Source organism: Primulina eburnea, chromosome 12 (assembly GCF_022965805.1).
Source record: "Primulina eburnea isolate SZY01 chromosome 12, ASM2296580v1, whole genome shotgun sequence".
Taxonomy (NCBI): domain Eukaryota; kingdom Viridiplantae; phylum Streptophyta; class Magnoliopsida; order Lamiales; family Gesneriaceae; genus Primulina; species Primulina eburnea.
Window position 1 is genome coordinate 1,352,839 of NC_133112.1, and position 69,738 is coordinate 1,422,576.

Below are 69,738 nucleotides of genomic sequence, written 5' to 3' on the forward strand. Positions count from 1 at the left end.
GTAAGCGAAACAGAAGTACTGCTTGAGCCTAAATTTCTTTCTGCCCGCACCATTCTCATTCTTTTCCTCGTTTAAGATTGTGCCTATATTTGCATCGCAGAAATTTGAATTGCCTTCATTTCCCGTTTCCGATACATCCCCTTTTGTAGACTGCTCTAGCATGTGTTCATCTGTTAATGGTTCATTTTTGGAAGTACTTGCAGCTCCAGTGAATATAGGTCCTAGGTAGATATTCAAGTGAAAGAAGTAAGCTTTATGAGTAACTAAGCTACTACTTTATATGCCACAACTTTGTGATTCTTGCATATCTCGTTGGGTGAAGTATCTCAAGTTTGCCAAAATCTATACAACAGTGCAACTGAGGCCTTTACAGGAATTCCAGGGAGGGAGGAGCGAGATGGGCCAACTAAACAGATTTCAGGGGGTGAGACCTTTAGTTTTAAGAAAATCATACATAAAATTTTTGGTCTTTTTTTAATCTTACAAGGTGATGACACCCCTCACTCTCGTGCTGGAGTTTGTCATGAGTGTATGTGGACTTCAAAGTAGCAACGTCGGAGATACTGACATACCTGATGAGGGAGGAACCATAATTACATCATTTGATTTAACTGACGTGGTGATGGTGTATCTAGAACTCAAATACTTTCCCTGTGTATCAGCAACATCCCCTTCCTCAAGTTCATCTAATAAGGCCATCCAATCAAAACATTCATCTGATAACTTGCTAGGACAACTTGAGTTCTGTGAACTCGAAGAATGTGATTCAGGGTCTTCTAAATCATCCACTTCCAAGTAGTCTCCAGTCATGAAACATTTGAAGTCCGCAATTTCTCTTGGAGAAGAGTTTTTCTACAAAATACAAAATAAAACAAAGAGCAAAGAGGAAAGGGGTACATTAAGAAAGGAATCCAGTTTATATCAAATATAACCCACAGCAAATGTAAATCTGCCCACCTTAGATTCACTTTTAGAATCTTGATCTGAGGTATTATTAGTTTTTGGAATAACTGATGCCCTTAAACTAATATCCTCTGATCCGCCTTTGGTGTGTGCCCCGTTTATGTGACTACTCCCGTTGCAGAGGAAGACTCTACATAGCGATGTCAGCTCCTGAAAAATGACCAACCAAACTAATAAAGTGATTTGCGGGTTGGCTTATATACAACTAAGCGACATCATAAAAATATGCATCCTTTTTTTTAATGCGGTGGCTACCTTTGGGTTATTTTTTTCACCCGATAATTCCTTCTGAGTAATGCTATACTCTTGCATAACCCAATCTGTTGTTTGAGCAGCATCATGGGCTTTGCCTTCGTAATATTCTAAAGTAGAGCGCCATCCATTTATCACAGAGTTCGAGTATATCTTACAAGCTTGTCCTTTGGGCATCCAGAATCCGAAAACTGATTCTTTTTTCTCATTCGAGTGTACTAAGTACCAAATCCCTTCTGCAATTGAAGTGAGCGAGTTTAACTTTACAGCAGTAAGTAAATATGTACAGTCCACGGATCTCTACGAGACAATATCATTACTTAACATTGAGCTCACTACAAAAATAAATCAACTCAAAGACCTCGATCCATATGATTGTATACGACATACTTTGCTCAATCCTAAATGTGTATATATGATAAGAGACACCGAATCAATCACACACACACACACACACACAAAAAAAAACCTTTTGTCACATATCTAACTGAGTATCGAGTTGCCCGGAATTGAGCCAGTAGTATCCACTGATCATATCACTAGGGTCATCCAGATCTAAAGTCCATAAGTAAATAAAAATCGAAGTTAACCTGGTAAATTCGAGGGCCGGTACAGGTAAGGGCTTGAACCTGCCAGCACGTTCTCTGGGAGACGGGCTCCGTGTGTGTATTCATCCAGGAACGAAAATATTTGCTCATCGCTCCAGTATAAACCAATTTCAGCAGGAGAAGAGGATGGCTGCGCTGGAGGACACATGGGAATCCAAATGCTACAGAGGCATGATGCATAGTCTAGTTTAATAAGAATGAGCGACAAACCGAAAAATCGACTCTTGATCTAGTTGATCAAGTCTAACAACTAAAGGGAATGGATTCCGGATCATATAAGAATCAAGAAAAGTACACGAATTCGAGTTGATCAAACTGAAAGTGTCATCGGCCTTAAAGTATCCACAATTCGAAAAATAATTTTTTTCCCAATGAAACTGTAGTAAATAGACGTAGAATTCATTCAAGAATATTATGTGCCATAAAAGCCAGAACGAAATTTCAACCCCTTCATCTAAAACACAAAACGATCCATCAAACATCAAATCAACACCGAGAAAATAGAGCATCAATTTCCAAATTTGGTAACGACCCAACAATCAATAGCCAAAGAACTATCAAAACCAAGATGAAGAAAATGGGAACCTTTTCCTAATACCCGAAGTGAAGTCCTCTCTGCTTCCACTTGTGAGTTGGACCAACTCAACTCTATTCAAACTTAGGTTGATAAAGAAAGAATCTGGGGTATACAAGTCTATTTATAGGGGGGCTGCTTCGGGGTTTTGATAAGCTCACAGGCTACCATCAGTGGCGAGACGATGAATAAAGTTCCTTCTGCCATTTGTTCTCGTACGTGGCACTTCACTAGTGGACGGATTACGCAAAGTACGAAGATAAAGGTGAAGATTCCGTCTTCCCTGATAAAGGAGCCCACATCCGAGTCAGTGCCAACCTTGAGTCAGAGCCAACCTTTCTTCGAAGAAGTCGCAAACTCGATGGGTTTGCTGACGCACTCGCCCGCCCGCCTGCTGACGCCATTCTCTCAGTATTGAATATTGATGGGGCATTTCAATCTATTTTTTTTTGGGTTCAAAAACAAAAACATTAAAAATTTGATAAAAAACTTGTGTGAGGTTTCACGAATCGTATTATGTAAGACGACATGCTAAGAATATTTCTTTTATTATGAATATCGATAGGATTGACGCGTCTCACATATAAAGATGTGTGACACCGTATCACAAGAAATCTACTCTAAAAATTATGTACTTTTTTTATAATTTTAAAATTTTGACCTTATAAAAACAACAATTCACGATATCCGTAGGGCCTAGACAATGTCATTGGTAGGAAAGCGTTTATAATTATTTAGAAAGTTCAAGAATTCTTTTATTATTTTTGTTGGTATTTACCCATTAATCCGATTAAAGTTTTAATTTACCCATTGGAAGAACATACAATATCTAATTTTCAGTTAATATCTAGTTTAAGCATAATTATTAAACAAATTTATCTTTTATTTCAATTAAATAGTTTTATTATATTCGCAGTTATTTGGTTAAATCCTAATCTTGTACTTAATTATCAATCAACATATATATTACAGTCAAAGTATAATCTAAATCCAAAGTGGTCAAATGTTTGATACTTGGGATAATAATGGGAGTCCCATCATCATGCATCCGGAGACATTTGACGTTCCCACTATTTTCACGACTTTATATTTTATCAATTTATTAATATTTCAACAATAGATGTATTTAGTATTTGAAATCCTTCATTCAAATCCATATTCAATTTATTTATTTGCATAATAATTAATTAATTATATATTTATGAATTTCAAATGTGTCCGATATTGTAAGAATTTTTTAAAATTCATTGTGAGTTATATAAATATAGTGTTAATAATTAGTAAAATGAATTTGAATTTTTTAAATAAATTATCTAGGCATAAAAATAAATTTAAATCCATAAAAATCATTTTATCTAAACACAGCTTCAAGTTATTTATTGTTATCGAAAGTAAAATTGAGTATTATCGTTGGTTTAATAACCAATAACGAATACAAATTATATATTATTAAGTATTAAAAAAGTTATATCTTAAAATTCATCCATCAAGTCGTTGTAGTATAGTGGTAAGTATTCCCGCCTGTCACGCGGGTGACCCGGGTTCGATCCCCGGCAACGGCGGTTAAATTTTTTTTACAAAATTTGACAGAACACGTAATGTCGCAAACACGCTTTTTGATAAAAGACGAGCAAAACTGGTGAATAACATGATCACGTCACGTTTTGGCAGCTGTATATAAACACTCGGTTTATCTCAACAAGGCTCCATTCCGAGAGAGCTCTCTTGAAATCTCAAATCCCCAAGCTGAACGAAGCTTTAATTTTTTCGATTTTTTACCTCGACAGGTATAGTTCGATCGCCCATCTGATTATTTGTTAAGATTACTTTATACGCGTTGTCTGTGCTTAGTTTTAGCTCCATGTGGTTCCTCAGGAGATGGTTCTGTTGTTAGCTCTGATTGCGTTAAATCGAGTTATTTAGAGGTTGAATTTTTCAGATTACAGTATATAATTTTTGTTGGCTACCAACATAAGCTCTCGGTAAAGATGTTTCTAGTTAGGTATACCTTGTGGGAAATATATTTATATTTCATTGATCTTTTAGTGTCCAATTACCATCAGTAGATGTAAGATACACCTTGGATATTAGTTTTAGGTATGTATTTCCTTGTCTGCAACTTAAGAGTATTGTTAAAGCATAGAACTATGGTTAGGCCAAGCGAGTTCTCAGGAAAAAAAGTAGTTTTTACAATTATGGTTTCATCTTTCTGAAGTCTAGTGGCAAAAGCTATTTTGATGTTTAACAGAATATATTTAATTGATATTCCGTTAATCGAAATTTACCGCTAGCTTTACTTGAGATCACGGCTTCATGATTTATGAAAGTAATGGGTAATTTGAATTTCAGCATCATGCAGTTTAGAAGTATTACCTATGAAGCAAGGGGATTGTAGAATTTCAAAATCAATAGCTGGCTTTTGGTCATTTGAATTAAGTTTAGATTTTATTCTCACTTCAGAATAACTGCTTGTTATTCATTTAATTATTTTATAAAGAGTATATCTCATCCATCGAAAATTCTTGGGGCTTTTAGTTTCCATTGTAACTCAACAGTCTTACAAAATCAATATATCTTCTCCCATATCTGGATGACCTAGTGTGGCTGAAACATGAACTTGATTTAGACCATTAAAATCCTCATTCTATAGTTTTGATCTCTTCACTTTTCTGTAAATAAACTGATTGTTTGTTGTAGGTGTTGCTTATGTTATTTGATCACTTCTCTATTTCTACTTGACCGCTCTATGTTTCTCATTTCTTTTGTCCACCCTTTTTTATCTTCAATTTTATCAGGGTGGATAGTAATGACGATTATCAGTTAATATTTTTAATACACAACTAGCCAGTTTGGGTATATTGAATTATTGTCCCGGGAGGAAAAGTTTTTTGAAGCGAAATGATTGATATTACCTCTATGCTCATTAATCCTTTCCATGGAAGCAATAAAGCCAAGATCATCTTACTTGGTCTTTTAGTCTATGGTATATCCTATTAAATTGCCTTCTGGTAAATCTAGAGTTTATTTTACTCTCATGTTTGTTGTCCTGGTTTTTAATGACTCTGCTGTAACCTTCATTCTTTATTTTTTGTATCTCGAAGATGTGAAACTCAGACCTTGTGGATTGAAATTTTTAAAAAGAAGTGTTTCAAACTATGATCAGTTTTTGACAACTAGTTCTTCCCACAGTTCATTTTTCTTTGTTATACGTATCTTTTACATCTTTAATTTCATATTCATACTTCTTTACATTATTTTTTTATTGCATATGTATATTATACATTTAGGGACCATGATCAAGTTGTTCAAAGTAAAGGAAAAGCAAAGAGAACTTGCTGAAAACTCCAGTGGGGGGCCTCCCATGAAAAAGCAAAGTGCTGGTGAATTACGGCTTCACAAAGGTTTCTTTTATCCTTCAGCAATGAATGATGAATGAATATGGTTATCTGTTTTGTTTCTTCAAATGAATCTATACTTATGACTTTTCATATCTTTTTGGTTTCTAGGATTCTTTCACGAGTATTATTGTTTGGTTTTTAATATTTTGACCAAAATAATGTGAGAAGGTAGAAAAACTCCACACAAATGAATAGTTTAACCTGTTTACTGATATCCCAGGTACATTAAACTGTGAACTTTTTGAAATTCACATAAGGTTCTTTGATGCTTATTCATTCAGTTTTTGTTTCCGTTAATGGCATGTAATACTTCAGATAAATTAATATTTAAAAAAAATTCAGCTTGTCAGCAGCTATTATTTCTTGCCATGCCATTTTTCTCGGCATGAAAATTTTATCTCCTAACATGCTCTATTTCACAGCTAATTTGAGCTGTTTATGCTGCTTGTTGTTTTGTCAGTGGAGAACTAACTCTATATGGCCATTTCCATTTAAAATATTTGGATGGATTTTTCATGGAAATTTCTGCTCTTCCCCATTTACGCCCACACCCATAGAAGTTCACCTTCCCATAGAGGATACCTTCAAAGTCGTCGTTCCTTGATGCACACATCATGTGCTAAACAATTTATTTCTAATTATTCTGCATTTCCTCTGAGACTTCCTTAGTCATTATCCTCTGACTTGAACCTTGTTCTTCTCTGTTTGATATAGATATTAGCGAACTAAATCTGCCGAACACATGTAGCATATCATTTCCCAATGGCAAGGATGACCTGATGAACTTTGAAGTCACCATTCGCCCTGATGAAGGATATTATCAGTTAGTACTCATTCTGTGTTTTCTATTTAATCGGGGATACTTGGCTATGGCAATTCAAACTCTTTTATAGGTCCCTTGGAGGGTGCTATCCTACTAATTTATGCCTTATTAATTTGTTCTAAAACCACTGATATCAGTGCGATGTGTTTCAGGGGTGGGGTGTTTCTTTTTTCTTTCCAAATTTCTCCCATATATCCTCATGAAGCGCCAAAGGTCAAGTGCAAAACAAAGGTAAAGAAAGGTTTATTTTATCTATTACATCATGTATCTATATGAAGCTTTGTCGCTGATTAATTGTGTTTATGCAGGTTTACCATCCTAATATCGACTTAGAAGGAAATGTATGTCTAAACATTCTTCGAGAAGACTGGAAACCTGTGCTGAATATAAACACGATCATCTATGGGCTGTATCACCTTTTCACGGTAGTCTCGTCCCTCTTGTTACTCAATTTTTTTGTTTTTTAAGGCTTAGTTTTTATTTGTTCTTTTAACCAAAACCCATGTATTTGCAGGAACCCAATTACGAGGATCCTCTAAATCATGATGCTGCTGCAGTTTTGAGAGACAACCCAAAATTATTCGCGTCTAATGTTAGGAGGGCAATGATAGGTGGTTACGTTGGACAAACTTTGTTCCCTCGCTGCATATAGCACGTGAAGATCATATCAGATACCAATTTATTTGCAAAATTGGTAAGATCAAAGAAATCTGTACTTGTGGCTGCATGTCTATGTTCAGTCTTTCCGCCACAAAAACTTGAACCTCTTTAAAGATTCGCTGGTATCAATGTAACTGAATGCTGAAAGGTGTTTTTATGCATCTGGAACTTCATATGGATGATTCGTTGTGCAAAAACTCTTAAGATTAAACCTTTTTTCGAATTGAAGTCGATTTGCCTCCGTGCATCTTAATTCTTAGGTTCATAGTTTGTGTCTTTTGTACGGTAGTAAGTAGGTATATATGCTGTCCCAATACCTGGTTCATCATCAGCTCAACATCATCAAATGTGATACTATCTTGAGATAACTCTTTTCATTTTCTTGGATCGGAAATTATTAATGAGCTCTCAATATCTCTCCTTTATGACATTTCCCCGTGGACGGATTAAGGAATCCCCTAAGAAAACCATCGCCTACTTTCGGATCCGTCTCTAGATAAATGCCCCTAGGATCGATTTTTATGTGAGAGGGGTTATCGTCAGCTCCTGAACGGGATTTATGTATCAAGAGTTTGTTGCTCAAAATTACTGTGAACTTCGAACTTTGGGCTATGCTAATGCTTCATTAATATTTAGTAGCATTTGGACATGCTACGGTTGGAAAGCATGTGGGGATGTGATTGTGAAAGATTTGACAATGAGGCCAAGAAGTGATAGATGATATGCATGCATGTTAGTGTTTTCCACTATTGGTTGTAAATCTCAAGTGCTCTTCCAATAGGAACACCAACATCGAAATGCAAATTGTCCTCTTGCTTTGGTTGCCCCTTCCATTGTTTCTTTTGTCCTTTGTTCCAACGCCACTATTCATGTACTCTGTATTTTTTTTCCCAAAAATATATGAATCTACATTTATTATTTGGAATTTTTTTCCCACAAATTTGATGAAGAAAATCTTCTATAAAAATTTAAAACATTTTTATATTTTTAATAGCATAAGACGTTTTATTACACAACATAATAAAGTACTTGTTTAATTTGATTAAAATAAATCTTTTAACTTGAGCTAAGGTATTTATGCATTGGGAAATCATAATTTCACTACTGAATTATGTGGATAGTATGATCAAAAGATCGAAATTTGAAACTCCATTTCAAATTTCAATCGTGAGTACTCCTACAGAGGTGTGCATGATTAGAACTACCATAAGACAGCGCAGCCATAATAAATCAAAGAGTAAATTTTATTAGTATATGAAATTATTTTATGGCGTGAATATATAAGTTTGGGGATAGAGATGACAAATATTAAACGAATGTGACGTGGAAGGATTCCATTGGTTTGTTGACCAGTTCAATAATCGAGGAGACAACCCTTCTGGTCCGATGCTGTACTAAACCTCTTTTGCAACAGCATGATAATTGAGTAAGATTTATCGCGAGAATATTTATAATAAAAACAATAAAATCAAATCAAATAACCTGAATAGTACGTTATAAATTTATATCGATACGATGGATTTATTCTATCTATATTATAATAAAAATAATATTTATCATGAATCAGATCGAATTATATATATAGTCTCACAAATTAACTTGATCTTGTAAAAAAAATTGTGCTTCTTTTTTCATCGTCTGCTAGATCACAAGTACACTAAAACTAAATGATTTTATTTAAACTCTTTTTTTGTTAAATATATATATATTGTAAATTTGTATGAGACGGTCTCACAGATCATATTTTGTGAGACGGATCTCTTATTTGGGTCATTCATGAAAAAAATATTATTTTTTATGTTAAGAGTATTATTTTTTATTGTGAATATCGGTAAAGTTGACGATCATCTCATAAGAAACCTACTCCAAGATTATTATTTTTATTTATAATTACATTTTATTTAATAAAAAAATTGGATATATGTGTATCTAAGACGATCTCACAAATCTTATCTGTGAGACGAGTCAACTTTACCGATATTCACAATTAAAAGTAATACTCTTCAGCATAAAAACAAATATTTTTTTATGGATTACTCAAATAAGAGATCTGTCTTACAAAAAAATCAATAAAACCGTTCTACACAATTTTTTGACATAATATCGAGGGGCAGTCCACCGGGTGAAACTGAATCGCAGATATATTATTTTTCGCCAAAAGTTTCAGTGCATTTATTTACAGTTTAAACTTGCGCTTATTATTATTATGGTTATTATTATTATTATTCTTATTATTATTTGTATATTTATTAATTTAGTTCAATATAATAGAAACCCTTTAACACAGAAACACACAGATTCTTCCACATTCGGGGAAGAAGCGTACTCCTCGTGAGTACTCTACATTCTAGCCTACTACAATCCTCCAATTATTATATAAGCACGCAGGTTTATATATAAATCACAGATAGAAAAGGCTGCATTTTGGAAAGGAGAATCCCTGAAAATGATGTGGGAAGCCGGAGGATCGACGGCTTCGTCGTCTGCAGCTGGAGGAGCCGGTGGAAGTGGCGGAGGCTGTGGGGACGGCGGCGGTGGAGGTGATGGAGCGGGGAGGAGGAAGCCATCTTGGAGAGAAAGAGAGAATAACAGGAGAAGAGAGAGGCGGAGGAGAGCAATTGCGGCCAAGATTTATTCGGGGTTAAGGGCGCAGGGGAATTATAATCTGCCTAAGCACTGTGACAACAATGAAGTGCTGAAAGCTCTTTGTGCTGAAGCTGGTTGGATAGTTGAGCCCGATGGCACTACTTATCGCAAGGTAACGTAACTTATTTTCTTTTTTGGAGTCTGGGGTGCTGATTTTATTCGTGGGATCTCTCCTATTGAAGGTGATTTTTAAGTTTTGGCAATGGGGTATTCTTGGATTTGTGTAGATCTGTGAGTTCAAGATATGTTCCAGTTTCCTATGTTTGGATCATGGCTGGTGTTTTCTTTATTGTTGTTTCTAGCTATTTTCCTACTTTTTCTTCCTATTAATCTGAAAGGGGATAGGCATTTTTAGAAGTGGATCAACTTGTTCAGTATCTGTAATCCACTGTTTTTAGAATTTACATGAGAAAAAATAAAAGTTCTTTCCTGATCTGCTATTCTCATTTTTGTTGCATTTCCCTTTGTTTCTGATTTTTTTAAAATTCAGCCGAAAAAAATAATCTTGTTACTTTCTTGAGATTTTGATAGCAATTATACTTTCAAGAATATTTTTGGAGAAAAACTTCATTAAACTATGATCATATTTTTCTCTACTGCCTCATTTGCATCAAGTGTACTCTCCCTTGTATGGTCTTTTTCTCTGTGAATTTCGTTGAATTGTAGATTGCTGGAGAATCTGAGTTTATGCGTCAATTATGTACAGGGATGCAAGCCATGTCCAATGGAAATAGGAGGGACCTCAACTAATATTACCCCGTGTTCTTCAAGAAATCCAAGCCCTCCGTCTTCATATTTTGCTAGTCCGATTCCTTCGTATCAGCCGAGCCCATCATCCTCCTCATTCCCCAGCCCGTCTCGCCATGATGCCAATGCTCCTCCTCACCCATTCGCATACCTCCTCAATTCACTCCCTACTGCTCTTCCATCTCTCCGAATATCAAACAGTGCTCCCGTCACCCCACCTCTTTCCTCCCCCACAAGAATCCCAAAACAAACTCTCACTTTGGAAACTCTTGCTAAAGAATCCATGTCTGCATTTAATATCCCTTTCTTTGCTGCATCCGCCCCAGCCAGTCCAACTCGTGCTCATCGTTTTACACCAGCTACTATACCCGAGTGCGACGAGTTCTCAGACACCTCGACTATAGATTCCTTGAAATGGATGAACTTTCAAGCATATGCTAATGCAGTCAATGTTCCAACTTCACCAACTTTTAACCTTGTGAAGTCTGCTGCTCGACAAGTTCCTTCCAAGGATGCCACATCAGACAAGGGAAAGGGCATAGATTTTGGGTTAGTGAATATGGCGGTGAAGCCATGGGAAGGGGAGATGATTCACGAGGTTGGAATGGATGATCTTGAGCTCACACTAGGTAGTGGGAATATGCGAAATTAAATCATCGGCAAAAAACTCTCAAATTCGGCATTGGGTCAATCTTCCTGTGTAACCATGAGCATGCAAAAGCAGAGTAGCATTTCTGCAGAAGTACACATACATTGTGAAAGATGACGAGTTGGAAATAAGAAAAGTTAGTCATTGCAAAGGGATTGGAGCTTGAATGAGTTTCTGTTTCTAGATTGGATTGTTTTTTCAGTTGTCTTCTGTTCACCTCTTTTATTCTATTTTCCAATTTGTAGTAATTATTTTTCCCATATTAATTGATTTGGGGCCTATTTACAAACATTATTGTGATCAAGAACTATGTTATTTGTTGTAGACTGGTGGATTGATCCACATGTGCTCGGTTTGATGTTTTTTTTATATATAATTAATCAATGGTTTGTGGCTGGAATGAATGATTATGCTATTTTTTAAACTTCCCTATATCATATTGTTTTAAAATGTTAGTGCTGGTTTCGAAATATCAGACTGACACTCTATTTTCTTTATAATTTTTGAGTTGGATCCTGCATATAATATCATTAATACCTAGGCAATGAGAACCATTTTATATCTGTGGTTACTATCGAACATTATTTGGGAAACTTTTATGATTTAAATTTCACTTTTTTCATATTTTACTCCATTATTATACATACTCCAAGAAAATAGATGTGCAGACAGAATATTCTCTGAATTGATGCTTCTTTCTTATCTGAATAAATAGACCTTTATAAGTTGTAACCCTTTTTTTCATGCCCTCTTTTTGATTTTTTCCCCATCCTGTCTCCTTTTATTATTTACTTTAATTTCATTTATTTTGCTTCATTTGTTTATTCATATATTAAGGTAACTGTGGCCAACATTTTTTGACAATTTTGCGTATAGGATTTGCTGTCTGGTCTGGATGTAGGGTTAGGTGCATATCCTTATTATCATCTTTAAATATTTGGTTTGATTTTTTTTTTTATACTAGAGCTTTGAACGGATTTTGTCACACGTAGTGCTTGATGCATGATTGTTCTTTTTCACTCTATTTGAAATATATTTGCTTTGGGTTCTGTCTAAACTTGAATCAGTGATAATATAAGCACAATTTTTTTATGTTTCATCACATTCAATAGGTGAGTGATATCTTATCGATGTTCACATAAATGTGCATGGTAAATAATATATATATATATATATAAAAGTTGAATTTTTTTCCCGTTTGTATCATAAAAATTTAATGTTTACTTGCGTAATATTTCACCATGAGATATATGTCATATTTCACAAAATTTAAGAATAAAGTTTAAAAAATTGAATGATGTTATTATTATATAAAAATAATCTATATCTATATAAATATATGAATGTGAATTGTGAATTTACAAAAATGTCCTTGTCTTCATTTACACACTCCATATTTAATTTTTTTGTTGTTTTCCATGTTTTTCATCTATTAATTAATAAAATTTAAAATAAATTAAAATAAAATGAATTTACATAAATTACCTTACCTTCATTTACACATTCCATAATAATTTTTTTGTTGTTTTAATTAATAAAATTTAAAATAAATTAATATAAAATGAATTTACATAAATGTCATTACCTTCATTTACACACTCCATATTTAATTTTTTTGTTGTTTTTCATGTTCTTCGTCTATTAATTAATGAAATTTAAAATAAATTAAAATTAAAATAAAATTAAATATGGAGTGTGTAAATGTGAATTGTGAATTTACATAAATTGAAGAAAAATGAAATTAAAATAAACTGAAGAGAATGAATTTTAGTCTTTTCTAATCTATTAATTAATTGAATCTAAACTAAATTGAAGGAAAAAAAAAATTAGCATCAGCCTTCATTCTTCAGTAATACATGTTTATTTTTTGTTTTTTTTTTCATATATTAATTAATTAATAAAATTTAAAATAAATTGAAGAAAAATGAAATTTAGCCTTCATTTTATTGATGAAATTTGCACACCATTATTATTATTATTTTTGGTTTTATATGTTTTTCATCTATTAATTAATGTAATTTAAAATAAATTGAAGATAAATGAATTTAGTCTTCATTTTTTGTGATGAAATTTGTACTCCATTTATATGAGACATTTATATAATCCTGAGAGGGGCTGACCCAGTTATTTCAGGAGTGAAAAAATACTTTTTTTTTTCACGTTTCAAGTCAGATATGAGGCATGTTTCACAAAATTCACTCGTGAAACAACCTCATAGGAGTTTCTGAGTCCATTTTATTTTTAACTTAAATAAATTAACATCTATGAATAACGTAAATAATAATAATTAATATACTTCTCTTCGCTTGTTTGTTTTTTCCATATATTATTTAATATATTCTAAAATAAATTGAAGAAAAATAAATTTTAGCCACCAGTTTTTAGAATGAAATTTAAATTAAGCCTTCATTTTTTGGAATGAAATTTACACATCATTTTTTTTTAAAAATAATATCTTTAATAAAATTTGAAATAATAATAATAAATACATATTCTATTGTTTGTTTTTTTCCCAACTATCAATTAATTCGAAATAAAATTGAACAAAATTAAATTTAGCCACCATTTTTTGAAATGAAATTTATACTTTATTTGTTTTAAAAAATATATCTTTAATATAATTTAAAATGAATAGAAGAATAATAAAATTTACAATATATTTTCACAGAATGAATTATATCCTTATTTTAAAAATAATTCTTTTTGTTTGACTTCTCTTTTTTTTTATGAATTTTTATAGTTCTCCAATTTTTGAATTGGTTTTATGTGTGCCGGTCTCAAGGATATATCCTTCAGATGGGTCACGGGTCAATTTTTTGAGTGAAAAAACAATGATTTTTCATGATTAGGGTAGGATATGAGACATGTTCCTGTGAAACAGCCTCGTAGGAGTTTTTATGCAATTTTTATTTTAAACTTGAGTAAATTAATATCCATTAATAACTTAAATAAACACGACTAATAAAATTGAAAACTATAATAAAATTGTGTCAGTTTACATTTATGTCGTTATTTTCGTTAAATAATATTAATAAATAAATGTCTTTTTTTGTTCGTTTTCAGGTATTAATGAATTTTATAATAATTGAAGAAAAATGAAATTTTATTTTTGGAATGAAATTTACAGTTTTTTTTTAAAAAAATTATATCTTTAATGAAATTTAAAATAAGCGACACAATGTCAGCAGCGTAACTCACGAAAACTTCACAGGAGTTCACTCATCCCAATGCTACTCTCACTCTTGCACGCTTCACCTAACAAAACTGAATGATAGTGAAAGATTTATCTTTTAGTTCGAATATTTCTTAATATTTATGTCAAAAGTTATATTTGTTACCCACGACGCAATATTAATTTATTATAATTGTGATTTATCGTGCAAAGCCGTATACTAAACAAATGGTGAACATAATGAGGATTGCATTGACGTGTCTGTCAATTTGCCAAATTGTAAAACCCTATGCATGACAAATACAAATAATTGTTTGGTACAATAAGAAAACACTTCAAAAGAATCAAAATGAGTTTAAATTATTTTATGTGTAATAATTACTCTTATATACATCAAATGAATAGAAAAAGAGAAATAAAAATGAATTCAAATCGTTTTTATGTAAAACAAATTACCAATACACAACCCAAGTTTTAGATCACAATAAAAAAAATGCGATCATTACTTTACTTCTTTATGTTACATGTATAGAATAACAATCACAATTGAAGATGAGAATGAGATCGCAATAATAACATTTTTTGGAAAAGTTGCGGCGTCTTTTGTTGGATGTTCTATTGAAGATTTCATTCAAATTCATGACCATATATAAGATAAAACAAACAAATGATTTTATATCTACATAAATATTGCATCTAACAATAAAAATTTTCAATGCAGAATTTACCAAATAACCCATATAAAGATTCGCTAAATCAACCAAGCTCCAAGCTCCACACATTCTTGTTCAAGTTGGATAATTCAGTGAAAAAACGTGATGAAATGTTAAAAATTGTGGCAGAAGCTATTGAGATACATGACAATTATCTAACAACATATGTCAATATCAAGAAACGGAGATCTCGGAAGATTATCAAGACAACTAAACAAGACAGTGTAGCACCAAAGGTAGAAAAATCAAATGAAATAAACATCAACAAAAACATGAAGATCCATGAAGACGAAGATGAAATAGAGATTCGAGATGAAGAACCAATTGCCGAGTATAAAAAAAAGAGATAAGAAGATAAAACCGACGGACACAAAAAGATTTCAAGAAGTCTTCAAATCAAAGACAAGAAAATGTGATGATTTCGATTGTAACCAAATAATTACTTATTTATCTATTAAAAGTTATTCTTATTTCAAAAATAATTTAAACATATTTATATAAAATTATCATATAAAATTATTCTATTTCTCAACGTGCAACGCACGTGCATTTATCTAGTCTATATAAATATATGGATTGAATTGTGAATTTCCTCTATTGTCCCCATTAAAATTGTATTCTAATGACACTTTATCTTCCTTTTATGTAATTAGTTAATTATTATTATTAATCCATTGACTAATTATTATTTATTACTCTTTCACTCACTTTTTCAAGAAAATCACTATTATAAATAAATACATGGTTATTTATTTTTTCATCTACTCATTTAACAATAATCATTAATATATTTTTATTGTTAATTTTAAAATTATTTACTTTAATATTTACATTGACATCAAATTCACAAAAAATCACTATTATAATCATAATGTTAAAAATTTAAATAAATTGTTAATCTATACTAATTCACAAAAAATCACTATCATAATGTTATAATCTATATCTATATCTATATAAATATACGGATTGAATCGTGAATTTCTTCTATTATCCTCATTAAAATTGTACTCTAATGATATTTTTTCTTCCTTTTATGTAATTAGTTAATTATTAATCCATTGACTGATTATTATTTATTACTCTTTCACTCACTTTCATGGCATGACTACAAATAATATCAAAGTATTTATTCAACAACTAATGATTCGAAACAATATGTAATAATATTATTTATAAAATTAATTGATTTTGTTAAAATACCTTACAAATAATAGTAATAGTGTTATACATTCTTTTATTAAAATAAATAATACAAAAAATTATGCTAACAGAGGTTTCGAACTTATTTTTACAATTTATGTATTAATTATATTTTTCATAATCTTAGTTTTTTAACAAATAATACAAAAAAAATTTATGTTTAACAAAACAGAAAATAAGAAATTATAAATTTATATGTCGATGTTTAATCTATATTTATATCTATATACTAATCTAAATATATGAATGTGGATTGTGAATTTACATAAATAAACTTACCTTCATTTACTAATAATAATTTAATTAAATATCCTTACCTTCATTTAATAATAATCATTAATACGTGTTTACTTTTTCATATATTCTTTTAATAATAATCATTTCATTAATACATTTTTATTTTTAAATTTAAAATTAATTACTTTAATATTTACATTGACATCAAATTTACAGAAAATCACTATCATAAATACATGTTTATTTTTTTGTTTGTTTTTCATCTATTCATTTTATAATAATCATTAATATATTTTTATTTTAAAATTTAAAATTAATTACTACATATTTTCTTTTTCTTATATTCTTTTAATAATAATCATTAATATATTTTTATTTTTAAATTTAAAATTAATTACTTTAATATTTACATTGACATCAAATTCACATAAAATCACTATCATAATTACATATTTATTTTTTTTTGTTTTTTTCATCTATTTATTTAATAATAATCATTAATATGTTTTTATTTTTAAATTTAATTATTTACTTTAATATTTACATTGACATCAAATTCACAGTTGAATTGTGAATTTTCTCTATTGTCCCCATTAAAATTGTATTCTAATGACACTTTGTCTTCCTTTTATGTAATTAGTGAATTATTATTATTAATTCATTGACTAATTATTATTTATTACTCTTTCCCTCACTTTTTCCAGAAAATCACTATTATAAATACATGTTTATTTATTTTTTCATCTACTCATTTAACAATAATCATTAATATATTTTTATTTTTAATTTTAAAATTATTTACTTTAATATTTACATTGACATCAAATTCACAAAAAATCACTATCATAATGTTAAAAATTTAAATAAATTGTTAATCTATACTAATTCACAAAAAATCACTATCATATAATGTTATAATCTATATCTTCTATATCTATATAAATATACGGATTGAATTGTGAATTTCCTCTATTATCTTTATTAGTATTGTACTCTAATGATATTTTTTCTTCCTTTTATGTAATTAGTTAATTATTATTAATCCATTGACTCATTATTATTTATTACTCTTTCACTCACTTTCATGGCATGACTACAAATAGTATCAAAGTATTTATTCAACAACTAATGATTCGAATCAATATGTAATAATATTATTTATAAAATTAATTGATTTTGTGAAAAGACCTTACAAATAATAGTAATAGTGTTATACATTCTTTTATTAAAATAAATAATACAAAAAATTATGCTAACAGAGGTTTCGAACTTATTTTAATAATTTATGTATTGATTATATTTTTCATAATCTTAGTTTTTTTACAAATAATACAAAAAAAATTTATATTTAACAAAACAGAAAATAAGTAATTATAAATTTATATGTCGATGTTTAATCTATATTTATATCTATATGCTAATACTAATCTAAATATATGAATGTGAATTTTGAATTGACATAAATATCCGTACCTTCATTTAATAATAATAATTTACATAAATATCCCTACTTTCATTTAATAATAATCATTAATACACGTTTTCTTTTTCATATATTCTTTTAATAATAATCATTTCATTAATACATTTTTATTTTTAAATTTAAAATTAAATACTTTAATATTTACATTGACATCAAATTCACAGAAAATCACTATCATAAATACATGTTTATTTTTTTGTTTGTTTATCATCTATTCATTTTATAATAATCATTAATATATTTTTATTTTTAAATTTAAAATTAATTACTACATATTTTCTTTTTCATATATTCTTTTAATAATAATCATTAATAATTTTTATTTTTTAAATTTAAAATTAATTACTTTAATATTTACATTGAAATCAAATTCACATAAAATCACTATCATAATTATATATTTATTTATTTTTTTGTTTTTTCATCTATTCATTTAATAATAATCATTAATATGTTTTTATTTTTAAATTTAATTATTTACTTTAATATTTACATTGACATCAAATTCACAGAAAATCACTATCATAATGTTATAAATTTAAATAAATTGTTGATGTTACGAACATTAATGTAATAATGGGAAAAAAAATAGAGATGAGTGTGATTGAATAAAATTAAATTATTAATAAATATTAAGGTCATATAAAACATTTTTTTCCCATTTAGAAGGTAGATATATATAGATTACTTATGTATCAACAAAATACGTGATTGAGAGAAAATGTTTGTATGTAAGTGATTTCATTGCAAACATTTAAGTTATTTAATCAATTTTCAATATATGATGTTTAATACATATTACTAAATAATATAATACCTATTAATTAATCTATTAAATATATGACTTAATTTCATTTGTGAGATTACTATTATATTATTTTTTTTGTTTTACAATTTGTCATGTTAATGTTGTTATTTAAGTCATTTTTTATCTTAGTTTAATAAGATCATTAATAGTGTATTTAACTCAATCAAACTAATTATTATTTTAATTTACTTTTAAATTTAATTTTAATTACTTAAATTTATATATTGCCGTCAAATAATAATAGGAAGACAAAGGTAGATGAGTCGGACTGAATAAAAATAAATTATTAATAAATATTAAAGCCATACAAAATTTCTTTCTCCCATTTAGAATAAAAATATTTTCAAACTCTTTATGTGTCAATATAGATATGTGATTGAGAGAAATGTTTGTATGTAAATGATTTCAACACTGTTTTTAAGTTATTTAGTCAATTTTTTTATAAATGCTGCTAAATAAATATTACTAAATAATATGCTCCATTTGATCATTTTGTGTTCTTGCAATGAGGAGTTTTTTTTACCATAGCGTCATGTTTGATTGTTATATGTCATTTGTATTGATCATGTAATTGTTTTTGGATTGTTTATGTGATTTGTTTGTTTGCACGAAGAAAAGAGAAACAAAATCAAATATCCAACAAAAATGGTTATTTTTCAATTTTTTATTGTTGAGATATTTTGTTAACTTTTAAACACATAATGCATGTTTTCTGTTTGCTTAGATTACTTAGTTTGAAGTGACTTATAAAATATTAAAAAAAATGAAATATTTCTTCGTTTTTACGTTATGTCTCAGAATATCAAGAGATAATATTTTTTATTTATTGAGACAATTGTATTTTCAAAATTCTGTCTATAAATCAATATTTAATTTTTTTACGACATTATTATATTCTCTAATCAATTTTTTTTTTACTTAGATTGATAGAAGACATTTTAATTTGAGTTTTTATGTTCTTGCTTATATTATTTTTGTAATATTATTTATTATGAAAATAATAGGTGAACTACAAAATTTGGTAGGTCTAAGAGTCCTCTGATGAACGATAAATATGGATAAATTATTAAAATATATAATATCCAGTAGATTGTTGGCATGCGATTTTGTTCTAATTCAATGATTATGCATGATTCTAAGTTTTAATTATATCACAAGTTAACACATGCTTTGTTGTTGCTAGATATATTTTGTCAATAGTATAATATTTTTCTATGGTTTAAGAAAAATTGTGTGACTTTGTATTATATTTTTACGGCTGCTTTTCTAAATGGTTTTCTTATGATTTCAAGACACCATTTTTCATTTGTGTTTTTTTTAAAGAAGTGGAATGAATATCTATAAAACGATGACATTAATAAGGCGTCTTCTCTTTATTTGAAAAAAATATTGGAAAATTTATACAAATTATGAATAATATGAGTTAATATTTAATTTGTGAGTGATTTATGTTTTTTATTGCTCGTATATACTTCAATTTCTTTTTTATTGTACTAAATAAATTATTTATAAACTTTGAGTTATCATTTTTTCCTTATCGAGGTTGTTTGTGTTATGATTTTTTTATTCGTTTTGGTTAGTATTATTGGCGGTAATTGATTTTTCTGATATTATATGATGTGTCTTGTTGTTTATAAAAATAAGTATGAGAGTATACCAATCAAAGCCACGTATTTTGGGTCTTCTGTTCTACGAAGAGAATAATAAATGGTTTCTGTCAATTATATAATTTTTTGGTTTTTCATACATATAGTCTACGAAATGCGTGAAATTTTGAACAAAAAAGTTAAGACAAACATAGTGAATGAAAAAAAAATAGACATGTTAAATAAAAAAAATAATGTTGTGTATTACTATGTTGGGTGCAATAATTGTCCCTGCTTGGTAGAGCGGTCGAACCGTGGTGCTTGAGCTACTGTGCGGTTTAAAAGATTTGAGTTGCACCATTACTACTAGCTATAACTTTTGGTAAAGCGGCAAGCGCTCGGCCCTACAATTGGTATCAGAGCCAAGGTCACGGGTTCGATTCCCATTGATTGCGAATAGTGCAATAATTGAGAGGGAGATTGTTGGGTGCAATAATTGTTCCTGCTTGGTAGAGCGGCCGAACCGTGGTGCTTGAGCTGCTGTGCAGTTTAAAAGATTTGAGTTGCACCATTACTACTGACTATAGATTTTGGTAAAGCGGCAAGCGCTCGGTCCTACATACTATGTCCTAATTTCTGTATGATATAATTCAAGCACATTTTTTTATAGATATTTGAAATTAGGTTCAAATAAGTAACATGAAACATATACATATATATATTAAATCATATTTAAAGCAAAATATTAAGATCAAGAATGATTCAGATTTAAATTTAAACGAAGCACAATGAAGAAGAAATTGAAAATTGTATGTGTACATTAAGTGTTATATAATGATTATGTTGTTACTTCATGGTTGTCCGACATATGAATGTCATATAAAATGTCAATATTTCTCAATAAAATAGTTTTCAAAAAGAAAAAAATTCTTCATTCAGAAAAAAAAATACATAAAAAACAAATTGTGCATAATTCTCATTCTATTTATAATGGTATGAGAACAATTCTAAAACTTTGTTGACACAATATAATAGATCAATTTTGTGCATTTTATTGAGACATTAAGCCAGTTTCAGTTTATTTCCTCTAATATTATCTCGATATATTTCGATGTGACTACGAGATTGTTTTTGTCGTTTTTTTTAGTCAAAGTGTCTAACCACTAATTCATAACATATATGATGGTAGCATAGAAAACTCCTCGTCCATGAAATCTAAATGGTTATATTATTAGATGAGATATTGAATAAGACAAATACTTTGACATATATTTGAATGATATCTCATATGCATATCTTAATTACATTATTCGTATCTCTTCTCAAGATTTTTAAAATACAATAATTAAGTTTGTATATCGTTCCACGAGATATAAAATATTATAAAACAAAATATAAACTCGATAGAAGAAAATTTATTTTCTTTCAATGAATAATATAATATTACGTTCTAAACGCAACAAATGAGATTGAAACTATATCATCCTCATGACATGATGCACGCAATCATTATTTCAAAGCTCCCAAAAAATGACGATGAAGATGACTTTCTTGAATTGCGTCAAATTAAATGAGGACACAATTCAAAGATATAACCATTTGAAGAGATTTCAAGTATTTTTCTCACAGTGATTGAGAAATAGTTGTTAAAAATTTATTAATCTTATAGCTATATATTTATAATATTGATACTAAATATATAAAAATGATATCACAAGTATCACAATATTTGAAGAAGGTGCAACACCATTCATTGGTTATGTTGTTGAAGAATATATAAGTTATACATACTTTTAGTCACAGTGAAAACTTATCGCGAATAAAAGCATTTTTTCTTAGGAGTTATAGTTGATGATTGTCAAAAGCTGAAAAATCATTTAACAACCAAAAAAATAGCCAGAAAAATAAGATTATCAGATAAAAACAATGTAGAAAACCGAAAAAATGTCGTGATAAAGAAGCAAACTATGAGCATGTCAGATCCCGGATAAGGATTGTAAATAACATAATATATGTTAAAGACGATCAGATACTTGCTGAGCATATCAAAATAGTTATATACATATTATAACAAACTACGACAAAGAGTTGTTGAGTTCTCAAAATCAACCAAGAAGCATATTTGAAAGTGTGTCAAGTAGATAAGATAATTTCTCTTATTCATATACCGTCTATGGTCATGATTTTTTTATTTTTTATGGCTTAGTTTGTTTCAGTTGATAAATGTTATTAGTCATGTTTTAATTCATTTAAATATTATCAAAATTTCGCACATATATTTTCAGCAGTTTAAGTTTTTACGTGCAACGCACGTGCATTTTTCTAGTTTTGTAAAAATTTCAAATGCTCAATTAAACTAGTACAATTGTACAAAGAACCATTGGCACACATATCAAGTAGATGAACTGCTCTAGGGCTCGTTGGGATGCAGAGCTGATTGATTTCTCCTCAAAAGTTCTTCCAATTTCTTCTTCTCATGGAATCCGAATCTCCAGCTCCAAATCCTCACCCTCAAAACCCTATAATCCCAGTGAAGCCTAGCTCAAGCAACAGAGATTTCTTGACCCATCTCGAAATCTACTTAGCCAAGCGAGATGGGGTCGACAAATTGCTCAAAATCTCGCGTTACGCTACCAAGATCATCCTCGCCTCATCCGTCCTCACGCAACAACCTCTCATCACTCGCCTCGGATCCTTCGAATCGAGCGTAGGCATCAGCCGCAAGGCGTTTCGTTTGGGCAAATTCGTTCAAGATGTCAACGCTTTGCGTGCGACCCGTTTCACTACTTGCGTGAACTTGATTCTTTACGTTATCGCATATGGTGGTGAGGGCTTGTATTATTTCATCGAACAGTTCGTGTGGTTGGGAAAAGCGGGGTTAATTGATAAGAGGCACTTGCCCGCATTGCAGAAATTGAGTGCCTGGTGCGAATTTGTGGGGTATTTTGGCAGTATAAGCTTGAAAGTGCGAGAATTGCGGACGCTTGATGCGGAGGAGAAGTGTTTGGTGACAAGCATTAATTTGGCGATGTTGAGGGGTATTGCATGTGGGGAGGAGCAGGGAAAGCTTAGAAAATTGAGGGAGAAGAAGCTGATGAAGAGGCTTTCTGTGATCCAAGATTTTGCTGATGGGTTGATGTCTTTGGCTGATATTAGAGATGGCAGAGGCAGGCTTTCATCGCCGGTTCTGGTATCAGCCGCTGGCCTGCTGTCGGCTCTTATTAGTTCTCACAAGAATTGGGTTTCTTGCTGACAGTTTGAAATTCAAATCATAAGTGCGGGAACCAGAATGTGAATTTCTTTTTTGTTTTGTTTTTTTGTATTAGTTGGCACCAATATTCTAATAAAGATCCCCTTTTCTTGTGGTCACGAGTTATTCTCAAATTCCTGCTTCAGAAATTGTCTTGAAGCCTTAAGGGGGATTTGTATTTGTTTTTAGCACAATTATAAGTTTGAGATTGCCGATTCTTTGAGCATAAACGCACGTTTCTTGATTGTCTATCTTAGCAGTAGCAGTTTCTGATGTGGTGTTCTGGCAAATTTTATGATTTTAGACTGAATCAGTGTATTTCCCGTTTAAAGTTGAAACAAAATCATGCAGAGAACAGAAAGCAGCAAATGAACAGCACAAGCATGATTAATGATACTTTGTTTGGAGTTAGTCGATTTACAGCATATACTGCTAACACAAGAATACTCAGTAAAGATGGATGGAATACTGGAAATAATCACTTAGGAGGGAGGGGGACAAAAGAAGGCCCCATGATTCACACAATATTCCCTCCAAGATCACACTTTTGCTACATTTTTTTCTTGAATGTAACACAGAAAACATCAACAAGCTCAAGAAACTAACCCATATTGTTCCTCTTCAGATATTTCGAAAGCAAGGGGAAACGGTACAAAGCCATCACTCCTCTTACCTTTCCTTGATCGAACCATTTGAAGACCTTTTCAATTCCCAAGGTGGTAAGCATCCTTTTAAAGGAGATTGTAATAGCAATGACGAAGTAGACAACTGTCTTTGCCTCGACGAGATGGATGAGAGACAGCTGAAAGTACTTCTTAGCCTTCTCTTCTCGTTGTCGTCAAATTCTTGGTATTTGAGATCATGTTGCACGGCTGTAATTTTAAGGGCTTCAGGTAGTACGCAGTTGAACATTGAACCTGGCTTTGATAGAACAAAATTAGCCAAATATGTACTAGAACACAGCATTGATGATTGAACATAACTCAAGTGATGTACGAAAAAAATACCTAATTTCGCAAGTCGATTTACCCATTTTGGAATTCTTTTCCCTGTCAACTTGTAACATATGTCTTTGCAAAAATGGTTGCAGTTCTTTACAATCAAGTGATATGAGTCACCATTGTAACTTGCAGCTTGGCGTTCCATGAACTCTCGAACCTGAGAAGCATCCAACGATGTAGTACCGATGAATATGGACTTCCTGAACTTAAATCCAGGGCATTGTCGAGGCTCAACTTCAAAGACACCACTCGATGAATAGTCGTGAGCACCAAAAGCATATTCTACACCATGAACTGTAAAGCACACAAAAGGGTGGATTCTTTGCAGAGTGATCGAGGATTTACAAACTTTTCACACACTCACTTAACAAAACATTATAATCCAACAAAGTTACACAAGGTAAATGAGAAATAAGAACCAGAAACAAGTAGTCACAAAAGTTATATAATAAAAGCTACCTTCTACTCCAGAGTGGAAAATGCCAAGGCCAGCCCAGTAAACATAGCCATTCATGGGTGTCAAGTCGTACACATTTAGATAAACAGGAGTATTTTTGGCACCATCATCATCTGACTTCACTTTCGAAAACAAACAGAAACGCTGAGCTGATTTCGCAGAAACATGGAGGGGCAATATGGATTTCCACCCATTCTTCGACCCCAATGTCATGATGTATCTACAGGGCAACTGAACACCAAACAAGACCCTACAGCATCTGGGTAAAACATAAAAGTGCAAAGTTAAGAGGCAACAGCTTAGGTGAATACTCAGGTTTCTCAAGGTAATGCAAACGCACTGGGTAGCTGAACAAAAGTAAAAAAAAATAAAATGGGGTTAGATTCTATTTCTCACTGGTTTTTAACCGTCATTTAATTTTCTCTCAATTTCCAGTATAAAACAAATCATCTATCGACTGGAAGAAAATTCTTTCGCAGGTGACGAACAGAGACATAAACTAACAATAAACCTCTCATCTACAACATCTACGACTCATATTGTCGATGCATCTCAGCATAGCTGCTTCTACTGCGATCTCAGACACATTGAAACAATTACTTGAAGATCGCATGAATCCGATTCTTATGACTTGAAAATCACATAGAATTGGGTACTCTATGTTTGTCTGTTACCAGATAGTAGTTATCTTCTCAAGGTAACACTTTCAGATACAGATAAACTATAACACCTTTTCGTCATCGAATCTGCCAAATGTATTGCATACTGATGCTTCTGATTATATTTTTTCAAATGGATAATCAATTTCAAGAACTACAAAACCCCACAAAACCTTGCTATTCTGAAAATGATTCGTGATATATCAGTTTGACCTAGTTGACCCAGGACAAAGGGTTCGGAGCTATAAATTCCAACAAGAAAAGAAATTTCTCTGTGGGAGAAATATTAGTATAAAACTTCTCAAGTAGATAGCAAAACGAGAAACTTCAGAAAATTAATATTTGACGTGAATTTCAACTTCTGAAAGTCAACATTGACAGGAGTGGGAAGCCACTAATAGTTCAACTACTATAATTGTTGATTATATAAATCTTGAATCTGATATAAGGTAAATATTTGACATTTTCCAGCCAAATGTTAACTAAAATAGTCATCAGCTGAAGTTGGTTCTAACGCGGTGAGAACGAGGAGGCATGTATAACTTAAGAAGTTCAAAGATCATTATCAATATTGCCTTATAGGAGTTGGATTGTGGTTCCATTCTTCAATCAACTCCTCGAAAATCATGAAACAGATGTGATAGAAAAAATAACTTGATGACAAAGAATCAACCAAAAGGAAAGAGAAGAAAAACCGGATATGAAAGTTTAAAACATATGCCTTACATGTTCTGGCATAATATGTTCTACAGTTTTATCATGTCAGCATGAACTAGAAAATAAGTACACCCACGTTTAAACTATGCAATAAAGAATTAAGAAATAATTTTATTAATCAGTTAATGGTCAGCAACAAGATAAAGCAGTTTACAGGCAAGGTACGCAGTTCAAAGCAGAATAAGAGGGACAATGCATGTCAATTTAAATACAAATTTAATATAACCATAGAATTGGTTGCAGAATCATCAAATAGTGGAAGAAATATAATTTCTAAACAGAAAATATTAACATTTTTGTTGAAAAGTGCTTCGGGGAACCTTCTTGAATTTCACAGTCTAAAACATAAAATCTCTTAAAACACACAGGATGTTTCCCAAGCCTTGATAAGCAAATAATGAATACAGCATAAAGTAAAATAAATCAACAGAATTTTGAGCAGAGATCCCTGCATTTAGTGACTTTAGTCCAAGAAACCGACCAGAAGTTCTGAAATCAGATTCAGATTTTCTAACGAGCCCATAATCTTATCAGATCTTGTTCTCTACTTTGAGCTTTTGCGCAAAGTACAAAATAAAAATCAAGAAACAGCACATTCAACAAATTCTTGAAAAAGCAGATCAGCGCTCAACCAGTGACCACAGAATTCAGCCTAATTACGCAACCAAAAGGGGGAAATGAAAACTGTCCCATTATTAAGGAGAGAGAAAAAAAACCCAAACTTGTGCCTAAAAAACAGAAATCAAGAACAAGAAAAACAAAGCTTCAAGAAGAGAGACTCACAGATTTAAGTGGAAATGGCATTGGTGGGCTGGCTGAAGATTCACCTTTCAGCTTCTTCAGACATTGAATTATAACTCTGTACAAAAGAATGTAATTTTACTGTGTGAGAATGAGAGCGAGCACCTGGAGATTGGTTAATTAGCACAAGTGTCTCTTTCTCTCCCTAAATTAACAGCGCACATTCATTGTTTTCTGACAAATCCCAGGTAAAAAAAACCACTGCGGAACGCAAACAAACTCCTTGAAATCACTAACAAAATCACCCTTCAATCCTAAACAAATTGTAGTACCAGAAGCTAGTTAGTCTAGTACTAAAAGATATAAGAAGAAAAAAAAAGTAGAGAAAGAATTATATATGAAGAGACCCCAAGTTTTGGAAGTTAAAGGAGAACCTGACGCAACACAAAACAATTATCTGTCTGCTTTTTATTTATAATTTTTTTAAAATGCCTTTTTATTTGTCTTTGACCACAAATAGCCGGAAGAATAAAATTCGAGCCTTCTTGTTTTACCCCCTTTTTTTTAATCTCTCTCTTTGTTCACTGGTATCCGAATAAAGTTACACTGACAAAAGCAGTGAAATAAGCGAGTAAATGACAAGCCGATGAATGAGAAAACACCACAATGAAATCCAGAGAAAGAGTCCAGTTTTTTTTCTTTAACCTTTGTGGGATTCTTTGTTTTTTCAGCATTCGTCGATTTCTGCAGATATGGAACTGAAAATTTGCTCAAAATTATATACATTTTTTTTACCGAGGTTTATTCTTGAGAAACCTTCATTGGGTCATGTGCTTCAATAGAATTTGAATTAATCCAGTCGAACGATGAAAAATTCTTGAAATTGTCGAGGTTAATCAACCATGCTTTTGCAAATACGAATAAATAAATAGTGACATGGTCCTACGTTAAATTTACCATACCCCAAAGGGCCCCGACTCACATGGTATTTCTCCCCAAGATTTACACGGTGAGATCCCAAAACTCAAATTTCTATCTTTTTAAACTTTGGATTGAAGTCCACCAAATTTGACAGCACTCCTTCAATATTTTCTAATATTCTCAAGTAAAAATACAGTCTGTCTAATTTATAACGCCCTTCGTTGAATTTTTAGTAGAAATAGGTTGAATGTCTTAAACAAGTCCAATTATATTATATATATATACACACACAAAACACACAAAGCTATGGTGTATTGTAATAAAAATTGAGAAAATGTTGACTTTAAAAAAAATTGCCAGCTTTGTAATGAAGAGGTACAGCTACTTGTGGTGTTGTCTTTAATAGGCTTCATGAAAATCTTGCCTCCGATTAAGGGAAAATAGCTTTAGTGTTGTGTAATAATGGCAAGCTGAACAACAAAGAACAGCTTTTGGGATTATTTGTTAATAGTTAGTGTCTGATATTTTTTTAGAATGCTTCTGTTGATTATTTTTTCAAATTAATTTTCCGTCCTTTTTTTTTTATTATTTTACAAATACAATTAATAAATGGTAAACTTCTACGAGAATATTATTGCCTTCATTCAATTAACATTTTATGTATCTCTAATTTAATGTTTATCCGACAAATTTGACCATTTTTATTTCTTAATAAAATATTTTAATTAAATCTGAAAATTAATATACCCATAAAAAAAAGGATATTACTTACAAATTTATATTCCAGCCATTTGAATAAATGATACTCCTAATATTTCTACCATACAAACCCTTACATTTTTAGCCAAAATTTTTTTTAACTTCAAAACAAATATCAATTTATTTGTTTATGACTAAAGTGGTTTGTAGGCTAGCTTAGTGTTCTCATGTCATTGAAAAAAAAAAGACATAATATTTGAAAACACAAGCTTTAGTTCAATTTTTCCATCGTCGAACCATTGCGGCGGATATGGAGGTGAAGAAGAAGAAGAATGTCTTATAAAAGAAGCTCATCCAATTTTACACAGAAAATGAAAACTGTAAGAACAATGCAATGCTTATGCGGTCTCTAATTACAGCACTCTGTGGAAACAAAGCTAAGAGAGAATTTTCACAGTTGTTATCCTACAGTTTAGCTATATATATTTCATGAATGAACAAATGTATAATTTTTGCCCTGTGAAAATAATATCTTCATCTGAACAAATCCTCAGTTTCATCTGCACAAGGAGAGTTTTCCATTGAATAGCCTCCATATACTCCATATGCATCATTCTGACTTGGTTAAAGAGGTGCTAGAGTATTGAAATGGTCCCATGCTTCCTGATGAAAATAAGACAACTACTCTTCATGTGTACTCGAAAATATTACAGAAAAATGCACGACTTTTTCCATTTTTAATTTTAAAAATGATTCATCACAATGTTACATCTTGTACTCTTTTAACAGTCACAAAGACATTGAATAGAATTTGCATTGCTTTTTATTTTTGTTCCACTCCCTGTTTATTAGTTCTGGTTGTGTGTTGATTCAATCTATTAGATAGAATGACAGTGCTTCTTAATCTTAATTCAAATAAACTAACATCAACAGGAGAAAGGGGCAGATTCTTTTTCCTTTTTTGTAATTAGTTTCTACTTTAAGACGAGTGGTTGGTCTGTTGCAGCTTAGAGAGTTACCAACTGTGACATTACCTGAAGAAGGTCGAAAACTTTTTCCGCTATGTATTTTGTATTTGAAGCAGCACTGTTTTGCTGAAGCTTATCTGGATGTAGGCGAAGTAAAGCTTTCTGATATGCTCTCTTCACAACATTTGTTTCTATTAAATCAACAAGGGCCACCGGTTTCCATTCATTTCCAGGCCAAAGAACCTGTGAGACTAAGTATATATTAGAAACTCAGAATTTTCAGCCGGCCCTCAATGCCAAGTGGAGTCAGTCTATTCGACTATATATTTCTGCTCAAGAAACTCATGACTCGTACATGGTAAGGTACCAGCCTTTGGTTCAACAGAAGCACACTACAGTTGGGATTAGCATTGCGAAGAATACATACAAATTGGAGTGTCGAAAGCAGAGAGCGGATGTTTCCATTCTTCCCAACTGCCCATTGACGGATTTTAGCATCTGTAGCCTACATGCATTGATAATAAACCATTGACATAGCATTTATTTTTAAGCATTCAAAAGCAAAGTCTAGACATGGAACTTACTTTCATCTCCTCGGAAACTTCATCCCTTCGTGCAACTGTTTCATGACAGGGAGATAATTCTTGAACATGTGAAAACATGACAATCAAGGACAAATTGTCAAAATCCAATGGTTTATTTCACAAAAGATATACTATCAGCATAAAAATATGTCTACTAAATAATATTCTTGATCAGTTAGAAGACTTTGAAGATAATTACATGTATGGGGGATCAATAAATTATACCAAGAAGTAATCTTCGAAAGGATCGTCTGAATTTTCCACAGATACCTTAGAATCCCTGCGAAATGACTCTAAAAAAACACAAAGCATCTTTATGATTACAAAATGAAAACCAAATTTTTGGAGTGACATCTCGCAGTTCTAATAAATATGACCACTTTTACCTCACAACTCACCACAAATTTCAAAGAGAAAGAACAGCAATTAATTTTTCTGAATTTTAATAATCTAAACTTTATTTGACAGAAATGAAGAAAACATCCCTCATGTCCTAATTTGATTTGTAAGTTTCAACAATTATTAGCCTGATAAAGAAGATTCTACAAAATGGAAAAAGGTAGTTACTTCGAAAGCTTGGGTTCTTTGTTTGAGGTTTTAGCCGCGCGTCATCCTTGTTTATATTTTTCACTACCTGAAAACAACATGAAAAAACAATCACTGTTTCACAACCTCCATTATAAGACAGAAACTGCTTTTTGTTCACCAAAAACATCAATCGTATCCTGCAACTTGATCTTCCAAAGTGATATTCTTCAACAACAACAAAAAAAGTGAGTTATACCTTAAGCGAGACATCGGGCTTTTTCTCTTCATCATTTGATTCAGTGTTTTCTTTGACTTTTGATTCATTCACATTGACTTCATTGTCTTTCTGATCAATGCCTGCACCTTTCCATCTGTGACTGTGACTCCTCATAGGAATATCAAGTTTAGGCCTTGAATCAGCTTCATGGTTAAAATTCTCAACGAAATCCTTCACCTTGCCCTTGACACCACTAATACCAAGATTTGCTGAAGAATTTTCTGCTACCCCTTTCAAATTTGATTTGGCTATATCTTTTCTATTCGAATCAATTCGTACTTCTTCAGTTTTCTTGTCACTTTTACTGTCATGAACATTAAGAGTCTCTATTTTTGGAGCTCCAGTCTCATTTTCTTTAATTTCTAAGATGTTCCCTGAAAGCTCGACCTCAACAACAAGAAATGCGCGAAGAGGCTTTGCTTCAGGCTTGAAAGGCACTTCGTTTTCAACTTTGTTTACTTCATTAATATCATCAAGTGACTTCACTGCTTCTGTTTTCACATCTTGCATAGCCACGCCAGTAATTCCTTGGGTTTTAGACTCTAAAAGATCATAAGTTGCTTCAGCATAGTACTGCAGCTTTCTTGTCTCTTCTTTGCGTCTAATATCTTCACTCCCACATTTTGTTTGCAATGATTCCGGCTCTACATCAACTGGCCTGTCTTGATACATCGTGGTTGACGATTTAATTTTTCCATTAGAGCTTGCAAACCTATCGTTTTTACTCATATCTCTGAAGTTTTTCCTGTCAACGAGAGGCGTGAGCATTGGAACTCCTTCGCCAGCCCATTTGTATATGGAGAAATGAAACTGATTGACAGAAGTTAGACATTCTGTGCTTTTGTTATCCTTTTTAAAGTTTTCAACATTGTCTATCATATCAGATGTCACAGTGGATGACGAATCCTCGCTACTAAAAGAAGCCAAGGGACTTCTACGATAAATGTAGATGAAGAACTTGAAGAGCGAGAGCTATTCAATTGATTTGCAGTACCATCCATCTTAAACAGGCCATGATTCTGAGGAACGTGAGGAGAAAGCGGTCGTCGATTTGGAGGTAAGGCTTAAAAAAAGGGAAGGAATCATAAGTAAACATATAAACTATGTCACAATGAGTAAAGAAAGAAACCACTGTGTGTAACTGGAATATACAGCGACTGGTATAAATTTAAATCAATTTTTACTCTTAATTCTTTGATATTTTAAAACTTTGACAAATAATGCTTTGTCAAATCTCGATTGAAATTTATAGAGACTGAGTTCCTCCATCTTGAGCAACATCATATGCATTTCATGAGCATGATCAAGCTCAAAAATCTCCACTCAATCAGGTTGAAACCAAGCATTGGAATCTTTCAGGGGCTACTCAAGCTTGCAGCATTCGTGATTCAAAGCCACATGTAAACGTGTGATTCACATATTTATTTTAACAACTCGAAACAGATCGAAATGAAGTCTAATACCTTAACTGAGATGGGAGTAAATTGCCAAAAAACTCAGGTTTAGAGACCGGACTCATGATCCTTAAACTCGGGCTAGATGCAATCACACTATCTCGATCAAAATTTCGTGGTGAACCATAACACTCATCTATATCGTCAAAGAAATCGTCACTCGGGTATCGGCTTCTTCCCATGTTATCAATTCTAAACACATGCTTTTCCTTTCGCCCATTCCATGGTGATGAGCTTCCGTCATCTTCAGAAGCCACTATTTCGCTGTAGCTGTATTTAACTTTCGCTTCTTGCGTCGAATACCGCCTCGGTGGACCGCCAAAAACATTGTTAAAATCTACATCCCCCGAGTTTCTGTTGGGTGTTTTTGGTGGGATTTGTGAGAATGCGCCAGAAGAAGCGTGTTCCAGCGTGATGGTTTCTCTCTGAATGAAGTTCTCCGTTGTTGTACTCATGTCTCTGCTTCTGGGATTCAAGGATAAAGCTCAATATGGAAACTGCGCCGGAATTTGCGTGAGCAGTTTGCTAAAGATTGTATCTTTATGCTTCCATTTTCTTTATCTTAATTTCCAAATGCTAGAAAACAGGAAACGAAATGGTGGGTGTTAATCTTTTTTGTTTTCAATTATATTCTTGCATGAAGGAAAATTCAGAAATGGGTTGCTGATATTTGGTGACAGGATACATTTTTTACGCTTCCAATCCCTTTCTTTTTTCCTTCCAGAAACATCAAAAGACAAAACAAATTGATTTTTTTCAAACGTAAATCTCTTGCATGAATGAAAATTCACGAAGTGGCTTCCAAATTTGGAGCAGGATCATGGGAAGCAGACAGCTACAGTGGGGTTACAATGTAGCGAAATTGTAGTGAAAATCTTAAGCCACAAAAAGGTCTGAATGATTAAAGTTTGGATGAGAAAGAAGAGGAAAAAGAAAGCCAAAAGACAAAAAATATGGGCAAAGCCAAATATTAATTTTTTAGGCTTCTGTTCATTTCGATTTGGTGGTGTAATGTAGAACGGGGCCACTTTTGTAAAACATGTGAAGGGTATTGGAACTCAAGATTCCAAATTTACCAAATTTTTTCAACAATATCTTCTGCAATTTTTTGGACTTTTGAATGAGATTTTTTCCTTTCATGTGGGACTTTTCTGGTGGAGGACATTTTTGTTGTAAATGCTATAATAATAATTATGTAAAAAAAATTACAAATTGATTTGTAATTAAACTACATGGGTAGATTGGTTGTTAGAGTGTCCACATGAAGATGATAGAACTTCACCGATATCAGATAACAAAACAACTATCAAAACGATGGGGAAAACTCACTGATTTTTATCGGAATTGTGACTAACGTACTAAAATGGATTGAAGTTCACTTGTTCCATGCTAAACATATCATAAATTTTGGGGGCAGAATTCAAACAAAATTTGTAAATTTTCAGAATTTTTTGTCAGATAAAATACTCGTACTTAGGCACCGATTCTGATCGGCTATTACAACATTCTAAATTTAAATATATAAAAGATACATTGGACGTTTCTCAATAAAAATGAAGAGAAAATAGTTTTCTAGATTCACCAACTTGTTCAATTTTTAGTTTTGGTTTATTATGTTTTTAATTTTTTTACACCAACTTTTAATTTTTAACTATTTTAGTCCACTTGATCTATGTCATAATTATCTGATATCACATCAACGCGCATTGAAAAATCCTGACGTGTTACAAAAAATTCTTGACACGACGTAAAAAATTACTGATTTTTCAGATATCATATCAGCAATTAGACAAAAATAGACGAAAAAATTAATATACAAAAATCAAAATTTGAAATTTTAATGAAACCAAACTCAAAATTGGATAATTTAATGGACTAAGCTATGTTATTTTTCCTAAAAATAATCCAAACAATTAAAGTAAATTTTGATCTTGATGTTGCGTACTTTTTTGGGAGTCACAATTTTACCTGAAGTCCATAATAAATTAATAATGTAGTCAAATTTAAATATCTGGTGGTTCATCATTGGGGAGTTGGTGAAAAATCTTCGATCAAAACATTTCTTTGGGTTCACTCCCTACCCACAAAATTGTAGTACTATATCATACAAAATGTGGTACACTTCATGTGGAAATGTGGTACTAAAAAAGTACCCAGGGACTGAACACAAAAAAAATCAACGGCTGAAAACTGAAGGTCAATTTCCCTTTCATTATTATACTTATATATATATCAGAGGAATAAACTTTTAAGGCGTCATTTCAAATGAAATTATTAAACTGATATATAATTAATCAATTTATTTATTATATCTCATGCTTATTTAATCATAATAATTATCAATCTAATAATTATTTAAATTACATCAATCAAATTATTATTTATTTATCTTTGATCAATCAAATTATTGAATTTAAATTACAATATTATCCTTAATAAATAATATTATTAATATTTTTATTAAAAAAACAAAATGATAATTTATCCCAACATTATTAACTTCCAACAGTGCCTCCATGTGCACATGTTTTCACCCGCAGTATGTGCTGTGACTTGTGTGTAAGAGCCCAGCCACTACAACTAACGCAAAATGTTCCTAATCTGATTCAATTTGCTCAGTGAACTTTACATAATGGGGGTGGTAGAGCAACAAGAGAACACCGATTAAAACTAACAATTCAAAGGCAAAGAATGGAAGCTTATAGGATTCACGACATACGGTCAAAATTCAGCCTCAAAGTTGGCATGCATCGTATAAATTCATGAATCAAAAATGCCAAAATCCAGAAGAGTCGTGCTTTGCCACGTAAACTTTCTGACCTCGTGCGCATAATTGACGGCAGCGGCTTCTCCGTTCCCATAAAAAAAGAAACTATTTATGCTTGTTAGATTACTGTAGTTATTTGCCATACGAAAACGTAAAAATCAAATATGGTAGCGTGATCTGATCATCTATCTATACATTATGACTATTGGAATTGAGCAATTCTTCTTCCTCACTGGAGATGTCAATCAAGGATAATAGTTGACTGTTGGATTTCGAGTTCATTTTGTTCCACTCGTTTTCAACTCGAAAGAAAACCCATTGGAATCGGCGTAGCATTTCCAGGGCAGTGATGGTGAACACCGTCAGATAATTGTGTCGAAGATGAGCCGACAGCTTGTATGTCCACGTGCATCGTAGGATAAGATTGCTGCTGAGTACCCAAAGATAAACCTGCCAGGTTGAAAGCACAAAGAGTTGATTCAAAAAGGTATAGGTAGCAACACCAGATGTGCAAAGCAAATAGTTATAAGACATGATATTTCGGAGTTCTTTCTATAGTACACACTTGGTGTACACAGACGTTCCAAATCTTTTGTGAAAAATGTTTGCCACGTATGATATTTATGGCAAATATTAGTTAGCAATCGTAGAGAACCAAGAGTTGGAGAAGATTTGGCCATCTACATTTTAATATGGTAATCAATGCACTAGAACTAATCAATGTAATATTTATCAGAGACTCAGCACGACAAAAGGAAAGGAGTGTCGCTTTTACCCATTTCCTTCCGTATAACAACTGGGACAAGACATGCGGTTTACTGAACTTGAAAATCCGAGTGAAGCAACTGGTAAGATAAAAGAAATAGCAGTCAGCTAACCAGACAAGGCACTGAAGATGCATCTCAAACAAAAAGCAACAAAGATACATATCAAGAAACGAGATCTGAAAGTCACTAGAAATCAAGGATAAAATAATTTCATGGCATCTGTACCTCAAGTCCCAATCTCTGGTAACATCCCAGTAGAACGAGTACAAAGAGTTCACTACACTTGACACAAGCCACAGAGGCCGGTATATACTCGTCCACTTGTCAGGGAAGACATGATACTTGAGGGCAGAAAGAAAAATAACTGGAACCGCCGATGAATACTTCAAGGCTGGCACAATATGTAAATTTTATCAATTCATGATTCAAAGAATCACGCGAATAAACAATTTCATGACTCAAATCAATCAATTTTTTGTCATTTATCATCTGCCCGTAATTCCTAATGTTCATTAAAATTCTAAAATCGGCATGAGAAAAAGGTGCAAGCAATGATAGAGGTGTAAAATAATCAAGCCGGCTCATGAATTTTTTAAACCGACTTGAAAAATATTGATTCGTTTTCGAAATTATCGAATTCGAGCCAATTCCCGGACATGTTCAAACTTTTTTCGAACCGAATTCAAGCGCACATTATTTTGTTCGATAGTCTGTGAGTTTTAATATTTTATTATTAATTTTTTATACAATAATATATTAAATAATTATATTTGAGCTTTTATTTTCGTGTAACCCACGAATATATTTAAATATTTCAAGTCAAACTCGAACTTGAGCTCAAACATATCTAGTTCGAGCTGAATTTGAGCCTTAAAATTATCTTCATATTCGACTTGATTCGGTTCATTTACACCCCTAGTGATAATGATGAGAAGTAGGAGAGGGAAAACGCGAATGAGAAGCAGAACATAAACAAGTTCTTCAGAATGATATAAAAAGCATGTTCAAAATCACAAATTCAATGACCTTACAAAACTTACGCACTAGTTTACCATTTAAAAGAGATGACTTTTCCCTCGTATCCTTGTATTGCCGAAGACATTGAAAGAAACGAAAAATATAGGGCAAGACAAGAACTATAGGTATTGCAACAGAGTGACTTCCACAAACTGAATCAGCCTCAAACCATGCAATAGTAGCAACCTGTAATTGATGGCAGTGTCTAGAAATGGAGTAAACTTTCGAGGAAAAAGAAAGCATAAGGAATGTACAGTGTACTTGAAAATTTCAAATCGAATTTCACCAAAATTCCATCATCAAACATGTGAAAAATAAAATTCAAGAACTCCAGAGGCCAACACAGTTCCGAAGGTTGAAATTCTAAGAAATCAAATTTGAATCAGCAATGAAATTCTTTTGACTGGATTAAAATCTGAGCCTCATAAACCACATCTAAGTGGCTTCATGAAACAGGAAACTGGAAGAATCCTGTCAGCTATATCCAACATTATAAAATGAAAAGTTTGGATAATCATAGAAAAGCTAACCTGACGATGGACCATTCGACATACAGAACGCTCCAAATCTGAGAAAACCTGTATGGATCGGGCAGGCATAGCATTACCAGAGTTAAAACAGCTTAAAAGAGACACCATGAGAAAAATTAACCACAAATCATACGATCTTACATCAGCTGCATCATGTACAAGACATGGCAAACAAAATGATTCAGTACTTTCTTAAAGTTTCTCCCAATCAACATTCTGGGTGTTAAGAGAACAGTACTAACCACTTAAATAAATGAAACATAGATAAATCACATACAAAGGTACAGATTTCCTGTATTACAAATAACTTTGTCAAGAAACAATAGGCAACAAGAGGATGTCTACCTTTGACATAGAGGTCAGTATATCGGCTAAAAAGAAGTCAGCAAATGTGATTGCCTGTTTTCAGAAAGTAAAACTGCATGAGAGAAGAAAAAAACTACTGTTTAAATAATCAATTACTAATATTTATAGATCTCTGTTTCCGATGAAAGGAGAAAAAGAGCCTAAAAGAAACATTTAATATGGCCCAAAGTTCTTAAGTGCTGCATGACCAATAATGACAAAGTGATTTGTGTTAGATCTAAGTTTTTTTTCGGACAACAAAAATGAAAAGCCCGCACTGGATGCACTATCTTACCTGTAGTGGAAACACTATACGCCAGAGAGTCCTTAACAAAAAGTAGCGAGACGCAAGATGGAAAATATGGAAGGGAAATAAGAGAGTCAAAGCAACAGCAGCATACAAAAGTACCTGCAGTGCCAACATAAATGTCGTTGCTGGTCAGATTTTGCCAGATGCATGATGATCCAAAACAATGAAGTTAATAAGGAAGGCAATCGAGTGAATCACAAGTCAAATTAGCGACTAACATGATGACATCAACTGGAATATTTTCAAGTCAAAAAAGTCACCCACGAATACGTTCCAAGATAGATAATTTCATGTAGGAAAACAAGAAAATTTTGTATGGGAAAAAGTTATTTCAAAATCAAGGCTCTCTTGTAAGAGGCATGCCATAGAATCCATTGACCTTTTGAAAAACTAGTCTACAAACTGACAAGAATCATTAAAGTGTCAAAGTAAATGAATCTCCAAACTTGACATCTCCATCTAAGGAATTCTATCCCATAGCTTATCTTAATTAAAATGATTTAAACACTAAAAAACTTCACAATAAGTCTAATGATTTCAACACACATCACAAACATGGTCATCACATTTATTCCATCCATTCTTGTGGATATGTGATATATAAACATTGTCACCTCATTTGTTGTAGCTATAGTACCTCTACATTTTTTTCCTTTTCAAGCTACATAGCAAAAGAAAGCATAACGAGAGAATATGTTAAAGAAAAACAAGAGAACTCCTCGGTTCACATAATTTGTACTGGTATATCAAATCATCAGCAAGAAATTCTGAAATGGAGAACACGTTAAAATAATATCCAGGAAAGGAATCATCTATTACACTGGTTGGGATGCGGCCAAAGTAACTTCTCCATGAGAGTAAAGATACAAATATGCTGTCATGCTAGTTGGGACGATGATCGTCATCCAGATGGCACACTGAGACATTAATTAAATCATGAGTAAGTAGCAAATAACAAACTTGTGGCACAGATAAATGAGACAGGGAAACCAAATCTTATCTTTTGATATTTAAAAGTCTGATTGGAAATGAAATCGAAGAAAAATTAGTTCAAGACAAACAAAGATATTGGTACTTCAATTTCTTGACAGCTGATGCCAAATGCTGTTTGCCACTATGGAAAGACAATATGTTTGAATAACTGGTGTCAAAAGGCTGCTAGGGAATATTGATATTACAAATAGGACACAAAAATCAATTGGCCGAGACTCGATCGTAAAAGAACAGCTCATAACCAGAGAAGAAATATCATTAGAAGATTTTTCATCTATTTGAAGTCCGATTTTTGCAAGACTACAGCATTGGAAATTCATGAAATGCATCCAGTTTGTAGGATAGCATAAATGTAGTATCAACGCATGTGCAAACTATACATCTAGAAAATCTCAATACAAATTGATGTCCATACACATCCAACAGTGGCTTCCCGGGAAAAAAATGAAAAGCATACTGCAAAATTCTTAAACAAATAGACACGCCAAGAATTACTGCATCAACCAACAACCGCACGATAAAACAAGGACCAAAAGTTTATCAAATAACACATGAACAAGAAAAAAGTGAAATAAAAGACACGGTTTATAAATTCCCCACAGAAATAACAAAATGAAGCATACATCAATAATTTCGACCCTTTAAAACAATTATATTTCATGATACACATACAAGAATCCCAATATACAGGGAACTTATATATCACAGTGATGATAGGGAATTCACAAACAGCAAACAGGTTCAAGGGCAGTGGAGGACCATCAAACATCTCAGAGCATTAAAGGTTCCGATTTCACAGTAAGGCATACCGTCCATATTTCTTTATGAGTGAGATGACTTTGATCTAAGTCAAATATTTTAGCATAACCAACATTAGCCTGGGAGAAAACCCACAGATTTATTCCCCATAGCCAAACCATCATAGTCTGCAATAAAGCAAACACAATATGTTGAAAATACATTATGGGCCAATAGAACAAATAAATTTTAACATTTTTGCTCCATGTAACAGATCAACTTATATCAGTATTCACTCACCATAAGAAGAAGTGGATTATAATACAAAAAAGCCTCATACAAAAATAAATCCCTCAGATCTGCACTCATTCTCATGACAGAATCCCATCCAATCTGCAATGTCATTCATAAAAAAACTCAATCGGAGCCAACTAGAAATGAAGTATATATCATGCAAAACTTTTGAGGTTTAGTCATCCAACCAAAATACATGCGACCAAGACATATACAAAGACATACTAGAGACATTGAATGCATGCATGTGTACATCCATTTTAAGGTATAACACTGACCTTGCAACAAATGAATACCCATATGAAAAACAGCAATACCTGAACATAAAGTAAGATTTAAAATGAGGCGACAGACAAAAAGATATATTATTCAAACAGAAGCTGTGATTCTATGTCATCGATGCAGTGATTTGAGCAACACAATAGTCAACCTTGCTTGAACTCAATCATCACAATATTTCATAATAATAATAATTTAGTAACACAAAAATATTAAGTGAAAACTGATTAACTCTTACTGCATTAAAGAGAAATAATCGACTTGAATATGTTAGGTGCAAGATCTTCAAGTAAACTCAATTCAAAACTATCACTATCAATTACAGATTTAAAATTGTGCCAACCTGAAGTCAGTGGCTATCATGACATAAATCATGGAGAAAAGATGAAGAATCAGAAGCAGAAATCCCAGATGGAATAAATTACCATAATGACAAAAATTCAATTTGTTGAAATTCTTTCGAGCATAAAATCCATTAATACCCACTTAGCCAACCAGAATCATTACAGTTTTAGTAAGTCTATGCTTCCAGCTTGACACTTCATGACTTGAATGATTGACATGTATATCATTTCTAAAGAAACATAGAATAAAAAGTAATAAAATGATTAGAATTGTACACATGTCAATCAACCAAAACATAATGAGTAAAGCTCAAGGATTATAGACTTTGCTGCAATTATAGAGAGTGAATTTTGTACAACTACGGTAAGAGATGAAATTGAAGTAGGACAAAAGGTGTGTAACACAACGAGACCCCATGTTTGTTCGCTAGTGTGAGACCAAGGGCCCTACAAGGTGAGTATGATTCCAATGAGTTTAGAACAACAAAAGCCTGAACAAAAAAGTGCTATATTGATAAAACTTCAAGTGGCCATAGGACTCATAACTTTGATAATTTTGGAATTGTGAGATGTACAAGATGATAACAAGGAGTGTTCGCAAAGTTGCTGACCACGTTAAAGTTCTCTGCAAATCCAGTCATTTTGGCCCATGTAAAGAGACTTTCTGTTTCATAATTTTAGAACAAATTATTATATTTTTTATTTATTTTGAACTTCTCATCGCCCCAAATTCTAAATATGCTTTATTTTTACATTTAGCTCATTCAGGTTGGTTTTCATAATCTTCTAATTTTTGAAATATGCTATTCAAGCAAATTTCATTTGGTGTTTTTAAGTTCAGAACTTCAATGTATATGGGAAATGTAGAAATTCTTCTAGAGCAAATGTCGTATTTCATCGAAAATTACAACAATTTTGGCATATTGAAGACGGTCTCCTAGTTCTAAGGATTTGAAGATGAAATATTCTATTATCCCATTAATTTTACTTCTCCAATCAGAGATTCCAGCATCTATGACCTCCCAGCAACAATGTTTTCACACCATAAGATCAAACCATGTGTACACATAATAAGTTCTACTAAAAAAGAAATTCAATGTATAATGAAAATTCTACTCGTGTAGCCGAATTACAATTTCCTACTTTATCAAACTAAAAGGTGAGAAAAATAAAAATCGTTAATCTTGCTCATTTTTCCTGTTAATGGTTCCCCTTCCTTCAAGCAACCCAGAACAATATATGAAAAAAGTAAATGGACCTCAGAATATCCAAATGTACTCATCATAATACTCTTTCCCTCAATTATGAAGGATTGTTGATATACCCAGGAAATTAAAAATTCACAGAAGGTTATAAATCAAAAGATCACTTGAGACCAGATTATATTTATAACTAACCGGATAAACCTGGTTATAGTGATACCTTGAATCTCCATAGCAGAACAGGAGAAGGCATAATAGCTACACTTGGCAAAGGTGAACTCATACCCTTCATTACATTTGACACTGTGGAAGGTAAGAAATCTTCTTCAGCACTATTTCCCAGTTCATTTGTACCTGGCAGATAACATCACAACATAGTTAATTTATGGAATAAATCAGTGAAAAAGGAGAAAAACCATGTCTAAAAGAAAGTGTAAGATAAATCTTCTCTCACCAACATCAAACACAACAGATCGGCTTCCAGACTTGCGTAAATGCGGACTGTTGTTAGGTACAAGATCTCCAAACATAGATGGAGGTGAGATTAAAAAGGCAGTTTTATACCATCAAATCCTTCCCAAAAACTACAACTGCGAGCAGAATAAACAGGAAAACATACATGACGTCGTATAAACAGATGGAGCTGATATGGGGCACATACACACAATCTGATCCCTCAAACGGGTGACAGTTAGCAAGATTATTTGTGATTCAACACTTAAAATTTAACGAACGTTTTTCCAGGGTTAAGTTTAGTTGAACTTTGGGTGGGGAAGCACCAGCTAGAGATAATGAACAATCATAAAGGAATAATTTTCCAATGACACAAAACACTCGGATAGAATTCATCTTTCACAACTGGAACACGATTCCATAGTTTCACTTTCATTTTTAACCCTCAACAGATGTAGTAAACTCAATACACATTATCAACAAAATAAACAAATAAATCCATCAATTTTCAACCATATTTCCAGATCCGAGTCCTGGATCTTTCGTTAAAATCACCATAGAGGACATTCGCATGATAACCAGCGACGAACCTAAAGAATAAATAAATAAATCACTTCTGAATCAGAATAATTAATCACCGTAAGGGAACAAGATCCAAATCCAACAACAGTTCGGCAAATCGATCCAGTCCTTGGAATTTTTTTGCCGGCGTCAAGCTACAAAATACATGAAGTGATTGCCGAAGGCAAGATCCAACAATGCCTGTGCGCGAGATTTGTATTGTGTGTGGACACTCATTTGGGGGAATATTTAGAGATATAACCTCTATTTCAGTCTCACTTATTTGTATGAGTTTATTTTTTTTAATCAAGTGGTTGATAATTCTTTATCGTTTTCACGTAAATCTAATAAGAGATGTATATCTTTCTAAATCCAATAAAAAATCATGTTGACATAAATCTAAAAAGAAACGATTACTTATGTTTCAAAATGGAAAAAAATTTAAAAAGTCAACAGATATGTTTGAAAAAAAACGGATTAAAATTACAAATGATTCTTTTGTTTACGACATATCAGACAAAACGCATAAAATGAATTTTCATTTTAAATTGAGAAATAAAGAAAAAAATTGGATGCAATGAAGTATTTAATTGGATTATTTAATAATGAGATGTTTCTTTCAAAATAATAAATAGAAATAAAATGTTTATTATTTTAGTTTTGCTATTTGTAAAACATTACTTAAAATTTAATCTTATGAAACTGTGAGAAAATTTAAAATAATAACAAATGTTGACAGAGGTATTCTTTCTCATTAACTCAAATGTCCAAAGACCGATATTCACAATAAAAACTAGTATTCTTAGCATAAAAAGTAATATTTTTTCATTGATGACCCAAATAAGATATTCGTCTCACAAATATGACCCGTGAGACCGTCTCACACAAATTTTTGCCTAACAAAAATTAGAAAAAATTGAAAAAAATAACACATGTTTTTAAAGCATAATGTGTTTTATTATGACAAAAAATTTCATATTTCAATTATTAATTTTGTATATAATTTTTTATTTTTAACAAAAAAAAAATCAGTTAATTCCGTTATAGATTTTAATTTGGTTCGATAAATTTGATTTTAGATAAAAATTTGGTTCGGTCAATCTCGAAAATTCGGTTAATTCGAGTCGGTCGGTAACAAGATTAAACCAAGTGTTGGCCCCTATGTAAGATGGATATCATATAAAGTATTATGTTCGAATTAATATTTTTTATTGCAAAAGTACCATATTTTTTAGTTATATGTTATGAAAAATATTGTGTAATACATACAGTATTTCACTTATAAAAATTATTAATTTTTATGTTCAAAATATTATTTTTTATTGTAAAATATCCTTTTTTTTATTTATATTATGAAAAATATATTTTGCAATACGTGTTTACTTTTCATTGGGGCATAATGAAAAAAATTTAATAAAAAGTACGTGCGAAAGAATTATGTATAAAACCGATATAATAAATAAATATTATTAGAGGGAGTAGCGTGGAAGCCAATTGATAAATACAAATCACAAGTTATTGGTGTACAATACATAGGACAAACTACAATGCCGCCAAGTTCCAATGCCTAACAGAAACAACTGAATATGGGAATCTCAGCAATGCCACATATCATTTGCAGCCCACAGACCCTTCTTGGTTCCTACAAGGAACAGAAAAGAAAGAGGAAACTGTCACAAAAGTTAAAAACATTGGCAAAGAACAAAGTTAATGAACGGTTCTGGTAAGTGAACCGAGCTCGTACGATTTCGTAAGACTTACAGTGAAGAATTATCTTAACAGCGTTAAACTTTACTGGTTGCGATTAGAAATATAGTCTCGCACAAAAACATAGCCGTTGACTTTTGTAAATTTCAAACAATCCAAATCCACACGTGTATCGTGTTTTCTTCCTCCACGGCTCTTTACCTCCTTCACCATGCATTATATTTTGAACTGGATTTAGCAAAATAAAACCAATTTAATTTTTTTTAAAAAAATAGCGGATACAATATGAATTTAATTACACAAATCATATTCAAATTTTTATAATCTAAACTAAATTGAAAAAATAGTACTACAATTTCATTGTAAATATTTTTAAAAATAATTATTAATCTTTACGACTATGAAATAGGAGTAGGTAAAAGAAACAATTTGACCAAACACATTGAGTCAATTTCTCTAACAGTGTGTTTGGCAACCAGGATTTGAGAGGATTTCGTAGGATTTGGAATTGGATTTGGAATTGGATTTGAAAATTCAAGTATTTGAAATTCCATTTGGTGTTTGGTTTAAAATTTAAAAATGGTATTTACAAATCCATTTCTTGTTTGGAGAAAAAAAGATTCGAATTTGAAATTTTAAAATTTTACTAAACTACCATTAGAAATCATATAAACATAAGTAACTAAAAAAAGTTTAGAAATTAATAATTCTTTTCTATTATTTGTATTTGTAAATTCAAAAATTAATTATTATTTATTAATCATAATGCACATAAAATAATAATTAAAAAATCATCAAACAACTTCAAACTTTAACATGAAATTAATTATTAAACGTAAAAGAGGCTTTGATAATTATTATAATTTTTATTATATTAATCAGTAAATAACATAAGAAACTTACAAAATTTAAACGAAATCTTTCAACTTCTAAAAAAAATTAAAAGAAAAAAAAGTCTAACCATTTAGAAACTTTTGATGGAGAATGATGTGTTGGATAGAAAAGTAATTTTATATTTTTAAAATCCAAATCCCACCAAATCTTATCAAATTTGATGGGATTTGAATATACTTGTTGAAATCCCATGAAATCCTAAATAAATCCGAATCCTTTTTATTTTAACATCTTGCCAAACAGTAAAAATAGGATTCTGAAATCCAAATCTCATGAAATCCTCCCAAATCCTGGTTGCCAAACACACTGTAAGGATCTCTCTTATTAATTAGCCGAAGATTATGCAGATAATTAATAACACGTTTATTTAATTATTATTAATACTATTATTAATGACGTGAATGACAAGTGCTTCCCAGAAATGAAAAGAAATTATATCTAAAATTATCATCTATTAACCAAAGTTTTTTGTTTTTCCCTTTTTAGTTAAAAAGAAGATTTGCATGAATTGAAGTCCTATCGTACTTGCTTCTTCAATTATTCATCAACACAACTAACAACACAGAATAAGCAGAGTATGCTGAAGAACTGACCCACGAGAATGCAGTCTCCATGAACACAAAAATCCAATTTGCATGAACAAATTCTTTAAACCACATTTACATACTCATCTAAAATGAAACTCAAAACTCAAAATTGGTTTCTTTTTCTTGAAATGAAGGTGGTGGCAGAGGTATTGACTGGAGGCCTGTTCTATGTAGAAGTGGAAGAAGAAGCCACGGTAAGGGACCTTAAAAACGAGATTGCAAATCAAGAAAATCTTCCCATCGACCGACTCATTCTGATGCTCGACGCTGAACAGCATGATGTGATGAATGAAGACGACGTTACTCTCAAAGAATATGGGGTTCAAGACAGTTCCCACATCTATATTTTCTTCGAACCCCTTCCTGATGACAAGACTAATTCTCCACCAAGACAAAATCCTTTCCTCCGTGAAGAATCTTCACTCTCGATGGACACCTCAGAAGAAATTTCAAGTGAAACTGATCCTACAGTATATTTAAAGGAATCTCCAGCTTCAATGGATACCCCAGAAGCACCATCTTCACCAGCCAATGATCCACCGGATCAAAAGGGTGAATAAACGTTAACATATCGCAAATGCGACTTTTACCGGAAGAATGGTGAGTAACAATACTAGCCCTTTAGCAATTAATAGTCGGTTCTTAAAACCCCATTATTCTTGAGTTAAAAATCAGTGCATGTGTTTAAAATTTAAACCGGAGTGAATGGACAAACAATTTGTGGATCAAGTAAGGGAAACAAGACTGAAAATGTTGCATAAATCAGTAGCCTTTCGAAATCGAGTACAGAAGTATGAAACTAATTTATCTGCTATGATGGATTTATCCATCTAACCTACGTGCTAGGAGCAGCAAGTATCAATGGGATAAACCAATCAAAAGTAGATGTTTGAATTAGTGTTTAATATGAATACTTTCGGTACATTGATATGACTTAAGTCTTGCACAAAGGCAGTTTCACTGGAAGCTTGACTATAAGTAAACCACATGCAGAAATTTAAACATGTCAAGGACTCGATGAAAATGAAGACTAGGAACAGATTATCAAGAGAAACCAGGAAAATGTCGAGAACCTACAAAATTCAAATTCACAATAACAAATTCACTGATTTGTTGGTAACTCTGCCCAACTAATATTTTTTTAGTAATCCTGATAAATTTCTAACTATATTTCAATACGAAATCATTTAAAAATCTACTTTCAATTGCAAATTGTAATTGCCTCGTTTTCACCACCGAGTGAAATTAAGTTAAATCAACAAAGATATAATATTATTAATATCAAAGACATTTTTTTATTTGAAAAATGTGAATGTATAGCAAATTTAAAATTTTGACTCTTAATCCAAGTCCACATCGTTTTATTAGATAATTTTTTCATACTATAACGTCTTAATATATAGTTTTTCATACTAAAATGCATTTACAGACAACGCGTACGTCCAATATATTTCACCTGAAAGACTAATAACACTTCAATTCCGATACAAATTATTCAACATGAGGTTGAATACATCACACACAAGGACAGACAAAGGAATTTTGTAAGACATCAAGAAGTTTAAGAATAAACAATTACGATGTAAAACATCAATGAACTAATAAATATCCATCACAAGGATCCCGAAAGAACGAAACGTTCAAGATATGGCTCCCAGCCTTGAAATCCACTAGCACAATCCCAAAAATATGTAATATCTATATAAGTCCATTTCAAGAATATTTGAGCACGCATCGGTTTTGAAAATCACAGAGTATGGAATCCTCGAAGGAAATATATATATACACACAAGAGAGAGACAGTTTGCATGCACCATAAGAACATCAACTGGTTCGGAAAAGCGCGCACAACACAGTGTCGTCCCATAAGATTTTATGGAATTTGACTTGTGGAAGATGATGAGAATTCTCATTGCTCATCTATTTAGAGCTTTTGGCTGAAAGGATGCCCTGCATGAGAAAAAGCACTAGCGTGACAAACCTGTTCTATGAGAAAATTACTCATGTTCCAAAATACATCCAACAATACAAAAGAAGAAAATAATATAATGGTTAATGATGCTAGACACTGGAAATTCTAAATTTCGAAAAAGGAAACTATTTAATGATGAACGTCTCACAGGTAACAGACAGAAAATCAGCAATCACGAGAATCTGTGCTTCGTGCGTACGTGTAGTGAATACAGAGAAGGGGTAGAGGGAGGCCATACACTGTGATCACTGGTGATATATGAAACAATTACAGTGATGTCATCGAGCTTCCCACCATAATAACGGAATCCAGCGTCTTGGGCAGCTGTCGAGAAAGGTGTCTGCCGGTTTTTGTCCTCTGCCCTTTGTCGTGCCAAAGCTGCTATTTTCTGTGCTGCCACTTGAGGTCCAAAACCAGCTCTCACAGCATGAACCACAACAGCAGTAATGTCACTGTTGTACAAATTGTCAAAAAGCCCATCAGTCCCAGCGATTATAACATCTCCGAGAGCAATGGGGATGGTAAATACCTGCATGGCACAGAAAAATTCAATCAATTCAGGGTCAAGTGTTCAACAGCAGTTCTCCAACATAAAGATAAAGGTCCATGCAAACTAGTGAGCATTTTGAAGGCCAAATAGATATTTGAAACCTGACATGATCATAATGTCAATATCCTACCAGCAGATGTACAACGAAAGAAGAGTGAATTTATGGAGAGAATCTTAAGTTTAAAGCACAGTGGAAGGCATCATTTAGTTGTCGACCATCAGCAAAATTTTAATGTGATCAGTAAAATATTCAAGCAACAGTATTTTAGCAACAGAATCGAGTTATGTTGGAATTTCAGGAAATTGGAATGCAATCTGAAATGACAGACATTAGACAACCTAAATATCAGGGTTCTAAACAATTATATTCAACCAATCACTGAGCAGACAAATTCAATTACGTTACAGAGCAATTGAAATCACTTTACAAAAACTACCCTAAAAAAATAAGTGCGCACTTTACCAAATGATTGCTGTTCTTAACTGACAAGTCAATCATAAATTTAGCAGAAAGAAATCACAAACAAAGAAGGGACAAACAAACCTGTCCAGAACTAGGCAAATCTCCACCATTACCACTCTCCAATTGATATGTAAAATTGAAATCATGTTGCTGAACAGGGGATTTAAAAACCGTACATCCATCTCTAACCACCAAAAACCCACTATCCCCTAAATTAATGGCATGGAGACCCTGAACAAAATAGGGGATTGGTCAAAGTCGATTAAATCATACATACATCAAGTATGAATGATCCACTGTTGTAGCTCATCATGTTTATGACACAAAAAATATATGCTGATTACAAGCTACCTGGTCAGTGAGAGCAATTATACAAGCAGTTGATGACCCTTTAGCTTTTGTGCTAGTGTAGGCTTTCTCTAGGACTCTAGTCAGGTCAATAGAACCCTGAGTTTCGTCTTGAATTGCATTAACTGAATTAGACATGAGCTCACGAGCATAATACCCTGCATTAACACCAAGATCAGCCCATCCACCAACACCATCAGCAACACCAATTGCTTGTTCATCAGTACAAATGAAATGAGCATCTTCTCCACCAGTTTCTTCTTTGTCAGGGTGGGGCAGGTAACAAGATGCTGAATTTAGTTTCAGCCTACTGTCAGTTGGAATGTTCCTGCAACCGACCAGGAATATAAATCCAAAAAGAATTACAACAATGATTTTAACCATGAAGAAAGTTTCTTAGGTGGACTCGAGGATTGTGTTTGATAAGGAACATGAGCCACATTGTGGATCTTAATCTGAGGTTTGATGGTGATTGCAAGACTATTTGATTGGTAACCAGGTTTAGATAACACTCTTAAAGTTTTTTCCAGCTTTAAAGGTCTTTATGAACAGATCTTTACAGAGATCGAGGATGAGGAGAGTGTTTCACCGTCACAAAGTCAGAAGAATTCGAACAACAAAAACAAATACTGATGCCTAACAAGCCTCTAAAAGAAATAAAGAATGTCAGACAGATGCACCCGGAAGATTTAAAGCAAAAATAGCATCTAATAGGGGAATCAAACTAAACTAAAAGTAACCAAAAAGCATATTATATTATTATATAAGCAGCAGAATATTCAATCCCTTTATTGTTAGAAGTGGGTATAAATTCAACAAATTGAAATGAACGTACAGCTCCGATGAATCTGCAGAACTCAATTGTTGTTCCTCCCTCATAGAGTTATCGAAAGAAACATCATGAGCAGTCCCAGCCAAGGAACAAGCAGATGATGATATATGGATACCCTCAAAGTCAAACCCTGGGAATGGAATGCCTCTGCCATTTCTCTTCGAAACATTTTGTATAAAATACCCATAGAACATCAAGTTATTTGGCTGTTCTTTATTTCTCGAAATCATGCTAACTTCGCTACGGCTGTGAAAGCTTCTTCTTCTGTAAGAACTGAAAAAATGGTGTGCTACCACAACAGGATCAGCAGGCCTAGTGGTCAAACTTGAACAATTGGTAAGAGACGATTCAGATACAAAAGCAGCCATAAGTGCCTTTTGCAAATTTATGCTTAAGACTGGAGTAGCCTCTGAAAACAGACTCTCAAAGTGGTATCCACAAACTTGAAATGAAGGACCTGATACAGATGGTATAGAAATTGCACGAAAAACTGCTCCAACAAATGAAGGATTCTTTCTTCGACGGGTAATATGAGAATTCGCTTGAGCAGCGGCAACAATGCCAGGATATACAAGTAGCCGCGGGTCTGTGAATTTCCTTGAGGACACGTGACGAAACCATGAGCTACCAAAAAGCAACTTCACTTGGCCAATCAAAGCATTTTCATGTTCTTGTACTCGCCTATGATTCCTGGAGATTGTTCTCCGGACTTCGTGCTCGATAGCACCACGAAGGTTTAAAAAATAGTTAGACGGCATTTCCTGACTCGATTGAAGTAAATCTAGCACCTTTTTAAGCAGAAGGAGCCACAAGGACCATGAACTGAAAGATGATCTCATTACTAGGAGTTCGTCTATCCACAACAGTCAGGAGGAGCACCTTCCTCTCCAATTTAAGTTATGAGAACTCAGATTTCTGAAAATTTTATACGCAGGCCATGGATGATGAATAAACTGATGATAAAAAACACAAAATATAATAGTTCAATGCGTTATCATTGTACCAATCGCATGATGTGAACTTAATACACAGATTTCAACTAGTAAAACTAAGCTTTTACTTAAAATATTTAATGATTTACACTTTTGAATTAGCAGAATCTGTGCGTTTGTGCTGTGCGAAGTAGATGAAAAATTATTTGGCTCGTGTAAGAATATGTGAACCAAATAATTACTGATCTTTATAATTTTCGTTACAATTCCAAATTACCTTATTATGACAACAGTAGTAATCCAAATATGAAAAACAACTGCTAAAGATGGTCATCTAACTTTTGACCCGTAAGATATCCTAGAGCCAACTAGGAAGGAGAGAGTATATGAAGTATATCGCGTCGTGATCAACTTCCAACTCTACGAAGTTTCAAAGTTTCCCTTTTGCACGTCGAAAACACAATAACATAAAACTGTCTTTTTTTTTCGTTTTCAGGATGTGACCGGAGAATTGAGTCGGCGTAGCCTCGTGGGAAAGTTGGAAAGAGCAAATCCTTCCGAGAAAAGGTCAGAAAGTGAAACTCGGTGAGATTAAATTCTACCAAGTCCCCATACCCCATACTACTCAGTCATTAACAAAACCATTATCACTCATAAAAATTAATCAAAATTCAAATCAAAAGCTAAACAGAACGCAATCTCAGCATATGCGCCATTCCCCCAGTTCCAAAACACATACATACAACAAAAAAGGATGAACTAATCAAATCCACGTAAACCCCAGCCTCAAACCCACCTCGCTCGCTCATCATGACTCAGCAAACAAATGTTACTAAAAAACTTACCTTTATTGATATCGGGGAACTGGAACCAATTAGATATCCCAACAGAATACTGCAGCATACATCGAATTCGTCGAACGTTCGGAGATTTGACTCACGATTATCTGCAGGGAACACGTACACCATGTGCCAATTCACCCACTGAGGTGGCACCCGGAAGCTTCGTAACGAGAGAGAGAGCCCAACAAAGTTTTGAGTAATTAAAGGAGTGCGATAAGTGTATAAATAGTTTAATGCAAAAATATTCGAGTATGGCTCTTGTGATACGATCTCATAAATCTTTATCATTAGATACTGATATTCACAATAAAAAATAATAATTTTAGCATAAAAAATAATATTTTTTTATGGATAACCCAAATAAGATATATGTCACACAAAATACAACTTATATGACCGTCTCACATAATTTTTTTTCCAAAAAAAATGAGTGTGATAAGTGTATAAACAGTTTAATAATGCAAAAATATACAAATGAGTTTCTTCTGAGACAGTCTCGCGAATTTTTATCTATGAGACATATATCTTATAGATATTCATAATAAAAATCAGTACTCTTAGCATAAAAAGTAATATTTTTTTATGAATGACTCAAATAAAATATATGTCTCACAAAATACGATTCGTGAGACCGTTTCACACATAATTAAGAAAATATAATTATGTTTTACAAAAAAAAAAACCTACTGGTCATGCAATAATTTATATTATATACTATATAATGCACATGTATACAACGTTTGCAAACCAAAACTAATATAAATTAATAGATAAAGTGTTTTCCTTGAAACATTTATAGTTTTTTAATTATAACTTGATTTGGTGAATCGACATTTTTGGTGAAAGTTTGGTAACCATAATTCATTTCACTTAAAACAACACGTGGTCACCCACCAGGCAAATCCAACATCCAAGGCTTTGGCAGGATTATCCACGCACAAATTTTCTCATATGATTTTGTGTTGATATTCTAAAAAAAATACAACAAAATTATGTTTTCTCACACCAGCTCGTACGATAATTATATTTTAAAATTTTAATCATTATTCATGTATCATATATATTAGTGTTTAACTTAATAATTTTTGTTATTTTATTTTTTCACATTTTTTTATTAGAGAAGATATGGTTATCTAAAAATTTATAAATATAGATAAAGATAAATAGTTCTAAAAATTTAAAATATTTCTACGCTATAATTACTCTAGATTTACGTTTCCAGCCTTCCGTGATTAATCAAGATTTTATAAATTTTATTCTATTCACCTATCAAACAAGAGTATTTTTTTAAAAAAGAATCGAGCAATCTGATTCAAATACAAGATTCAGGGGAATTCATATTTTATTGAGAATATACACAGCACATTTATTTCCATATTTAATCATGCCCACAGTAGAGGCAGTCGTCTTTATCTAATAAAAACCAGACTAATTCAACAATCCATGATGAATAGACACTTCTAACTTTAAATCCTGCTAAAAAGGATTTGTACACCATATTGAGGCTGCAAGGTCATGGACTGCATGGGAGCATGCCTATACGTGGAAGAAACCTCGAAAGAATACCGTCTAATGATCATGGCTAACACGATTTTGGCCTCGACAACAGCAAGATTCTGACCAACGCAGATTCTTGGACCCAAGCCAAATGGGAAAAACGAAGCAAGGTGTTTTCGAGGCTCAGAAAATCTCAGAGGGTTGAATTCATTTGCATCGTATCCCCATATATCAGTGTCGTGATGGACAGCAGTCATGGCAAGGTAGAACTGTGTATCAGCTGGGACATCAAGGCGTCCCAATTTTACATTCTCTGATGTTCGCCTCATCATTGCTACTGCTGGAGGGTAGAGGCGGAGGGTCTCGTTGATTATCATGGTTATCTGTCATTTGAACATCCAGAAAAAATCATCCCTTTGACAAGTATGGATCATTGACAGAACAAATATTGAATTAGAACCATAGCTTTAGGAATGAACTCAGATATGTATCAATGGAAACAGAAAGTTTTAGTGAAGGGCGAAAAAACTTGTATTATTCATGTTAAATATGCACAGATTTGCCAGACTCGTCCATCCCTCTAGCATATATGAATTCTTTTCTTGCAACCACAACAATCTAGATTATCAAGACAAACATAGTGAATGATTTCTTCAAGAAAATAACAGAAATGTTAAATTTAACTTGTAAGTCGAGCTTACAAGTTTAAAGTTGGACAAATTTTCGGCATTTGGCAGTGCATTGTCACTGCAGATGCTAAGGACTTCGTCCCGTGCCCGGCTCTGCCACTCCGGATGAGAAGCTAAAAGAAGAAGTGCCCACGTCAAAAGATTGGCAGTCGTTTCCTTTCCTGCAAAGTAGAATGTCTTGCATTCATCTATTATTTCCTCTGCATCAAGTTTCTCTTCTTTACCATCCTCATTCTTGTATGGAGACATTAACAATGTGAGCAGAGACTTTGGATTTTCTCTACTCTTGCTGTTTTTCTCGATCAATGCTTGGATTGAGCGTCGAGTCTCTTGATCTAGTTTATGCCTCAATTTGTTTTTCTTTGTTGGTAAAAACCTGAATCAAGTTTCACAACTCGGAATCATTGTTGAAAATTTCCAGTCTTACAAATCAAGACAACCAAGTCTATATGAGTCCCACGAGGACAAAAATCAAGTTTTCCTTTTTCTTTTTTATTTTTAAGGATTTTGAAAAGCACATAAAACATGCGTTGTTTTCAAACGATGAACTAAACGTACACAGGTTAGAAATTCACATAAAGCACCAAAACCTTTTTTTTGAATAAATAAAGCACCGAGACTTTAAACACACAAAATCTGTGTATTTTTTGAAGTCAGACTGCTATGCTCGCAGCTAGTCGAGGCCCTCAATATAGTCATCCAATATACCATTTTAACACATACTCAGAGGCATACCTAGGAACCTAGTCAATGGAGCAATTTACAATTTGGCAAAAAAAAAAAACACATCTTATTCATTAAGTTCCCATTTATAGAGAAAACCAAGAAAGCATGCTGCGTGCAAGTCACCTGAATCCAGGAATATAGACACTTCGCAATGCCTCCAAAACAAGACCGATTTGTTGTTCTTGAAGTTCAAAGATTCGTTTCCCATCCTCAAAACTACTACCGAAAGCTGTCCGGGATATGATATCTGCCGAGAGTTCATGCAGTTCTTTATGCACGTCCATCTCAACTTCACTTCTCTCTGCTCTTTTTGACTCCCATTTGCCGAGCATATTTTGAGTACTAGCTACTATTTCAGGAATCCAACCCTGTTAATTAAATATCATCATAGAACACACAATTACGATCCGATTGCTAAATTAGTTTTAAAAATAATATATTTATTAATTAGAATTATTAGAGGGGAGAGTAGCAAGGGAGGCGAATTCACCTTAACTCTTTCCATGTTAAAGGCCTGGCTAGTGATCCTCCTATGAACGGCCCATTTCTCACCTTCGAGCAAAACAAGGCCTTCACCAAACAAGACCTTAGAACTCGGGTTAAACTCAATCTTCGCAAACCGCCCATTTGCATTAAACAAGATATCCTTAATAATATCCGGATCCGCCACAGCCAATATGGGCCTGGGCCCGAACCAATAAAGAAAAGTCTTCCCGTACATTGTTGACCATTTTTTGTAATGAGGCATCACTCGATGAGCTATGTCGTGCGAAATACCGGAGATCGGCTTCGACTCCGCGTTGGCTATCATCCGTCGTCGTATCTGGGCGGAGTTCCCGAAGATCGAACGGTAGGCAGGCCCCTCGACACCTTGGTTTCTGAAGTGCGCCTGGAATTTCAGAGGTAGGATTATGAGTTTTCGGATGAAATACGCGAGGAATACGAGGGGTGTGAGGTAGAAGAAGACGACTCCGACAAGCTTCATCGAAATTACGGTGCGATTCGTGGAGGTGGACAGAGACACTGCGTCGAGTAAATGTGTGTGTGTGTGGAAAGGTCGGGGTGAGTGGAGACAGTTGGGGTTATGTTGACATTCGGTATGATGAATACGTCATACATGGAGTTCAATTATTTGAGACTTTTTTACTATTAATTTTTTTTAATCATTAAACGTTACCTAACCCAAATTTGATTAGGTAAGATGAAGACGTCGAGGATATGTTTCATGCTTTGTCGGAGTAACTGTTCTATCATCGTCAAGGAATTAGGGTACCTGATCGGGCTAAACTTTTTTGTTTCATTTCAGTTATTGAATTCGACTTGGATCAACTTTTTTTCCAAACATTTGTAATCTTTCGAATATTTATTCAGGAGTAACAGTTCGAATAGCTCGTAAATATACACAAATATTACCGAAGTCGAGTAGGAGCAAAATAATTTCGTGGCCCGAAAGCTAGTATCTATATGATAGCATCGATTTACTAAGCAGAGCGCTATGACTTCGGGTTCTAAGTCAATGAACGAATGTGGCGGGGAGTTCTTGATCATATTGATGTCCGTGTTTATAATCTGCACATGGTTTTGGAGATGCCGACAATTTTCCATGTTAATGTCTGTCGACTATGTTTGGGAAAAAAGAAAAATTGAAATAAATGAATTGAAAACAGTGGGGTTATTAGATGACATCATGGAAATTTAATTAGTTAGTAAATTAACTGTGACTGCATAATATTTAATCATGACCCATCATGCTAATTTATTACATTCCGCAGGGGATAAGCGATTTAGCAGAACCTTTGTTTTAGTCTATTTTAATATGTCGTTCCAGTTCTCTCTTGGAAACTGTTGACTGGCACCTATTCAGTAAGTAATCAGGGGTTTAGTTCGATTATGGGTGTGGGGGCGTGCCCCCCCCTATGAGTGGTATTCCATCGCATGGGCAAAAAAAAATTAAAATTGGGCAGAAAAAATCTGGCCTTGGATGAAGGCACTGCTGCGGGGTAGAGAATTCCGTAATCAGTGCTTTAGTCCATTACCACGTGTGCTATATTTAAAGAAGAATTAATTTTTTTTCTGTATTTAATTCTATTTTTGTCATGTTAATAGTGATTTCTATTTTTTTATTGTAATTTTCATTTTTTTTGTCGTGTCAAGAGTTAATTTGTATTTTTAACAATATAACTTGCATTTTTTAAATTTTGTTTGTAATGAAAACGATTGATTTGTATTTTTAACCTTGTAACTTGTATGATCGCGTTTTTTTTCAAATAATATTTTTAAAAATTTCATTACACATAAAGCAACAAAAATTCATGTCAGCATTCACGTCTCTAAAACTCTAAAAAAAGACCGAAAATGAAAAAAAAAATATGCAAGTTACCAGATTATAAATGTAAATATAGCATTAACATGATAAAAAATGGAAAACAAAACATGTAAATGAAATCGCTAAAAATTCAAAACAACTTAAACAAATTACATTACCAAAACAGAAATCGATTTGAAAAAAAATGATGCAAATGAATTATTCCCCTTATTTTAAGCATTTGTGCTCAATAATACAGCATGATTCATAAATGTATAAAATCCATTGACAGTTACACACTTTTTTAAAAAAAACATTATAATATTAAATTATTTTCTCCACATCAATCAATAACATGACATGTAAAAATCAATTGCGGACCAAGATCTGGAGTCCAAATATCGGTGCATGCATTGAATATGTGGGGAGGAGCTGAAGTCGACCTGACAGTAAGGTTACGTGGCTTTAATTAAGTGCGGATTTGACTACTCTTACCTTCTTATATCATCTAAATAATAAGTATTTTATTATTATTATTATTATTATACAAATATATATATATGTCCCAACTCTTTAGTTGTCTCATGAAATCAGAAATATGATTCTGTCCAGACTGAAATTTAAAATTTAGAATCTTTTAATATTTTAAATTGATATATCCGGACTAATATCATATTATTTAAAAATTATAAAAAATTTACATATACATTTTTTTAAAAAAATTGGTTCACCTGAGCTTTAAAGGAGCATGTGGCTCCGCCCCTCCGGCTGTCTGCGCGACCTCTTTTACTATTCGATATTCCAATTTCGGGCCGACTCTATTTTTCCTTTTCAAGTTATAATTATTATTGTGACTGCTGAATGATAGTACAAATTGAGTGGGAATAATCATAATTAGTTGTTACGTCCAATGGAAAATTGCAACAATCACTTGATAATTAATAGTACTCCCAGTAATTATGAAATTAATTCTCAATAACGAAACTCTCGAAATGATATCTTGGGGAGACCGTGCAATATGTTGTTCATGTATACATATAGCTCCTTTAAATCACCTCTTTATTTGGTTTTCTAATAATAATAATCGATGTCTCTATAAAAGCTGGGGTTATGAATGCTCGAGATAGTAAATAGATGGTCCTGATCACGATAGGGCCGTATCGGGAACTCATTAGCAGGCGGGCAAATGGGTGCTCGAGACATCTTTTCTCCGGTCTATTAACATCCAGGCATATATCTCGAGCTACCAGCAACCCGAGCTTCCAGATGAGTTCCCGAGTGATTGACTTTTTACCTGAGTTATCTTGATACTAGCACTGCACTCAAGTTCATAAGTATAGATACTCTATCTGTCAGAGTTATAGGGATTTGACGTGACAAAAAAGATATCAGAAAGTAAAGTATGAGTTATCACTTTGCTATAATTAGTAAGTGAACTTTGAAAACAAAATCACCAAGTTGACTTTCCTCCTATGACTAACAGTTTGCTTTTATGTTAGAGGATGTGATTCACATATATTTTAATACATATATTCACAATTTCGCTCATTTTCATCTACTGACTTAAGAATCAGAGTGTTTATGCCCGATATCTATCCGACACTCATTCACGAGTTCATTTACTTGTTTGCAGGATACGTTTGCAGCCATTACATACAGATATATCGTCGTCTCAAGATATATTTCCTTGCTTATTTACCTGCATAAAATTCTTATCTAATTCAGTAGATTGTCCCGATCCAAATTACCCAATTCAACCATATCGCATCAATAATAATAATCAATCGATCGAAAATAAGGGTGAAGTCCGAAAAATATACGTGAACGATGACCTCCAACTCCTTCGTTTACGATAGGCAAAAGTGCCGCCAAAGCATGCAAAACTTTTCCTTTCAGATGTTAAGGATGTTAACGAACGGAGGCATCATGTCACGTTTCTACATGGGAAAGAAAATAAATATGGTATATTACCAACAAAATCAAGGATCGATTAATAAAAAGAAACATTAAATGTAAAAAACATGCAAGAAAATTACAAGAGTTCCTATACAATCTTCCCACGTCAAACCCTACTCAAATTTTAAAAAAGATCAAGAAAATAAATATTGTCTCCTTTAATGAAAACGAGCATATATATATATAGCACTTTTTATATTAGCTAGATCTCACGAGACACACTCCATCCATCCCCATAAAATGAAGAGGGAATTTAAATCTTGGTTTTAACATGTCTTTAAAGCATTGAAGGCTTCCTATCAGACGGATAATCCCATGTATCCACGGTCGAACCTACTCCTGCAAACGAATTACTTGTTGTCATGTCGAGTCCATCTGTGATCGAGCTCAGAAAGGCAGAGAAACCGCCAGTCGAGGCTTCACCGGCCCCCATTCCTAGACCGAGGAAATCCAGGGTCGCGGGCCTGTTCCCAAACAGCGAAGAAGAGTTCATCATCAATTCATTGAAGCTCGCGGGTGAGCTACTTGAGGGAAGCCCAAGTTCAAGCCCGGATGCCACTGAGCTGTTTTCAAGCTTAACATGAGTAGTGTTGTTCCAATGTGATGGGGCTATAATGGAATTTCTCGAATCTTGCCGGTCCGGAGGAGGTGTTGTGGCTAATCCAAGCCCACGGAGAAATGAGGAGTTGGATGAAGTGGCGCCCATTTGAGCTGCTTTCTGTAGCAATGCAGTTGCGGATAAAGCCGGCTGTGGAGTAGGTGTGTAGTGCCGATGAGGGTGCTCCAATGCCGCAGGGTATAGAGATGATGATCCGCTCGACAGATATAAAGTCGAGGATAAAGAAAGTGACATAGGATCGATAACGGGTTGATCTTGTCCAGCCATTGTGCAAAGCATGGTGGAGTAAGATGCCACAGGTGGCTGAGCCGCCAAGTGGGAGAGTTCCGCAGAGGTCGCTACATTGAAAATACTAGCGAAAACTCCACCATTACCCGCAACGTTGCCGCTAGACGTGGAGGAATTGCTAGCGGTGACCGTGGCTACGTCTGCGAATGGTGCTGCTGCTCCTGGTGGTAGCTGCAATTGGGCTGTCTGATTTTCAGGTAACTCTGCGACAACAGGAGAAAGAACACAACATAAGCGAGAAAAGATTACACAATCAAGAAAAGGCGGGGATGAAAGTATAAAACTTTTTCCAAAAGTAAAGCCCTTGGGATACTGATCGTTCTCGATTACATGCAATAATTCGATATTAAAAACAGCCTTTTTCCAGAAAAAGCAGATGCAATGATGCACTTCGTTCCTAAGCAAAAAGAAATTAATTTCTACTTAGATTTTAAGTAGCAAGATTCATATAACAATTAATAAGCATATATATATATATATATAATATATATATTAAGGAGAAATTATGCGAATAGAAATTTATGATAATATAATACACGAGACACAAAAGAAAGACATGAAAAACCGGACAAAATTAAACTCCATGGAAAAAACCCCTTTTCCAGAAGAAGATAAAGGGAGGGGGAGGGAGCAAACAAAAGCAAGAAATTGACACTAAATCCTCGTTTTGGAATTTACAATGCAGCCAAATCATAGATCATCTTCTCGCTGTAACTTTAAAGTTCAGAGTCTGCATCAGTATAATTAGCAATAGCAAAATTCAACCTGAACTTTGAATGGATAGCACCGGCGACAAAACGCCAGTAGACGGAGTAAGAGGTGGTGGCGGCGGACTTGAAACCACTGCTGAAACTGACGGCGCAACAACTTGCAGCTTCGTCATATCTCCTCCAGAACTCGTAATTGCCAAAGACTGAGCCAACGCACTCTCCTGAGCCAATGCGTCGCAAAAAGCTCTATGCGTGATAAAACTATCCCTCCTATATATATATTTATACAACACAAAAAAAACATTCAATACGTGGAAAACAATCCCAATACAACCATAATTGGAGTAAAAACTTGACAAAAACTGACGGTATTGAAAGCGTAATCTCATACGTCAAGTGTCATTTTCCTGCCGAGAAATTGAAAATTCACCTCGAAAACAATGTGCCACAATCGCAGCGGTACTCTCTAGTGCCGCAAGTCTTCATGTGGGCTTTCCAATCGGACTGGACTGCATATTTCTTGGAGCACCGCTCGCACTTGAACTTTTTCTCGCCATGCTTACGGCAGAAGTGTTTCTTGATTCCAGTAAGATCACCTAAAGCCCTCGACGGATCATGGTGAATGCAAGTGGGCTCGGGGCATAGATAAACTCGCTTCCTGACTTCTTTGTTGGTTCTCTGCCGGAGTTTCCACGGCAAATTGTGGCCCCTTCGATGTAGCTGCAAGTTCTGGTCGCGTTGGAATCCTTTGTTGCAGATCTCGCACACGAATCTGTTCGTTGCCATCAGGGTTTTTGGTGATAGAGCAATCACTTCTGCATCTGGATCTGTAAAGAACAACAAAACATTCAACTCATTTTCATCCGGGTTTTTCAAGAAAAGCTGTGACGAAAAGGAATCGAGTTTCTTTTACCAGGCATTCCGGGAAGATTCCGCTTTTTCTTCACGGGCAAAGTTGGTTCTACGGACTGTTCGGATTTCACATGATTATCAGAAAGAAGAAAACTAGATTCTCCAGAAGCTTGCGACGCTGAATTCTCAATTTCCGCCATTATTTCTTGCGCAAAAATCAACAAACGTTGCAAAAGAGCTAAAGATAATTGAAGCACACGTACACCATAACTTCAAGGCAGCTGAAAACATATGGAAAATCAAACTCAATCACACTTATACTATCAAGCCCCCTTAGCAAAAAGCAATAAATTTGAGCAACGAAACCAAAAGGGAAAGAGGAAAAGAACAGTAAAATTTTACATTTCTGGGAAAATTATTACCTTTTCCAAAAAAGAAACCCAAGACTCCAAACTCCTAAGAAAATCTAATAAACATTAAAACCCCCTGAAAAACTCCAGCATAACTTTTTACAGAAGCAAGCAAAAATCGGAACGCTGTTTCAAATCAGCACCCACCACCTTCCACAAAACACCCCATGTTCATACACAACGGCGCTTTTTCAAGCCTACTATTATATACTATTGTGCTTTGTTTGTATATATAGAGAGAGCAAAAAACAAAAAGAGAGATTTGAACTGAATTATAAAATTCCAACTAGTTATTGGAATTTAAAATAATGCTTGCTCCTCTATGATTATACAACTTCTTTGGTTTTCTTAAGCGGCGGCAGTTAACCATGGTTGGATATCTAACCTTGGTTGGGTGTGTCCAAGCCGTGAATTTCAGCTTCTTCGGTTCGAAGATAACATTGATCGACATCCGACCGTACACGTGGCGACATCTGACATGGCTGGGACACTTGTCGGACGAACTCGCTACTGCTCTGTGCACTGTTTTGACGTTTAGTGATCCCTTGGGAATTTGAACCTTCAAATTTTTTATAAAGCTCGTGGTTTGTAAAGACGCTTTTAGCCTCCAATAATAAATTCACTTCAAATAATTGAGAAATTATTTCATTCAACACTGTTTATCATATGTTGTTGTCACTGTCTCTATATTTTCAAAATAATTTGTAAAATATGTTTCTTCATAAAATAAATATGTAGAAACAATATAATTTAATTTTTCAAAAATTAAGCTTCAAAATACACCTTTCCATGACTTTTCATATTTGGAGGTAAGAAATAAACCTCTCTGCACATTAAATTAATCATGCAATAAATTTAATTTGGAAAAAAAATGATTTCATAATTTCTAATGATATTCATCTCAATTATATTCGAAATGCACTGTAGTTATTATTACAAATGAGTATTTCTTTCGTGAAACGGTCTCACGAATCTTTATCTGTGAGACGGATCAACTCTACCGATATTTACAATAAAAATACACAAGTTTTTGCCATTACAAATTACATAACTTGCTATTCACTTAAATTTTTTAGTCCAATCAAATCAAAAAAAAATTAAATAAATAGAATTACAATTTATTGTCCCGAAATTTATCGATCCAAATACAATCAATTTTATCCATCAAACTCATTTTTTACGTACTACTCTTGTAAAATCTGGTTTTGACCTTCTAAAAATCTTGATATTTTGAAGAATAAAATCTTGAAATTTATTTGTATTAAAAATAATTTAAAAATAGACACCGTTAAATCACATTAATGCTAATAGGGTGTGAAAAGTGTGGATGGATACTGATGAAGATGAGTCAGTGCGGTCAAATGAGAAAATAAATTGGTTGTTGGGGGAGAATGGGATAATCCCAAATTGGTAAATCCCGTGACGGAATTTGGTACCAAACAAACCCACTGTTTAAACATTAAATACACTTTCGCCTATCTCGATACGTGACCCAATAATATGTATAGAATAAAATTATTTAAATTTCCAAAAAAAAAATGTAAAACATTAACAAATATTTAGCAAACACATGCACGATGGCATAACATGATGTATCTTATGACAATGGGACGAGACGAGACGGAAATGAGTTTGTTATCTTCATCTTCGTCTCTGAATTCTATCTCTACTCTCATATCCGTCCTGATTCTCGTTTTTTCGGATTCGGAGACGAGTATGATGATTCTCCGAGCTAAAACTTATTTTATCTATTATTATTAACGATAATATTAATATCAATACTAATAATAATAATATTTTAAAAAAATATTATTATTATTATATTATTAATACTCATAATATTATTTTCGAGTCGAATTCGTAGATAGGATAATATCCTCAATTCTAAAAAAACCTCGAATCCAAACTCGAAAAAATCAAAGATCCATAGCTTCGTCTCGAGTTTTACCTTCTGATGTCCTAATCATGAAGAAAATTATCATCCTATTCCTAGGACATCTCCGAGAGCATTAAGTTCCTTAAAGCAATTATTACTATTTATTCATGACTTAGTTTTCTATCGTACAGTAATAAAATATTTAAATATATTAATATTATACAATGATTGAGAATTTGAGTCTTCGATTTGAGCCAGGCAAGCTACAAAGTACCATTCCATCTCTAATTTAAATTAACGATGACTTGTTTTGTTTTAACTTGGGTGACTGCTTTGATTATTAAAGACCAACAAATTTGGCCATGTCTTAAAGCAAATCAAAGGAGACATTTGTATAGGTCTTAGAGTGGATTAGATTTGTTTTTAGATGAAATTGTTTAATTAACATGTGGCCACGAGTTCGTGCAAACGGGACATGCCCGGGATTTAGAGTTTTGGGGAGACGACGTAATTAAGACATTCTATTTGGGGAGTGGTGGGGAAATGTTTCTACGTAAAATAATATAATAAATACAAAATCAGACACCTGCGAGATCCTACTTTACTCTCTTTTATGTCAAGCAAATGAAAATAAATATAACTTCCCCTCATCAATTTCAAGCAATTTTCCGATCTCACTTCCCATGCATGATAGATGAGATCTTACTTATGTGAACATTACCCTCACTTTATTTCAACGGATAAGATCTTGCCACACATACAATTTCCAAAAAAAAGGTCTTATATATACATGGACAAATCTTGACCATCCATCCTATCATGGAAGCAATGCCCACATGAGTAAGATGAAATAAACCCCCATGCCTCCATTTCAATGTCCGCCTGATTGATTTTTCATAGAGACAAAATATCATTGTCGTGTATGCCGGAAACAAATAATCACTCATAAAACCCCATTTTCGGCTAAATAATCACGAGTTCAATTCCCACATTCTCTAAGTCAAATCTATCTTACAAAACTTGCCTGATGCAGTTTACCATGATTTGCACGCTACCACGTTAAACCCAAATTTACAAATCGTGCGCCCAAAGCATAGCATCTGCGGACCGCCACGATTTTGTTTTTTTAAAACCCAAAACTTTTAGGCACGACATCGCTCAACCTTGAGCTAAAACAATACGATATAATTGATGTCACACTACTAATTTGAATATTGTGACTCAATTAGCATTGATTACAGTCCAAAACCACACACAGCATAAAAATAGATGTACCCCACTCTCTTCTATCTACATAATCAAGGGCATGGTGGGGGAAAAAATGAAACTCCCTAGAGGAAAAAGAAGTCTGATTGCAAAGAGCACACAGCTGTAAGATCAAAACATTGTCAATAAAGAGATCGTAATAAGTGAAAGACATGAGAGGGGCAATCATCACCATTTTGATCATCTTTTTTGTTGCTTTTTGCTGTCCCTTTTTCCCTTATTCTAATAAGCTCCAATTGTCTGTTGAATTTTTAGGGAATATAAATATTTTCTCAGCACCACCTTTCTAAAGCTCCATCATAAAAAAGGGCAATGGGCAAAGTACAAATACAGTGGAACGAACAGATGAACGAGAATCGAAAATTTATCAAAGTTCAAAATATAATTTTTATATATAAAAAAAAAAAATCAGTTCTCTCAGATTTTAGTGAATAAAGTCTAGATTTTTACACCACAACTTAAAATATTTCTATTCATAATTAATCATTAAATCCACCCGTCACCTACATTGGATCATGATAACAATTAGTAGGGCGTGTGAGTAGATTGTGGGGGCATATGTGAAAGATGACTACACAACTCCCTTTGGTCAATGACTCAACTCAATTTTACATAATTATGCATACGACAACTTTCTAGGAAAACTACTTGTCCTTGCCTCCTAAAAATAAATTCAAGATCGCCAGTAGAATCATAATAATTTTAGAAATCTAGTTCTTTTGCATGGTCGAGATTTCAATGAATACAAATTATTAAATCAAAAGAAAAAGAAATAGACAAGTCAACCCATAAGATAAGCATGTCCACAATATGATCAAAACAAATAATCCTAGTTTAACAATTACCTTTAGATGTGCTCAGAAGTGATCTCAACCGCTCGATGTGTGGTTAGGCCAAAGTTGGATAAAACAAAATGGAGAATATTTCGCCCCATATTTGGATAGTGCCTATAATTCTAGTCATATCGAAACTATGGTAGTATGGTGTAACTTAACATAATTTTATCAAAAGATGAAAAATATAAATGCAAACAAAATGGAGTTTTCCTTCAAAAAAAAAAATCCACGAGAAAACATAAATAACGATGTATATAATCTCCCAACAAAACACAAAAGTTTAAGATTTTGGTATTTCCACGTAAACAGACACTAGAACAAGGTAATGTCTTTAAACTGGAAAATCCTTGTACAAGAGCGGATGCAAACAAATCAAAACTCACTTTCAGTTTGGCAAGTCCGGAAAACTTCAGCCCGCATAATATCTATTGGCATGTGGTCATGAGTGTACCTCTCAGGGCCTAGGTACATTCCTGTCCTTTCCAAAAGATGAAGTCCTTCTTCCCTACCAAATCTTGAGGAGTAGTATTTCAGGTACTCGATGTCCTAGAACATCAAGTTACAGATAGAGGTAATCAGAGACCGGGTTAAACAAATCATGCTGTTGTTCACAAGCTTCGATGTCATGATAACGATCGTGTCATAGCAACATAAAGGGGTATCCGTTTCTTTAAAAAGAATCCCATCAACAAAATTAGTAAAAAAAAACTAAATAAATCGCAAACATTTGCAAATTCAAACACTAAAAAAGTACCTGTAAGCCACTTAAGAGCCGCTCTAGTCGTAGTGAAGCAACAGGTTCCGGTGAAGATGAGAACACCTGACCAGGGTAATACAAAACCCCGTCACCAGGAGGGAGGCCACGCCTAAACCGAATCTGGAAAGAATAAGCGTATGCGTCAAAGATGCCAATACATATCGATCAACATAATGTCGTCTAGGTAGATCCAATAACCTCAGCACTAGGAACTGTTGCCTTCTCATAGCAATTGGCACCCCAATACAGAAAGCCAGTTCCACCTTCTTTCCATACACGCCACATTACTGCACGATGTTGTGTGCCTCGCATCCCTAAATGCCAATTTGGATGAGGATCTGATGGTCCCATGCACACATAAGTCCACCACTCCTGAATGATAAACATAAATGATGAGCAAATGGCGATTAGAAGATGAGCAAATGGCGATTTGACGAGAACAAGTTCAACAGTCCGAGAACCCAAATGTACTGGTTCAATTCATAAATCTTACAGACTAATCAGGAGTAAATATTTCGCGAGAATCCATCATTTGTAAACATGACTATTCTGCCGTAGCATATCAACATGCTAGAGGAGCAGTACATATCATTAGAAGTCCCATCTGTCAGTAAAATTTAGCTCCAGATATGTGCTAATAGCATCGATAGCAAGAATGAACTAGCCTTGCTCATTCCTTGCAACATTCCAATCACATTGTATTTTAGATGGTTAATTCTATTGTAAACCGATGTTATCATTTCTCTGTGCCCTTTTCCATTCCAAAAGGCAGGATACATTACCTCACCGTTTTCAGGTTGAATTTCCGCAATAATATCCTTCGCCAGATCTTCACGGTTGCCAATCACCCATTCACTGTTAGGGAAAGATTGATGATTCTGAGAAATCTTTACCATCAAAGGAAAGCTACATTTATAATTGACCAATGACACAATTAAACCAGTAATCTCAAATTCAATTCTACCAAGCACATGCATGGCAACCTCCATCGCTAAAAGCAACAATAAGGACAGGATAAATAATCAAGAGATTGGAGACTATATATATTTACAATGATTGCCCTGGATCAAGATTGCCAGAGTTCAAGATTGCCAGGAACTTTGGCGCTGAAGACTAAGTAGGGGAAAAATCCAACTTCAGATGCATGTCGGGGTTCAAGAAATGGAATATGTGCACTTGATAACTAAAATATATTGAAAACCATGAAGATATGGGTGAAAATAGAAACCTTGTGCAATAGATTTGAGTGTGAGGGCGAAGAAACTCGGGAACTTTAACAAAAGCTTCAAAGTTATTGGAAGCCAGGGGTGCATCACTTGGGCCTGCAATAAGATCAAACTCATCTGAGAAGATCTCTGGTAAAAATGACTTGACTATCATACAGAGAGCCTCTCTGACAGTAGCATGTGTAATAGAAATGGCTAGATTGACCAGCCAGTGGAGCAGCTGCAGCTTTCTAGCTTTATTATTTTTATATACTTGCATGGCTCAAAGTCTGTTTGCAATTCAATAACAAAGTTACATCCCTCATCCCACCACCATCATTTAATGTCTTAGTTTAGTATGCAAAAAATGTCTAAGTAGCAGTGATCATAGAAAAAAACTGAAATATAACCTATGTCTAGTCAATGTAACTGTAAACAAGCAAAAAATCTCTCCAGTCAGTCCCCTTGTTCAAAATCAGCCTTCCATATCCACATAGCTGCTTGAGATATACAACAATCTACCTTCCAGCAAGAATCACATCTTATTGTGAACACCTTGCTACAGCAGGCAATTGTTTGAGCTGCGAACATCAGATAGGTGGCAGTCCAAAGTCCAGAGACAATGCAAAGTTTATGGGTAAATATCAAATGTGTTCAATAATGGTCACAAGTCCATATTTAAATAAAGTACAACATAGTGGCGACAAATTTATCGTACTCAAAAGATGTCAACATTGTATTCAACAACGTGATCCATTTAAAGTAGGGTACTAATACTTGGATAAAACAGGTAGGGTGCACATCAAACTGTACCCAGCACAATAACAAAAACAAGTCGTCCAGGCATTAAATAAATGATTTGGAAATAACACGCAATCTCGAATCAATTTTTGGTAGCAATAACATCAGCGAATGTGCTTTCCCTTGTAACCAATGCCATACCAAAGATAATTTCAGCAGCAAGTACATAGCAAACAGGTTTCTGAAAGGAAACAAGTTTTCAGCCATTTTTTGTCACTTAAAGCTGCAGCTTATTTGTTGTTTTAACTTGGTTTAAGAGTAGAATGGATAAGCCATATCAGTTTTCCTACACTAGATATATATATATATATATATATATATATATATATATATATATCAACCAGATCTACATCTAGTTCAATAAAAGGAAAAAATGAGAACCTAAATAGTCTTACAATTTGTGAAGCGTAAGGGAAACTGCTCACCACAATAATAGGTAG

General features: G+C 33.2%; 10 protein-coding genes, 1 non-coding gene and 1 pseudogene across 21 annotated transcripts in view; 4 read left to right on the top strand and 8 right to left on the bottom strand.

Moving 5' to 3' along the window:
- Positions 1-2,589, bottom strand: part of LOC140808404 (uncharacterized) — a 2,883-nt gene extending 294 nt beyond the window's left edge. Inside the window, exons 1-6 of the mRNA XM_073165528.1 lie at positions 2,409-2,589; positions 1,806-1,984; positions 1,219-1,451; positions 958-1,113; positions 573-852; positions 1-221 (exon numbers count right to left, since the gene is read on the bottom strand). The exon at positions 1-221 is cut by the window's left edge and continues 294 nt beyond it. Of these exons, the coding sequence (XP_073021629.1) occupies positions 1-221; positions 573-852; positions 958-1,113; positions 1,219-1,451; positions 1,806-1,971 (1,056 nt within the window). The 5' untranslated portion in view covers positions 1,972-1,984; positions 2,409-2,589. The remainder of the gene's footprint in view (positions 222-572; positions 853-957; positions 1,114-1,218; positions 1,452-1,805; positions 1,985-2,408) is intronic.
- A 1,298-nt stretch (positions 2,590-3,887) lies between these two features.
- On the top strand, positions 3,888-3,959 carry TRNAD-GUC (transfer RNA aspartic acid (anticodon GUC)). Its single transcript has one exon. It is a non-coding gene; the product is annotated as a tRNA-Asp (tRNA).
- An 80-nt stretch (positions 3,960-4,039) lies between these two features.
- LOC140807552 (NEDD8-conjugating enzyme Ubc12-like) lies at positions 4,040-7,506 on the top strand. Of its 2 annotated transcripts, none has more exons than XM_073164459.1 (6): positions 4,040-4,184; positions 5,685-5,798; positions 6,510-6,618; positions 6,771-6,849; positions 6,927-7,043; positions 7,133-7,506. In XM_073164459.1, the coding sequence occupies exons 2-6, from the start codon at positions 5,690-5,692 to the stop codon at positions 7,268-7,270; spliced, it is 552 nt and encodes a 183-aa protein (XP_073020560.1). In that variant the 5' UTR covers positions 4,040-4,184; positions 5,685-5,689; the 3' UTR covers positions 7,271-7,506. The 2 variants fall into 2 exon arrangements, with proteins under 2 accessions (XP_073020560.1, XP_073020561.1); XM_073164460.1 differs by having other exon boundaries at positions 4,094-4,189.
- Positions 7,507-9,557: 2,051 nt separating this feature from the next.
- Positions 9,558-11,724, top strand: LOC140807499 (protein BRASSINAZOLE-RESISTANT 1-like). The gene is made up of 2 exons (XM_073164358.1): positions 9,558-10,036; positions 10,631-11,724. Exons 1-2 carry the CDS (start codon positions 9,725-9,727, stop codon positions 11,321-11,323), a joined length of 1,005 nt encoding a protein of 334 aa, XP_073020459.1. The 5' UTR covers positions 9,558-9,724; the 3' UTR covers positions 11,324-11,724.
- An 11,164-nt stretch (positions 11,725-22,888) lies between these two features.
- LOC140806940 (peroxisomal membrane protein 11A) lies at positions 22,889-23,891 on the top strand. The gene has a single exon (XM_073163507.1). The coding sequence runs from the start codon at positions 22,999-23,001 to the stop codon at positions 23,773-23,775; it is 777 nt and encodes a 258-aa protein (XP_073019608.1). The 5' UTR covers positions 22,889-22,998; the 3' UTR covers positions 23,776-23,891.
- Positions 23,892-24,141: 250 nt separating this feature from the next.
- On the bottom strand, positions 24,142-27,784 carry LOC140806941 (deSI-like protein At4g17486). Its single transcript, XM_073163508.1, has 4 exons — positions 27,390-27,784; positions 25,233-25,489; positions 24,780-25,067; positions 24,142-24,689 (listed from the first exon to the last, which is right to left on the bottom strand). The coding sequence occupies exons 2-4, from the start codon at positions 25,441-25,443 to the stop codon at positions 24,442-24,444; spliced, it is 747 nt and encodes a 248-aa protein (XP_073019609.1). The 5' UTR covers positions 25,444-25,489; positions 27,390-27,784; the 3' UTR covers positions 24,142-24,441.
- Positions 27,785-29,291: 1,507 nt separating this feature from the next.
- Positions 29,292-33,233, bottom strand: LOC140807842 (J domain-containing protein required for chloroplast accumulation response 1-like; annotated as a pseudogene).
- A 2,198-nt stretch (positions 33,234-35,431) lies between these two features.
- On the bottom strand, positions 35,432-43,639 carry LOC140806895 (uncharacterized). Of its 4 annotated transcripts, XM_073163417.1 has the most exons (14): positions 43,456-43,639; positions 42,819-42,954; positions 42,585-42,718; positions 40,818-40,856; positions 40,546-40,638; positions 40,317-40,433; positions 39,336-39,431; positions 38,500-38,613; positions 38,205-38,258; positions 37,860-37,907; positions 37,365-37,515; positions 36,538-36,703; positions 36,321-36,390; positions 35,432-35,995 (listed from the first exon to the last, which is right to left on the bottom strand). In XM_073163417.1, exons 2-14 carry the CDS (start codon positions 42,892-42,894, stop codon positions 35,735-35,737), a joined length of 1,419 nt encoding a protein of 472 aa, XP_073019518.1. In that variant the 5' UTR covers positions 42,895-42,954; positions 43,456-43,639; the 3' UTR covers positions 35,432-35,734. The 4 variants fall into 4 exon arrangements, with proteins under 4 accessions (XP_073019518.1, XP_073019521.1, XP_073019520.1 ...); XM_073163420.1 differs by lacking the exon at positions 42,819-42,954 and having other exon boundaries at positions 43,456-43,638; XM_073163419.1 differs by lacking the exon at positions 43,456-43,639 and having other exon boundaries at positions 42,819-43,442.
- Positions 43,640-47,988: 4,349 nt separating this feature from the next.
- Positions 47,989-52,709, bottom strand: LOC140807176 (probable protein phosphatase 2C 55). Of its 2 annotated transcripts, none has more exons than XM_073163911.1 (6): positions 52,509-52,709; positions 50,735-51,646; positions 49,903-50,227; positions 49,633-49,782; positions 48,777-49,067; positions 47,989-48,516 (listed from the first exon to the last, which is right to left on the bottom strand). In XM_073163911.1, the coding sequence occupies exons 2-6, from the start codon at positions 51,568-51,570 to the stop codon at positions 48,487-48,489; spliced, it is 1,632 nt and encodes a 543-aa protein (XP_073020012.1). In that variant the 5' UTR covers positions 51,571-51,646; positions 52,509-52,709; the 3' UTR covers positions 47,989-48,486. The 2 variants fall into 2 exon arrangements, with proteins under 2 accessions (XP_073020012.1, XP_073020013.1); XM_073163912.1 differs by having other exon boundaries at positions 50,735-51,684; positions 52,509-52,700.
- Positions 52,710-53,803: 1,094 nt separating this feature from the next.
- Positions 53,804-56,532, bottom strand: LOC140807613 (cytochrome P450 734A1). The gene is made up of 4 exons (XM_073164554.1): positions 55,908-56,532; positions 55,541-55,785; positions 54,704-55,067; positions 53,804-54,385 (listed from the first exon to the last, which is right to left on the bottom strand). Exons 1-4 carry the CDS (start codon positions 56,400-56,402, stop codon positions 53,972-53,974), a joined length of 1,518 nt encoding a protein of 505 aa, XP_073020655.1. The 5' UTR covers positions 56,403-56,532; the 3' UTR covers positions 53,804-53,971.
- A 3,156-nt stretch (positions 56,533-59,688) lies between these two features.
- On the bottom strand, positions 59,689-62,884 carry LOC140807573 (zinc finger protein GAI-ASSOCIATED FACTOR 1-like). Its single transcript, XM_073164488.1, has 5 exons — positions 62,570-62,884; positions 62,209-62,428; positions 61,726-62,122; positions 61,351-61,565; positions 59,689-60,788 (listed from the first exon to the last, which is right to left on the bottom strand). Exons 2-5 carry the CDS (start codon positions 62,345-62,347, stop codon positions 59,956-59,958), a joined length of 1,584 nt encoding a protein of 527 aa, XP_073020589.1. The 5' UTR covers positions 62,348-62,428; positions 62,570-62,884; the 3' UTR covers positions 59,689-59,955.
- Positions 62,885-66,769: 3,885 nt separating this feature from the next.
- The window catches only part of LOC140807053 (uncharacterized), an 8,218-nt gene continuing 5,249 nt past the window's right edge, over positions 66,770-69,738 (bottom strand). For all 6 annotated transcript variants that reach the window (XM_073163711.1, XM_073163714.1, XM_073163713.1 and 3 more), the window contains 6 exons: positions 69,724-69,738; positions 68,521-68,614; positions 68,075-68,147; positions 67,491-67,664; positions 67,290-67,412; positions 66,770-67,081 (listed from right to left, as the gene is read on the bottom strand). The exon at positions 69,724-69,738 is cut by the window's right edge and continues 82 nt beyond it. In XM_073163711.1, the coding sequence (XP_073019812.1) occupies positions 66,908-67,081; positions 67,290-67,412; positions 67,491-67,664; positions 68,075-68,147; positions 68,521-68,614; positions 69,724-69,738 (653 nt within the window). In that variant the 3' untranslated portion in view covers positions 66,770-66,907. The remainder of the gene's footprint in view (positions 67,082-67,289; positions 67,413-67,490; positions 67,665-68,074; positions 68,148-68,520; positions 68,615-69,723) is intronic.

Excerpts from the sequence above, each read along its gene's own strand:
- LOC140806895 (XM_073163417.1), bottom strand. The coding sequence starts at position 42,894 with ATGTTTGGAGATCTTGTACCTAACAACAGTCCGCATTTACGCAAGTCT. Across the intron at positions 42,719-42,818 it reads ATCTGTTGTGTTTGATGTTG|GTACAAATGAACTGGGAAAT; the intron begins GTGAGAGAAGAT and ends GTTATCTGCCAG. Across the intron at positions 36,391-36,537 it reads ACCAGAGATTGGGACTTGAG|TTGCTTCACTCGGATTTTCA; the intron begins GTACAGATGCCA and ends TTATCTTACCAG.
- LOC140807552 (XM_073164459.1), top strand. The coding sequence starts at position 5,690 with ATGATCAAGTTGTTCAAAGTAAAGGAAAAGCAAAGAGAACTTGCTGAA. Across the intron at positions 6,619-6,770 it reads CCTGATGAAGGATATTATCA|GGGTGGGGTGTTTCTTTTTT; the intron begins GTTAGTACTCAT and ends GATGTGTTTCAG. Across the intron at positions 7,044-7,132 it reads GGCTGTATCACCTTTTCACG|GAACCCAATTACGAGGATCC; the intron begins GTAGTCTCGTCC and ends ATGTATTTGCAG.
- LOC140807499 (XM_073164358.1), top strand. The coding sequence starts at position 9,725 with ATGATGTGGGAAGCCGGAGGATCGACGGCTTCGTCGTCTGCAGCTGGA. Across the intron at positions 10,037-10,630 it reads ATGGCACTACTTATCGCAAG|GGATGCAAGCCATGTCCAAT; the intron begins GTAACGTAACTT and ends AATTATGTACAG.
- LOC140807176 (XM_073163911.1), bottom strand. The coding sequence starts at position 51,570 with ATGAGATCATCTTTCAGTTCATGGTCCTTGTGGCTCCTTCTGCTTAAA. Across the intron at positions 50,228-50,734 it reads TCTGCAGATTCATCGGAGCT|GAACATTCCAACTGACAGTA; the intron begins GTACGTTCATTT and ends GGTCGGTTGCAG. Across the intron at positions 49,068-49,632 it reads ATTTGCCTAGTTCTGGACAG|GTATTTACCATCCCCATTGC; the intron begins GTTTGTTTGTCC and ends TGTGCCATGCAG.
- LOC140806941 (XM_073163508.1), bottom strand. The coding sequence starts at position 25,443 with ATGACATTGGGGTCGAAGAATGGGTGGAAATCCATATTGCCCCTCCAT. Across the intron at positions 25,068-25,232 it reads TTTCCACTCTGGAGTAGAAG|TTCATGGTGTAGAATATGCT; the intron begins GTAGCTTTTATT and ends TGTGCTTTACAG. Across the intron at positions 24,690-24,779 it reads AAATCGACTTGCGAAATTAG|GTTCAATGTTCAACTGCGTA; the intron begins GTATTTTTTTCG and ends TATCAAAGCCAG.
- LOC140807573 (XM_073164488.1), bottom strand. The coding sequence starts at position 62,347 with ATGGCGGAAATTGAGAATTCAGCGTCGCAAGCTTCTGGAGAATCTAGT. Across the intron at positions 62,123-62,208 it reads GAATCTTCCCGGAATGCCTG|ATCCAGATGCAGAAGTGATT; the intron begins GTAAAAGAAACT and ends TGTTCTTTACAG. Across the intron at positions 60,789-61,350 it reads GCTATCCATTCAAAGTTCAG|AGTTACCTGAAAATCAGACA; the intron begins GTTGAATTTTGC and ends CTGTTGTCGCAG.
- LOC140806940 (XM_073163507.1), top strand. The coding sequence starts at position 22,999 with ATGGAATCCGAATCTCCAGCTCCAAATCCTCACCCTCAAAACCCTATA.
- LOC140807613 (XM_073164554.1), bottom strand. The coding sequence starts at position 56,402 with ATGAAGCTTGTCGGAGTCGTCTTCTTCTACCTCACACCCCTCGTATTC. Across the intron at positions 55,786-55,907 it reads TTAACATGGAAAGAGTTAAG|GGTTGGATTCCTGAAATAGT; the intron begins GTGAATTCGCCT and ends TTTAATTAACAG. Across the intron at positions 55,068-55,540 it reads GTCTATATTCCTGGATTCAG|GTTTTTACCAACAAAGAAAA; the intron begins GTGACTTGCACG and ends AACTTGATTCAG.